This window comes from Carassius carassius, chromosome 9 (genome assembly GCF_963082965.1).
Source record: "Carassius carassius chromosome 9, fCarCar2.1, whole genome shotgun sequence".
Taxonomy (NCBI): Eukaryota; Metazoa; Chordata; class Actinopteri; order Cypriniformes; family Cyprinidae; genus Carassius; species Carassius carassius.
In genome coordinates, this window is record NC_081763.1 from 5,884,472 (window position 1) to 5,949,076 (window position 64,605).

At 39.9% G+C, this 64,605-nt stretch overlaps 3 protein-coding genes across 3 annotated transcripts; 1 reads left to right on the top strand and 2 right to left on the bottom strand.

Moving 5' to 3' along the window:
- The first annotated feature begins 12,988 nt into the window (after window positions 1-12,988).
- LOC132148493 (immunoglobulin kappa light chain-like) lies at window positions 12,989-15,069 on the top strand. Its single transcript, XM_059557184.1, has 4 exons — window positions 12,989-13,142; window positions 13,444-13,745; window positions 13,996-14,035; window positions 14,549-15,069. Exons 1-4 carry the CDS (start codon window positions 13,091-13,093, stop codon window positions 14,875-14,877), a joined length of 723 nt encoding a protein of 240 aa, XP_059413167.1. The 5' UTR covers window positions 12,989-13,090; the 3' UTR covers window positions 14,878-15,069.
- A 15,358-nt stretch (window positions 15,070-30,427) lies between these two features.
- Window positions 30,428-46,201, bottom strand: LOC132148797 (ubiquitin carboxyl-terminal hydrolase 36-like). Its single transcript, XM_059557512.1, has 21 exons — window positions 46,066-46,201; window positions 41,981-42,242; window positions 41,639-41,860; window positions 41,366-41,476; window positions 41,051-41,153; window positions 40,894-40,961; window positions 40,449-40,519; window positions 40,240-40,322; window positions 39,976-40,087; window positions 39,755-39,895; window positions 39,348-39,448; window positions 39,129-39,264; window positions 37,721-38,074; window positions 36,345-36,551; window positions 35,730-35,845; window positions 34,157-34,813; window positions 33,831-34,030; window positions 33,485-33,670; window positions 33,126-33,241; window positions 31,626-31,760; window positions 30,428-30,670 (listed from the first exon to the last, which is right to left on the bottom strand). The coding sequence occupies exons 2-20, from the start codon at window positions 42,231-42,233 to the stop codon at window positions 31,629-31,631; spliced, it is 3,369 nt and encodes a 1,122-aa protein (XP_059413495.1). The 5' UTR covers window positions 42,234-42,242; window positions 46,066-46,201; the 3' UTR covers window positions 30,428-30,670; window positions 31,626-31,628.
- A 3,756-nt stretch (window positions 46,202-49,957) lies between these two features.
- Window positions 49,958-55,905, bottom strand: LOC132148792 (metalloproteinase inhibitor 2-like). Its single transcript, XM_059557505.1, has 5 exons — window positions 55,627-55,905; window positions 52,545-52,645; window positions 51,709-51,817; window positions 51,473-51,597; window positions 49,958-51,300 (listed from the first exon to the last, which is right to left on the bottom strand). The coding sequence occupies exons 1-5, from the start codon at window positions 55,748-55,750 to the stop codon at window positions 51,103-51,105; spliced, it is 657 nt and encodes a 218-aa protein (XP_059413488.1). The 5' UTR covers window positions 55,751-55,905; the 3' UTR covers window positions 49,958-51,102.
- Window positions 55,906-64,605: the final 8,700 nt, after the last annotated feature.

The following is a 64,605-nucleotide window of genomic DNA, read 5'->3' on the forward strand; positions in this document are numbered from 1 at the left end:
ACCTGGCGTGTTTGTGACAGTCTGGTTTGAACAGTGTGATTTCATCTTTGCACAGCTTTCTGAAGAGCCACAGCATTATGAATAAGAGGATTATTTATTTTTAACAGAATCCCAGATCGTGTCGAAGGATTGTTTGTTTGGGGCATTTCACAGGCATAACCTCAAATTAATTTAAATCAGCCATGTCACTACCCATTTAAGCAAATACATAATTTCCATGTAATTTATCTTGCTGTGAATGTCCGGGTTGGCACTGGTTACCTGTCTCTCATTGAAAAGCGCAGGCCATCTGTCCCTGACTAAAGAGATGAGCGGCTCGTCACCAATGATTTCCTTTCTTTGCTGAGAAAATGTTGCAGTCATCAGTTCATCAAGAAGCTGCAGGTCTGGATCACACTTTTGGACCTCTAAAAGCATGGTCTTCCGATTCTCCTCTAAAGTGACTGCAGATTGTCCTTCAGGTAGATTTGGCATGTAGTGGATTTCTCCCTTCTTTGACTTCTTGACTGCCTTGCAGCTCGTCTGTCCATGGTTTCTCTTATTTACAACAACTTCAGGGCATCCAGCTGCCATCAACTTTTGACGGTAATTGCCCATCTTGAATTTTAAACTGAAAACCCAGCAGTACCATCCTTTGGCATAACCTGGCTCTTCGAGACAAGGGGGCTTTGGCTACACTTTCATACTAATCCTTAGTAGGATATGGAGTGTATTTTGATATCATATCAGCTAGTTTGTCCAGTATTTCACTCTTTACATCCTTGGAGATAACAATGACTGTTCCATCTCTGATGAATTCTCTGATGAATCCATCTTTTGACATTTTGCCTGACGTGGCTATATTAAAAAAAATCCCCTCCCAAGACAACTCATTGTGGAGCAGCTGAACCTTCCCAGACCTGTGCTCAGACTAACGCGGCGGAATTCTGCTTTAAGCCCTGAAGCCCAGCGCTACGTTTTTTTTATATTATTATTATTTATTTATTTATTTATTTTGCTACAGAGAGATTCATCGAGGTCGTGGGAGAGGGCTACGGCCTAATCAAGACCTCAGTGTGGAGGTGTGTCCACACAGTAACCAACGCCCTTCTGCGCCATGCCGGGATTACATCCTGGTGGATGGCACACTCATCCCTATCGCCATTCATCAGTGATTGATCGGGAGGAAATATCGCGAAAGGGATACGCGGCCATAAACATGCAGGTTATAGTGGACCATAGGAGTGTGATCTTCGACTTGGTGTCAAGGTCCAGCATTTTACATTTACATTTACATTTAATCATTTAGCAGACGCTTTTATCCAAAGCGACTTACAAATGAGAACAATAGAAGCAGTCAGGTCAACAAGAGAACAACAACAGTATACAAGTGCCATGACAAGTCTCAGTTAGTCTAGTATCGAACGCATAGGTAGGTTTTTTTTTTTTTTTTTAATAAAATTAAAAACTTTAGATGTTTCTTGAAAATGAGTAAAGACTCAGCTGTAGGAATTGAGATTGGGAGGTCATTCCACCAGCTGGGCACAGTCCAGGAAAAGGTCCGTGAGAGTCCAGCAAAACTTCAAGTTCCCTGACGTGAAGCTTGGTGCCCTTGTTTACGTTGCTTCCCCAGCATAATTTGTATCTAATTATCTCTCTCTCTGTTCATTGTAGATAGGTTGTTTTTTATTAAAAACATAAACCAATTGCAATCAATACCGCATTAAACAGAAGTAACTGCAGCTGCTTGCCAATCAATTCTGATTGTAAAGTACCTTACCATTAATATAAAAGTGTATTATATAATTTTCATAAGTCGTTAAACCCATGTCAAAAAGCGGCACCACGGGATAAGGAGGGTGGATGATTAGCAAGGGATACCCGGTTCATCACAACATAGCCTATCGTGTGAACATATTACTGACCATTTGATAAATTAATTTATAGTCTATATTCTACTGATAACTTAAACTATGTTCAAATAACTTAAACTATGTTAAAATAAATGTTACTGTAATAATTTGAGGAATGTTTAATTTGCATAGAACGTGTTGTCTTTCTTAACGCTGTAATGCACCTTCGCGTGAAGTGGAAAATCGATTCATGAGCAATTGATGCCAACTAATTCAGCACCCTGACTTTGGACAGCGCTCTTGTAACGTCGGACGTAAGAGGCAGCGTGCTAAGAAGCTTCCTAAGGGACACTTCGGGGAACACACTTAGAAACATCAACAACTTTGGTAAGATATATCTTCCGATGTCTTCTTAGCGCGCTAAGAGTGAACGTTATCGGGAAACCGGGCCCAGATCTTTAGTTTGCATGCTTGTTATTTATCAAAGGTTCATTGCATTTACAGATAGCAAAGTATTTTTATTTTTCCAATAATTGCTAATTACAGATCAGATATTTTAAAATTTGACTATTCGTGCACATCCCTGGACAAAAGTCATGAAATTGTGCAATGAATAAAGAACAGCAAGGTCCGAATTAAACATATTGTGTCATTGGATTAGGTCAGCAGTGAGTATATAAATAAAACAGTAAAAATACAAATATTTAAAAAAGTTCATCTTACCTTATTTTATATTATCCTTCTTGGCTGACTCAGGAGCACTTAGTAGGGTAACACACCTTGATGTGAAAATAACTTTGAGGAGTACTCAAAAGCCGCAACTGTGAATAAATAAATAAAAACAGTAACAGATATCAGAAGCAGCAATTAAGACAAAGCCCATTAAAAAATTTACTCTACTGCATGGTCTGTATTAAATTTGTTAAGTAATTGCATTAGGCTTGCAGTGAGTAAACAAGCTAAACACCAAGATTTTAAAGATTTGTATGTTTACTATACCTCTGAGAGCTGCACGGGTCCGATTTTGTAAATCCGCACCCGCACGTACCCGCAGTGCTTAAAACCGCATCCGACCCGTTTTTTGGACAGCAGCACTAATTAAAATCCACACCCGACCCGACCCGCTTAAAATAGAACCAACACCCATCCCGCACCTGAAATCAAATCAGTTAAAGGGATAGTTCACTCTCAAATTAAATTTTGATATGTTTTAGCTTACCTCAAGGACATCCAAGATGTAGGTTTCTTTGTTTCCTCAGTATTTCCCATTTTGATATTTTTAGGTCCAACCGTTCTTGTCTGTGACTCACATAATGGATGTCTATGGTCACCACCTCAAAGAGCATGCACAGAGAAGTCAAAATTAAACAATTCCCCATCGTAAGTACACATTGATGACCTAAGACACGAAACGAGCGGTTTGTGTAAGAAAACAAACAGTATTTATATCGTTTTTACCTCTTGTACACAACCACATCCAACTGATCTGAGTGCGCGAGTGCTTCCCGATGTGACGTGCGTGCGCGCTCTGGCTTAGTCTGCGCAAGCGCGTAAAGCCCCGGATGTGATCTCTCGCGCCTGCACATCACTCATTGTTTACCACACGCTACGCCACCAATCTGCACTGTCTGAAATATAATGCAGTAATTGTAATAAATTAATGTTTATAATGCACCCTATAATCGTTGTGATTATAATAAAAATACAACACATTACTCACTCTATTGACAGCGTGCCATTGGGTCCCTCTGGCATTGGACGTCGCCTTCAGTTTATACGTGGCAAACTAAACACAACGTGCAAAACGCTGGGTCTCAACAGCGGAGAAAACTCAGGATCTTGAGTCAGGCAGGTGTGTGATGCGATACTGTCAATGTCCTCGTCGTCATCTTGTAGTTGTTCCATTCGTGACAAAATATGCTCTCCACTTCTGTCGGCATCTCACAACACTTGCTACTAAAACACCACCAATTTTGAAGAGATCTCTGTCTCTGAGGCTTGAAGACGTGCTGCTGCAGCGGATCGCTCCTGAATACTTGGTCTGTGTATTCTGTTTCAAATAAATATGGTTGTCTATGGATATATTGAAATTGTCTTCCATTGCAATTTCCTGTACGTCTAAATATGTTTAGATCTTCACAGTGAAAGGTAATACTTCGGAAATCTGTGTAAACCATAGGCAGTAAGTGTAAACAATGAGTGATGTACACGCACGAGAGATCGCTTCCGGCGCTTTCCGCGCTTGCGCAGACTAAGCCAGAGTGTGCGCGAACGTCACATCGGGAAGCACTCGCGCACTCAGATCAGTTGTACGTGGTTGTGTACAAGAGGTAAAAACGATATAAATACTCTTCGTTTTCTTACACAAACCGCTCGTTTCATGTCTTAGGTCATCAATGTGTACTTACGATGGGGAATTGTTTCATTTTGACTCTGTGCATGCTCTTTGAGGTGGTGACCATAGACATCCATTATGTGAGTCACAGACAAGAACGGTTGGACCTAAAAATATCAAAATGGGAAATACTGAGGAAACAGAGAAACCTACATCTTGGATGTCCTTGAGGTAAGCTAAAACATACCAAAATTTTATTTGAGAGTGAACTATCCCTTTAAGCCAATCACATTAGACACACTTTTTTCGAATTTTATTGCCAGGTCATACAGAAGTTATTTATGGAAAACTCTTTTTAAAAGATATTCATTTTTTATACATTTTATCTTAATTTTGATCAATCAATTGCCTGTTTTAATTAATAAGAAGCAAATATATAGCAGACAATGTAATCACCTTAGTGTAAGTGACAGAATTACAAAAAAATATTTTGCTACCTAAAAGTTAAATATTTTTTGTGTCACGCATGCATGCATGTCTATTTCCATCTTTTTAAATATAAACCCATGTGGACTGATATTTTTCCAATGTCTGGACTCCTTTATTAATGGAGTAGGCTATATAAACAGACGTTTCAATATATTGGTATTAAATGCATTTTTTGAGAATTTATATTTCACGTTTTTACTGCAAATGTCGAAATACGTGCTATTTGGTCCATCAGTGCTTGAGTCACTGATCACATTAGAATAAAATATCTCATAATAAAATACACAAATTGACTAATTTATGAATGTATATGCATAGTTCTCATCAGTCGGAAATACAGATAAACGCTTTCATTTGTTGTATTTTTGATCCTGAAAGAAAACAGAACAACAAAAGAGCGAATCATACCACCGTCTGAGGTTGTGCTTCAAGTCGAACGGTTCACAGCTGAGCATCGCGAGAGGCGGATCTGCGCCAGAGCGCACATGTGAATGAGCTGCGCAAAAATAAACAACAACAACCCTGGATAGCCTAGATTAGGCCCATATTCACAAATGTGTTAGCTATGGAATTAAATATCTGATATTCCGATTGTCAAATACATTCAAGTGGAAGTGTATTGTTGTTTAAACACCTTTATAACGATCGCGTTAGTTGAGCTGAATGCGCGATATAATTTTATGACACAAATTTTGGAATAGGCTTAAATCAAACACATTTTAATTCAGATTCTGTATATATATATAAACGGAAAACAAAAACAACAAAAAAAACTGCTGGCTGATCTTTTACGTCTGTTAACTAATGACTCATGCAGCCGCGATTGTGATTTTTTTTAAAGTGGAACGTAGGCCATTTTTTTTTTTTTTTTTTTATGTTTGCACGTGACTGTTTTGAACCCGTGTTTAGACCCGTGTTTCCCTTGTGTCCGACCCGATCCGCACCCGTATCCGACACAGTTGGATATTTTTCACCCGTTCCAGCCAAGAACCCGTGCAGGACTATTATACCTTACTGTAACATGAATTTCCTTGGAGCAATGAGCAGCTTTCCATCAACAAGGTATGCGACGAGGGGGATGTAGTCATTCAGCTGTTCAGGTTGGACAACCACAGTTACTGCAGGGTCTTTTTTGGTGAGCTGGTAATCCCTTAGATGTTCCAAAAAGCCAGCTGTGAACAGTTCAATAATGAAAAGTATGCGACCATCCACTAAACAGATTTCGAGTACTTTTCCAAAATCTGGTAGTCCACTTGTGTGCCCAACTGAGATCACCATTCCTTTGTGCTATTTAAATACACAGTGGATGTTAATGAAACAGTGTCCAGACCTTTAAACTTGTTCGATGTTGCCACCCTGATAGCAGCACCCAAGATGTCCACAGATGCAACAGATACATGACCAGTTTCAATGCTTGGTTTAAAAACACTTGGCATCTCCAGACGTGTGCAGAACATTTTTGAAGTTCCCAGAATCATGGACCACCTTTGTAAAGAAAGAATGTTTTGCCTCAAATCTTAGTGTCCAACATTCAATTAGGGGACCGAATTTTTGGATTAACATAGGATAATGTTCCAAATAATGATGTTTAGGATGCAATTTAGTACATGGAAACACTTCTAAAAGCAACTGTCGATGGTCAGAGACTTTGGCTTGCAGGTAGCACAGGGTTTCTGTTGTGAATGAGGAGCTGGATAATAACTCAATAATGTCTTTCAATTCAATAATTATATTCCAAGTTTTTTCCCCCTCTGGAACACAGTGGCCAACTAACAGTGGAAGAAATCTCAGAAGTGCCCAGTACTCGTATCCATTGCCACCGATAGTTTTTTTTTTTGTTTTTTTTTACGTTTTTTTGTATTGTCTGGGGTCTGTTGGTTTTGTCATAGAATTGAAATGGGAATGTTTTTATTCTCTCATTGAGGTCATTCAATGTAAAGTACTTCTTAGAAATCAGATCTGAGAGGCAGATGCAGAGCTCCATGGGTACAATTCCTTCAAATGCATCATGTAGAAACTCCGGTTTCATCCTTTTGCAGCATGAAACTGAGCCAGTCTGTTTAGAGGACAGTCTCTCTTTATACCATCAACACAAGACAGATCACTTTGCTTAAGCACATTAACAGCTTCATCGAACAATCTTGGTTTTCTCAAGGTAAAAACCCCACTTCTGACATCATACTACTGAAAATCTACACGACTTGCCGTACAAAATCTGCAAAACGTGTCAACATTGAAAGACTCTTGAAATCCATCCAAACTGTCCCTTTGAGATCCCTAATCAGAGGCTCCAGAACCTTGCTGTAACCATATTGTAACGACCCTGGTTTGTAGTCTTCTGTTCGATCGCCACCAGAGTTTGCCTTTGCTTTGCATTGACTCTTGCACCACACAGACTGTCACAGATCACACTGGACTACAGTTCCCACAATGCATCTCACTGATTACATGCACATCTGAGGCCAATACACATGCTCTACAAAAGGCTCTCTCTCTTGCTCATCTGGGCCGAGTGTTGTTAGCGTTTAGCGCTTGAGAGCGTTAGCTACTTTGCAGAGCCATTTACCTTTCTGAGTTTCATTTCTGTTTCCTAGCTTTAGTTCTATCATTCTAGATCCTGACTTAGTTCCTAGTCTTAGTTCTACTATTCTAGTTATCTCTTGTCTAAGCTTTAGTTTAATCATTCTAGTTTCATCCCGTGCCTCGACCTTCTGCCTGTCTTAGTTTTACCTCCTTAGTTTTGACCCTATTAGAGATTGTCTGCCCCTTGATTGATCATCACCCATGGATGGCCCCATTGGACTACCCAATTGGATATTGTTCGCAGATTGCAGATACACGCCTTCCTATGCATCACACTTCGTCTTGTATCCTCTGTTCCTGTTTTCCAGTGACTGATCGTAGCTTGTATTACCATGTGGTCTAATAAAGCGTTGCATTTGGATCCGTACGTTTCCTGTTCTGTTGGCTCCGTAACACATATTCTTTTATGTGTACAGTTTTGCACAACACAGCTAGATAAATTGATGATAATGTTGAGCGAAGACGTATGGGTAAATTGGCAATCACCAAGTGAGTGGGTTCAAAGTTTGTAATTCTTCAGTTAATGAAGTTTCAACAGAGGCTTCAACAATGCAATTATTGTCTTTCAAAATATTATCAATGAGAGTTATGTTTTGATGAGCAAATTCTCCAATGTCAAATAACTCATCAACTATTTCCTGAACTGCTGAAGTTGATACATGTAAAAGTGTTTGCATGCGGATAAATAGAGATCCCAACTGATTTTGGATGGCTTTGCCATTTACAAGTCCAGATCCAGCCGCCTCAAATACAGAATCAGTTTCAAGCATATCTTCAGTATCTGAAACAAAGTCATCTTCAACAACAGGCACAGAAACTGCAAGCTCTGCCACAAGCTCTGGTCTGAAATTTTCTAAAGTGGAAGGCTTATGATAGCGACTTCTATGAGAAGTAAAAGTAGATAGCACACTAGACTTGAAAAAACAACCTGCAAAGGGACAATTATCAATTTCTATATTTCTCAAATGAATCTTCAGATAGATGAAATATTTCTAAATGTCACAAGGCTCTGAGAATGAACATACAGTAAATCACAGGATAATTTGGTTCAAATCCTGTATCCTTTTTTATGTTCTTTTAAATGACTTTTAAGTTCTGCTTGGGTTTGAAAAGTTTTTAAACAGTCTTTGTGAATACAGATGATGCCTGAACTCCTTCGATGATGCCCATGACACTCTTTGTAGTGCTGTAGTATTCATCCCTGACCATTAGCAGAGAATGCACAAACCTTACATATCCACTTCATTAAGGGAACATTCTTGAAATCTGTCAAGAGGAAGAAAAATATGAAAAGAAAAATGACAGACAAGTCAAAATAATCACTAAGTAAAGGTGTGACAAAATGTCTAGAAATGTTTTTTTTTTGGGGTTTTTTCATGCATTGGTCATAGAGTTCATTAGCAGTGCCTCAGGTGTTGAAATAGATTTGTTACACCAAGTTCACACGTAACGTTACTCCATCTGCAGTGCATATACAGTATGTGTAAGCGGTGCAGAAGCAGCAGCAAGAGCGCATTAGTAGCGCAAAAGCACATTAATATAATATATCTCTCTGCTCGCACGCGGATTTCCTTTGCTCTTGCATAAAACCAGCCACGCGTGCTCAGATACACGCTTCTCTCCCCCGGAGAGTGTGCACACACTTCAAACGTTTCTCCTCTCTCTGAAACGGTGTCCTGTCCCCATACCCGGTCTGCTCTGATCTGCATTCTGATAGCATACTGTAGAAGGTCAGGGCCGCGGAAAATCTTGGTATAAAGCGATTCAGAAATCGTGATTAGATGCAAAGCGCTACACTTGAGACGTGTGGCATTTACAACTGACAGTGACAACAATGTATCTGGGATTTAAATCACATCTTCATATGTAACTGTTGAATCCATCGTATCTGATCTACTTCACAAAGTAAAAACACGTACAATACTACGGATTATGAAGAATGCAATGCCTAACTCAGTTAACAGACATGAAGGGGTTAAATTACCTAAAGGAACACATATCAGATAACTCCTAACTCTGAAACAACATCATGTACTCGTATAAGTTACACTCAAATAACAGTGACATAATGAGCATTTATAATGAACAGCGGACATCGCGCTAATCGCGAAACACCCATGCTAACCATCAGGCAGTCTAAACTCATGACGCACTATTCATATAGTAAAACTTCTCTAAACACACACAACTCAGCATCGCATCAAACAATTTATACTAAAACTTAGGTGTGTTTTGTGCACTATGTGTTGAATTTACCTGGAAAGAAATATGGAAAAAGATTATTAAAATATATAAATGAGCGCTGCAATGATGGCTTCCTTGACGTATATGACGTTGTGTGGCCACCTCGTAAATTTCTGGCCCAGAAAAAACTGCAGTATTTTCGGATGTATTTTTATTTTTATATTCATGTTAAGTTCTACACTAGACATAAACCCCCAAACAGCCAGCTGATCATCACCCTGTGATTTCCACTTAGAGTGCCCAAAAATGAGCTGTGTAATGTTGGCTAACTTAACGAATTTAGCTATGGCAATGGACATTTTGTTCAAAGGCAAACAACGCTTTCCCGCTCCAGTAACGTTAGACGTGTTTACTACACACCCACCAACTAACAAAAAATTATTTTACCATTTGTGTTCTGGTAAGGTTAACTGGTGAGGGAAAACACCATGGTGTCATTAAATTCGCAGAGTACGGTCAATGTGTTGCTTACAATAATTAAAACTTAACGTCCTTCATTTATAATTAAAATTAAAAAAGAAAAACTCACCTTCCACGGATATTTAGTGTTCTTTAGCACGAGCTTGCATAATGACTCCTGTTGGCAGCTGCTCTAACTCAAAATGGCGTCAACTTCTTTCTGTGTTTCGCGGTATTTGCTCTGTATCACCCTCCCCCAACGTTAACTTACGAGTTAAATTAACATTTACAAACCAGAAAAAAATGACAAGTAGTCAACATAATGTATAAATGTAAGTTTAATATTCGAAAACTTGTACACTTGAGTTCAATTTCCACAACTTATCATTAGAATTGGAGTTAAAGACAAGTAGTACGTTCATTTAACTTAATGGGGCTATAATGTTTTACAGTGTGGGGGCTCTTGGCCCTTACTGGTTTCATGATAGATTTTACTCTGGCTCCAAGACTGTGTGTTTATAAAAGCACATTTAATACAGTCAGAAAAGGCCAGAGAAAATATTCCTTGTTTAATGATGACATAACCATGTACATAGTTACAAACACTGATCCCCATGATGGTGAGTTCAATAAAACAATAAACCGTCAACATCTAAACCTTTGTTGATTTTCAATAAGAGCTACTGTAGTCCTCTGACAGAAATAAAGTCAATCTGGTTAGTAATAAGTGAAGCTGGTAATGCTGTTTTGGGAGTTATTTAATTCTTCTCTATTGAGATCTTGAGAAATAAAATGTCTTTTTATTTCAGTTGATTTCATCTCAGTCTGTGGCTAATGTGAGTTATAGTTCTTGTGTTTTTTCTTTCCTTTGGTGATTATTCTTGTTAACAGCAGCTGTTCATCATTATTGGTCAATCATCACATAATTGTCTTCTTAACTCCAGCAATGCTTCAATGCTACTTTAACAGTCTGTAGTGTGGATACACATGAACACTGAGAAGTGTTTAACACCGGACACTTTGCAATGAACTATACATAAATCTTACCATGACTGACGCATTTAAATCACATTTGTGTTTATTCACTTATGTTAAAACTATGCAATCTAGATTAAGGGAAAATTTGTATGCAGATGAAATACATACAATTCAAATTTAGACCGAAACATTTTTTTAGTGGTACTGTTGGAAACGTGTTAAAAAAGTTGTCGAACAGCAGTCTGTTGACCTATTAAAACCATTTGCATGGCTAAATAATGGATAATTTTGCAGGGATGGGCAGTATTTCAGATACATATTTAAAATATGTATTTATATTTATACTTTATTTGTATTTGTATTTATATTTATACACTCTATTCTAATTCTATTCTTTATTAAAAAAACGTGGCCCTTTTACACTTGCACTCTATTCATTTACTAATTGCTTGTTTTCTTTAAAAAACTTACACTAGCTTCTCTAATCATTTTGTATTCAATCTGTTTTCTTTTTATTTATTTTACACTTAACAAAAGCAAAAAAAGGCCTCTAACACTAGCTTGCTCTATTTTTTAATTTATTTATTGCTATATATACTGTATTAAGCTAACCGAGACTTGTTTTAGCACAAGCATATCATTGCTCTCGTATTGATTTTAAATGCTTCCAAAGTCTCATTTGTAAGTTTGCTTTAGATAAAATTGTTTGTTAAATTACTAAATATAAATGACTAAATGTATTTTACAAAATACTTTTTTGTATTTTAAAACCTTTGAAAATAAAAATCTAATGTAATTTGCATTTAAATATTTTTTCCCACAGTATTTTGTATTTGTAGCCTATTATTATTATTATTATTTATTTTTTCACACAGTATTTTGTATTTGTATTTCAAATACATTTTCATGTATATGTGACCATCTCTGATTATAGATATATAGCCCATTTTTTTGGTCGTAGTCTTTGCTGTAATATTGATTTTTTTGTAGTATTGAGCTCTTTTCCTGCTTCATGGGGAGTAAAATTATTCATATTAAAAGTTAAAAGGCGCACATTAACATACTATATAAAACAAGAAGTAGAAACAACAATTAAGTAACGTTTTCTCAGTGATATTGAGTCATTTTTGTCTCTATGTTGAAAAGCTGTAGATATAAAAGGAAATTTTAATGTTCAGTGAAGCAAAGCGATCTAGTGGAACAAGTCAACTGTGCTCGAACGAAAAAAAGCCAGAACAGAAAGTGTAAGCAAATTCACAGATGAACCTCTATTAATACCAATGAAGGTCTAACAGACAGCTGTGTGCACTTCTGAAACAAAGCTAATAAACAAAATTAGTGTAATGTTGGTTGGTTCTCATATTATACAGTTAATTTTTTTTCCATCTCATTGTTGAAATGAAACTTAAACAGTGTCTGAAAACTACTGAAGCTCTTAGCCTCAGCATTTTATCCAGCAGTGAAGTACTAACAATGAGATATTCAGAGGAGAAAATGAAATAAAAGAAGATTATTAGCAATGATTGATTTTGATTCAGGGGTTTTTCAGCATCTATGATAAGAAATAAATCACCAGCTGGCGTGCTGTTACAGTCATGCCAGAAAGTTTTTTTTTTATTTTCCTATAACAACACATCATGAGGTCGTTATTTACTAATGAACCCATCATATCTTTTAATGGGGGAAGTCTGTGAAATGAGTTAGAATCTTTTTTAGTCTCTTTTTCATTAAAACAAATAAAATTAGTCAGTGACAAACAGCAAAGCACAAACTCAATCCACAAAATCTGCTATTAAATCAAAATCTATAGAATTGAGAATGAATCAGAACGAGCACATTAATATAAACCTGCTGCACTACTGTCAGTCAGAGCTGCTGTTATAGATCATTAATCAACAGCGCTGTGGTGTAGCAGCAAACAACATACTCTCAAAAAATAGACGTCTTCAAGAATTCTTTTAAATTAATTTAATCTTTAAGTAATATGTAGTAAATTTCTGGTGTTACTATTCACTCCCTCACCCTTACCAGAACCACCATCCCCCCACCCACACCTTTTTTTTCCTTTTTAACTTGTATGCAAATTTGGAGATGCACTGATGTGGTGAAAGTGTGTGTGTGTGTGTGTGAGAGACCAAGTGTTCTGCCTCTCCTTATAAACATCAAGCATCTTTATAAGTGCACAAGACACAGGCTGGTCTCTAATCCCTGATCACCTCCACCAGTAACCATGATGATCCTGAGCACCACTGCTCTCGCTGGACTCCTGCTCTCTCTCTCCGGTAAGACATTTCTTCTATTCAGTTTTGTTTCCCAATATGAACGCAAATGTTTCTGTTTTGTTCTTGCCCTCTAAAGCTATTTTTACATTATAATGAGTATTGTCAACATAATGTCCAGGTTAGTTGAGAGAAACAAGGTTAAAACGCAAAAAGACGAAGTGAGAAGTGCTATCAAGCATCTGATCCCATCAGTCGTGTTTTTATTGTATAAACTTGTTGAATAGTTGTGGGGTTCAATGAGAAATCCCTTTGAAGAGAACTCAGGATCACATTAATATCTGGGATTCTTGTGTTTTCCCAGGGTTTGAGGCCATAGTGCAGCTGACCCAAGAGAAGATCATGAACGTGAACACAGGACAAGATGTAAAGATTCACTGCAAGAAAGATAATGGTGGTTATACCATTTCCTGGTACCAGCAGAAAGCTGGAGCTCCTCCAAAGTTCTTACTAGCTGATAGCTACAGAGCCAGTGGTCTGTCCAGCAGATTCACATACACAGACAATGGTGTGGATGAGTACCTGAACATCGCCCGAGTGGAAGCTGAGGACGAAGCGGTGTATTACTGTGGCTGCATCATTTGTCAAAACCATCACAGTGCTGCAGTTCAATGAGCCACTCGTACAAAAACCTCAGAGTGTTTCAGTCATCCTGAAGATCTGTCCCATTCAGTCCAGGAGCGCCAATCCAGGAAGGAGTGATTAGAAAACCTTCTTCATGATTTCTCAGACTGCATGTGTGAAATTGCTCCTGATTTGTGACTTTGAGCTTCAGTATTGTGAACGCTGAGGTGTTCAGTCTAAGCAGCAGCAGTGTGCTGTGGAGACCAGGTTTTTGTACGATGCTGTTGCACAGTGCCATGGCAGCATCGGTGGAGGCACCGAGTTGAGGATCGGTGAGTACTTATCTTTTCTTTGCAGTCATTGAAAAATAAGATGTTCATTTTCATAGAGACATAGTTAGTGGAATATGATTAGATTTTACCCAAATATAACTTAATGGTTTAAATGTTTTAAAGTATTATTATTTGAATTTAAATAGTTTAGTAATAATTTAATACATTAATAATATTTTTTAATTTTTATATTATTTCTTTGTTTTCTTAAGTGACAAATCAATGGTATTTTGTAATAGATAACCACTATGGACTTTATTTATTTAAAATAAACAATGAACTAATGTACTATAAAAAAATATATATTAAAATGCAGACTTTCTCTTTGTATTTTTTGCTTCTATTTCTGACTTCATTTTTTAAAAACAAAACAAAAAAGAATAAATTAAATTTTTTTATTTAATTGATTGATTTTAGAATTTTTGCAGTGAAATGTAATTTTGTATGAAATTTGAAGCATGATGGTCATATCAACATTCTCAGTGACTGTAGTTGTAACTGGTTCCTCCTCAGCTCGTCCGTCGTCTCCTCCGTCCCTGCTCCTGCTGGCTCCTGCTGCTCCTCTGCTCTCTGAGGGAGACGTCAGTGTGGTGTGTGTGGCTCAGGGCTTTTACCCTGACGGTGTCACCGTGTCCTGGTCTGAGGACAGCAGCGGTGTGACGGGGGACGAGGTGCAGACGGCTCCGTATCAGCGTCAGGCCGATGGCACCTTCTCCCAGACCAGTGTCCTGAAGCTCAGTAAGCAGCGCTGGAGCTCTGGGAGAACCTACACGTGCAGCCTGAGTCACCCGGCGCTTTCCACACCGCTGAGCCAGAGCACCAGCCTCAACCAGTGTGTGTAGACCGATCACACACAGCTGAGTTACATAAAGAGAGAAATATATATAATGCATCTCAGTGAACACAACTTGTCTTTAATAATGAGTGTGTTGTCCATTTAAACAAGTTCTTCTGTTATTGTGAAAAGAGTCTCGTGGAGCTCTACTTTGTTGCTTACTCTAGTAAATAAAGCATTTAAATGTTTCAAATGAAAACTATAGAGTCTAAATGTTTTGCAGCGTTTGTTCCCTTTTTTTCTAATTATAAATAAAAGTTTCATTTTCAGTTTTCAGTTTTCTTGTCACATGAGATCTGATTTGCATATGGTTGATCATCAGTGCATGAAGAGAACAAGAAAGCCTTTTTTGGACAGAGAATTAACAAAATGCAGTGAGGACATTCAATCAAGAGTTTATGATAAAAATATGCTGCAATGCAACAACTGTTTGTGCAGTAGTGTTAAAGAAAAGTTGAGTCTGATCAGAATCTGAACTTGGGTTTGTGGATGTTCTACAACATTAAATGTACCATTTTGATGTAGCTTGCTGCACTCAGGGTTGAGGAACCAGTCCTGAATAGAGTTATTCCTAGTGAATAGTGGGATTTACGACCTTTTACTTTAATGTGGTATTTAATGTTGCTAAAGCTCTCAAGGGTCAAAATTTCCATTTCCATTTTTTTACAGCAATCAATATATTGACAATACTCCACAAGAGATCACATTTCATTTCTGTCAAAATACATTATCTTTTAAAGACTAGCATCTAACAATTATTTCAGAACAATTGTGAAAGTTCCAGGGTGAGTCTCCAGGGGGCGCAGTGTGCCTGCAGGACTCCTTTAACCTCTGGTTTCCAGTGGTGGTAATGACTTCCTCCCCCCAAAAAAGATGATCCCATTAAATCTCAGGTTTACTGGTGAACCCGGAAATAAAGAGGACATAACAGACTGGAAACAGTGCTTTTATTCACAATGAATAAAAAACACCCTGAAACATTAAGTAAGGTGATGCACCACAACATGTAAGTGCCGTCTGGACACCGGAGTGTGTTATTTGTGTATACCCGTGTATGATGTAATGAAGGATGGTCAGACCAATCAGATTCAAGCATTCAGCCAGATTATGGTATAAATATTTTTATCTTGTGATGTGTTTAGTGATGCTGCTGCCAATTTTTCTGATTAGTGCAGCATTTTTTGTAAAAAGTTACTTTAAGCTGCTCTGTTCTGCTCTTGGACCTTACTGGTTTTATGATAGATTTTTATCTGGCTCCGTGACTGTGTGTTTATAAAAACAAAACTATGTATATAGTAAACACTGATCAAACACTGAAAACACTGATCTCCATGATGGTGATTTCAAACAATAAAACATCAACATCCAAACCTGTGTGAAGAGCTGCTGTAGTCGTCTGACAGAAATAAAGTCAATCTGGTTAGTAATAAGTGAAGCTGGTAATGCTGTTTTTGGAGTTATTTAATTGCAGTTATTGAGTTATTGAGATCTTGTGAAATAAAATGTATTTTTATTTCAGGTGATTTCATCTCAGTCTGTGGCTGAAGTCAGTTGTAGTTCTTGTGTTCCTCTTTTCCTTGGTGATTCTTCTTGTTAACAGCAGCTGTTCATCATTATTGGTCAATCATCACATAATGGTCTTCTTAACTCTAAAGAAATATCTTCTTAACTCTAAAGTAGCATTGAACACACTTTCAATGCTACTTTAACACTCTGTAGTGTGGGCTGAGAGCTGCAACCTGTGGTGTCGCTGTTGTACAGTGTTTTTCCTGCTTCCTGCTGGACTTGCTGCTGTTTGTGGCCATAGCTTCATGTAGCTTTGTGTTTCTGTAGAATCTCTATCTTACTATCACTCTCTGTTGTTAAAATTTATAAAATATAAATTACTTCTCACCATATATATATGATATTATCTATCAGTCTAATCCGATTAATTTGATAATTTGCTTTTATCCTTAATCCGCGAGTGCAGCATGTTAGCATTCGTGAGCTTGTCATTAGCGTATCCATTCGTGCCTATCGCTGTTTTCTTTTTCCTTTCTCCTCTCCTCTCTCTCACTCAGGTTTTTCACACGTTTATCAAACAACTGGTAAGAATTTTTCATCAAGCACTGTGAGTAATGGCTTCTCCTGCTATTGTTATTTGATTAAAGACCCCTCTCTTTAACCTGGTTTACACATAACATACTAATATGCTTTTAATATCCAAATCCGTTAAAGGATTTTTAGGCTGCATTAATTAGGTAAACCGGAACCGGGAACACTTCCCATAACACCCGATGTACTTACTACATCATTAGAAGAATGGCATCTACGCTAATATTTGTCTGTTTCTCTCTTGTTCCGAGGTCACCGTGGCCACCAGATCCAGTCTGTGTCCAGATCAGAGGGTCACTGCAGTCACCCGGATCCAGTACGTATCCAGACCAGATGGTGGATCAGCACCTAGAAAGGACCTCTACATCCCTGAAAGACAGCGAAGACCAGGACAACTAGAGCCCCAGATACAGATCCCCTGTAAAGACCTTGTCTCAGAGGACCACCAGGACAAGACCACAGGAAACAGATGATTCTTCTGCACAATCTGACTTTGCTGCAGCCTGGAATTGAACTACTGGTTTAGTCTGGTCAGAGGAGAACTGCCCCACCAACTGAGCCTAGTTTCTCTCAAGGTTTTCTTCTCCATTCTGTCACCGATGGAGTTTCGGTTCCTTGCCGCCGTCACCTCTGGCTTGCTTAGTTGGGGTCACTTCATCTACAGCGATGCACAGACACTATTTAACTGAACAGAGATGACATCACTGAATTCAATGATGAACTGCCTTTAACTATCATTTTGCATTATTGACACTGTTTTCTTAATGAATGTTGTTCAGTTGCTTTGACACAATCGGTTTTGTTTAAAATGCTATATAAATAAAGGTGACTTGACTTGGAAACACATGAACACTGAGCAGTGTTTAAGACCAGAGACTTTGCAGTGAACTATACATAATTTGAATCACATTTGTGTTTATTCACTTATGTTAAAACTATGTAATCTAAATGGATGGAAATTTTGTATGCAGATGAAATGCATACGGTTTAAATTTAGACCTAAACTTTTTTGTGTGTGTGTGTGTACAACAGTGGTACTGTTGGAAATGCATTATAAAAAACAGCAGTCTGTTGACCTATTACAACCATGGCTAAATAATGGATATTTATTCAGATACATATTTAAAATATGTATTTATAGTTATCCTTTATTTATATATGTACATAAACAATATTTATATTATACTATCTTTTTTAATTCTATTCTTTATAAAAAAAAAACTTGCCCCTTTTAGACTTGCACACTTATTCATTTACTCCTTGTTTTCTTTAAAAACAAAACTAACACTTGCTTCTCTAATATTTTTGTATTCTCTCTGTTTGTTTTCTTTATTCTGTATTTTTTTATAAACTTAAAAAAGGCGTCTAACACTAGCTTGCTCTATTCTTTTTTATTTATTATATAAAAAATAAAAATAAAAACTGCTACATGTACTGCATTAAGCTAACTGAGACTTGTTTTAGCATATCATTGCTCTCTTAATGATTTTGATTGCTTCCAAAGTCCTCATTTGTAAGTTTACTTTGGATAAAAGTGTCTGATAAATGATCTATTAATAATAATAACATTAATATTAATAATAATCTATTATAGATGTGTGGGGGTAATGAACTAAAGCCACAAATAATGAGCTCATTTCATACTTCATGGGGAGTAAAATTATTCTTATTAAGTTAAAAGGCGCACGTTAATATACCATATAAAACATGAATTAGCAACAGCAAGTAAATAACTTTTCTCAGTGATATTGCTGAATTTGATAAAGCTGTAACACACAAGATGGAGCAGTGAGCATGTGACTAGAAATATATCTATCTTTATTACAAGTAGTAATATCTATATGCTCCACATAGCATTAATAAACAGTAGGTGGAGGTCTATATGGTGCTCATTCTGCCAGTAACTCAGACAAGGAACATCCATCAGGAGCGTCCAGTAATAAGAGATCCACATTACAGAAAACCATAAAGATTCAGTGCCAAAAATACTGGGAATATTCCCCTCATGACAAACTTATGCTTCCAAACCAGCATGAATTATGGGACACATGAATCAATAAATAAACTTGAATGAATGCATACACATTTGGATATATATATATATATATATATATATATGTGTGTGTGTGTGTATGTGAATGTATATATGTATATATATATATATTTTTTTTTTTAAAGCTATACAAATAATCTGAAGGGAATACAACTCATTATATCCTCTAAATGTATAGGGAGTGAACATACATTTACTAATATATATATATATATATATATATAAACACACACTTGGAAAGCAAATTTTTGATATGAAAAGTCTTGTATTCTGTGAAATTGAATAAAATAATTTTATTATTAAAACAAGAACAAATATCTGCCTGTGAGCTCAGAAAAATTCTTATCACAATAGAAAAATAATTTTCATACCCCAGTGACAGATATTGTTGTTAAGTATAAACAAGACCGTTTCCATTCATTTTGCATCTCAAATAATTGTATCTTGATTTAATATTTATATTCTGTATTTGTATAGGGACAAAAACTCAGGAAGACATTAATTTTTGGCAGTGCATGTACATTTATTGCCTTGATGAACTTAAGACTTTCTGCTCTGTTTTAAGACCTTTTAAGGCTTAAAACCGTGGAAGGATGAATCAAGACTATTTAAGACAATGAACTGGAGTAATAAAGTGAAGCCCTATAAATGAGATTAGTAGATGATATTACAGGCAGGGGCGCCCCCAAGGGGTGGCCAGGGCCACCCCTGTATAAACTCTGGCCACCCCTGTGGCCACCCCTAGGATTATTTGCAGTGGGACCTATTAATTTAAATGCAGAATGTAAACTCACAATAGTTTAAGAAGTGAAAAAAGTGCAGCACCTGCTGCAGCCACAGTTTTGCGTCTCTGAGCAACATTAAAGTGTTTCGTTCCTGAATGAATCAACCGTTTAAATGATTCGGTTCAATCGCAATGACTCACTTATTAACAGTGACTCGCTGCACCTTTTGGCGGTTTTAATTTCACATTTTATGGAACCTTTTCATTTTTTAAATAATTTCAAACATCAGTTTTCAATGTTTTATCTTTAAAATATCAAAACATTATTTATTCATTTGTAACTGCAGGTTAAAGTATTCCATGTTCCACGGAGCTGCATTAAACAGTGTGTAAAAACATCTAAATGGCACTTCAGATGCAGCTTCTGTTTTATCTGCATTGCAAAGATCAATTTTGTTGATACTGATTGCATTTGCTTGCTAACAGCCCAAATGCAAGTATTTGACCTAAAATATGGTGCACACTTTTAGAAAAAAAAAAAATCAGGTGTCAGCACAATTAAAAATACGATATCAGCACAATTACACTCAGCACAATAGTGTAATTATCGTTATCGATAAAATCCTAGAACTCACAGATATAACTTTTTGTCTATATTGCAAACCCTTAATTTTTTTTTCTTTATTTTAATGTGCCACCCCAAAATTTAATGTGGCCTCATTTGGCCACCCCTGTTAACATTTTCTGGGGGCGCCACTGATTACAGGTAAACCTCAAGAAACTTGAAAATTGTCTGTGAAAGTTACCTGTCTGACATTCAGCACCATTATAAAATGTAAGAAATATCCATTTGGTGTTGCTTTAAACTATATTGCACTACTCGATGCAAAAGTGATTTTGTCTTTTTTTGTAGTAGTTCAATTTGAAACAAAAATGTCATGAATACATTTTAAAGCTGTCTGGGTTTTCTCTACAGTGCGGCACTCATTCTCAGCTGGAAACTACCACAAAATCAGTGTACACACAAGTGCTTTAAAACAGCTGTTACTCACGGTCACGTATTAAGCACTTTACAACTGACTAAATCTAGCTACTGTAAGTCCCTGCAAACTAACATAGCAATAAAACCTGATAAAACAGCATGAATCAAATGAAAGCCTCAGCATAAAAAAATTGAAAGAAAGTGTAATTTAATATTAATATTCTTTCTTTATTTTTTCTTTATTTTGCAATGAGCTCTAAAAGCTGAAGAAATCTCTACTTTGTCTCCCTGCCTCTTGTTTCCCCTCTCTCTCATTTCTTGGTCGCTTCTTTCTTGGCCTCTCGTTCTTGTCTCTCTCTTTCTCTTATTTCCTCCCTTTCCATCATCTCTCTCCATCTCCTCTCCTCCCTTTCGTCTGCTTCCCTCTCTCCATCTCCTCTCCTCCCTTTCTTCTGCTTCCCTCTCTCCATCTCCTCTCCTCCCTTTCTTCTGCTTCCCTCTCTCCATCTCCTCTCCTCCCTTTCTTCTGCTTCCCTCTCTCCATCTCCTCTCCTCCCTTTCTTCTGCTTCCCTCTCTCCATCTCCTCTCCTCCCTTTCGTCTGCTTCCCTCTCTCCATCTCCTCTCCTCCCTTTCTTCTGCTTCCCTCTCTCCATCTCCTCTCCTCCCTTTCTTCTGCTTCCCTCTCTCCATCTCCTCTCCTCCCTTTCTTCTGCTTCCCTCTCTCCATCTCCTCTCCTCCCTTTCTTCTGCTTCCCTCTCTCCATCTCCTCTCCTCCCTTTCTTCTGCTTCCTTCTCTCCATCTTCTCTCCTCCCTTTCTTCTGCTTCCCTCTCTCCATCTCCTCTCCTCCCTTTCCATCATCTCTCTCCATCTCCTCTCCTCCCTTTCTTCTGCTTCCCTCTCCTCCATCTTCTCTCCTCCCTTTCTTCTGCTTCCTTCTCTCCATCTCCTCTCCTCCCTTTCTTCTGCTTCCCTCTCTCCATCTCCTCTCCTCCCTTTCTTCTGCTTCCCTCTCTCCATCTCCTCTCCTCCCTTTCTTCTGCTTCCCTCTCTCCATCTCCTCTCCTCCCTTTCTTCTGCTTCCTTCTCTCCATCTTCTCTCCTCCCTTTCTTCTGCTTCCCTCTCTCCATCTCCTCTCCTCCCTTTCCATCATCTCTCTCCATCTCCTCTCCTCCCTTTCCATCATCTCTCTCCATCTCCTCTCCTCCCTTTCTTCTGCTTCCCTCTCTCCATCTCCTCTCCTCCCTTTCTTCTGCTTCCCTCTCTCCATCTCCTCTCCTCCCTTTCTTCTGCTTCCCTCTCTCCATCTCCTCTCCTCCCTTTCTTCTGCTTCCCTCTCTCCATCTCCTCTCCTCCCTTTCTTCTGCTTCCCTCTCTCCATCTCCTCTCCTCCCTTTCTTCTGCTTCCTTCTCTCCATCTTCTCTCCTCCCTTTCTTCTGCTTCCCTCTCTCCATCTCCTCTCCTCCCTTTCCATCATCTCTCTCCATCTCCTCTCCTCCCTTTCCATCATCTCTCTCCATCTCCTCTCCTCCCTTTCTTCTGCTTCCCTCTCTCCATCTCCTCTCCTCCCTTTCTTCTGCTTCCCTCTCTCCATCTCCTCTCCTCCCTTTCTTCTGCTTCCCTCTCTCCATCTCCTCTCCTCCCTTTCTTCTGCTTCCCTCTCTCCATCTCCTCTCCTCCCTTTCTTCTGCTTCCCTCTCTCCATCTCCTCTCCTCCCTTTCTTCTGCTTCCTTCTCTCCATCTTCTCTCCTCCCTTTCTTCTGCTTCCCTCTCTCCATCTCCTCTCCTCCCTTTCCATCATCTCTCTCCATCTCCTCTCCTCCCTTTCTTCTGCTTCCCTCTCTCCATCTTCTCTCCTCCCTTTCTTCTGCTTCCCTCTCTCCATCTCCTCTCCTCCCTTTCTTCTGCTTCCCTCTCTCCATCTCCTCTCCTCCCTTTCTTCTGCTTCCCTCTCTCCATCTCCTCTCCTCCCTTTCTTCTGCTTCCCTCTCTCCATCTCCTCTCCTCCCTTTCTTCTGCTTCCCTCTCTCCATCTCCTCTCCTCCCTTTCTTCTGCTTCCCTCTCTCCATCTCCTCTCCTCCCTTTCTTCTGCTTCCCTCTCTCCATCTCCTCTCCTCCCTTTCTTCTGCTTCCCTCTCTCCATCTCCTCTCCTCCCTTTCTTCTGCTTCCCTCTCTCCATCTTCTCTCCTCCCTTTCTTCTGCTTCCCTCTCTCCATCTCCTCTCCTCCCTTTCTTCTGCTTCCTTCTCTCCATCTTCTCTCCTCCCTTTCTTCTGCTTCCCTCTCTCCATCTCCTCTCCTCCCTTTCCATCATCTCTCTCCATCTCCTCTCCTCCCTTTCTTCTGCTTCCCTCTCTCCATCTCCTCTCCTCCCTTTCTTCTGCTTCCCTCTCTCCATCTCTCCTCCCTTTCTTCTGCTTCCCTCTCTCCATCTCCTCTCCTCCCTTTCTTCTGCTTCCTTCTCTCCATCTTCTCTCCTCCCTTTCTTCTGCTTCCCTCTCTCATCTCCTCTCCTCCCTTTCCATCATCTCTCTCCATCTTCTCTCCTCCCTTTCTTCTGCTTCCCTCTCTCCATCTCCTCTCCTCCCTTTCTTCTGCTTCCCTCTCTCCATCTCCTCTCCTCCCTTTCTTCTGCTTCCCTCTCTCCATCTCCTCTCCTCCCTTTCTTCTGCTTCCCTCTCTCCATCTCCTCTCCTCCCTTTCTTCTGCTTCCCTCTCTCCATCTCCTCTCCTCCCTTTCTTCTGCTTCCCTCTCTCCATCTCCTCTCCTCCCTTTCTTCTGCTTCCTTCTCTCCATCTTCTCTCCTCCCTTTCTTCTGCTTCCCTCTCTCCATCTCCTCTCCTCCCTTTCCATCATCTCTCTCCATCTCCTCTCCTCCCTTTCTTCTGCTTCCCTCTCTCCATCTTCTCTCCTCCCTTTCTTCTGCTTCCCTCTCTCCATCTCCTCTCCTCCCTTTCTTCTGCTTCCCTCTCCATCTCCTCTCCTCCCTTTCTTCTGCTTCCCTCTCTCCATCTCCTCTCCTCCCTTTCTTCTGCTTCCCTCTCTCCATCTCCTCTCCTCCCTTTCTTCTGCTTCCCTCTCTCCATCTCCTCTCCTCCCTTTCTTCTGCTTCCCTCTCTCCATCTCCTCTCCTCCCTTTCTTCTGCTTCCTTCTCTCCATCTTCTCTCCTCCCTTTCTTCTGCTTCCCTCTCTCCATCTCCTCTCCTCCCTTTCCATCATCTCTCTCCATCTCCTCTCCTCCCTTTCTTCTGCTTCCCTCTCTCCATCTCCTCTCCTCCCTTTCTTCTGCTTCCCTCTCTCCATCTCCTCTCCTCCCTTTCTTCTGCTTCCCTCTCTCCATCTCCTCTCCTCCCTTTCTTCTGCTTCCCTCTCTCCATCTCCTCTCCTCCCTTTCTTCTGCTTCCCTCTCTCCATCTCCTCTCCTCCCTTTCTTCTGCTTCCCTCTCTCCATCTCCTCTCCTCCCTTTCTTCTGCTTCCCTCTCTCCATCTCCTCTCCTCCCTTTCTTCTGCTTCCCTCTCTCCATCTCCTCTCCTCCCTTTCTTCTGCTTCCCTCTCTCCATCTCCTCTCCTCCCTTTCTTCTGCTTCCCTCTCTCCATCTCCTCTCCTCCCTTTCTTCTGCTTCCCTCTCTCCATCTTCTCTCCTCCCTTTCTTCTGCTTCCCTCTCTCCATCTCCTCTCCTCCCTTTCTTCTGCTTCCTTCTCTCCATCTTCTCTCCTCCCTTTCTTCTGCTTCCCTCTCTCCATCTCCTCTCCTCCCTTTCCATCATCTCTCTCCATCTCCTCTCCTCCCTTTCTTCTGCTTCCCTCTCTCCATCTCCTCTCCTCCCTTTCTTCTGCTTCCCTCTCTCCATCTCTCCTCCCTTTCTTCTGCTTCCCTCTCTCCATCTCCTCTCCTCCCTTTCTTCTGCTTCCTTCTCTCCATCTTCTCTCCTCCCTTTCTTCTGCTTCCCTCTCTCCATCTCCTCTCCTCCCTTTCCATCATCTCTCTCCATCTTCTCTCCTCCCTTTCTTCTGCTTCCCTCTCTCCATCTTCTCTCCTCCCTTTCTTCTGCTTCCCTCTCTCCATCTCCTCTCCTCCCTTTCTTCTGCTTCCCTCTCTCCATCTCCTCTCCTCCCTTTCTTCTGCTTCCCTCTCTCCATCTCCTCTCCTCCCTTTCTTCTGCTTCCCTCTCTCCATCTCCTCTCCTCCCTTTCTTCTGCTTCCCTCTCTCCATCTCCTCTCCTCCCTTTCTTCTGCTTCCTTCTCTCCATCTCCTCTCCTCCCTTTCTTCTGCTTCCCTCTCTCCATCTCCTCTCCTCCCTTTCTTCTGCTTCCTTCTCTCCATCTTCTCTCCTCCCTTTCTTCTGCTTCCCTCTCTCCATCTCCTCTCCTCCCTTTCCATCATCTCTCTCCATCTCCTCTCCTCCCTTTCTTCTGCTTCCCTCTCTCCATCTTCTCTCCTCCTTTTCTTCTGCTTCCCTCTCTCCATCTCCTCTCCTCCCTTTCTTCTGCTTCCCTCTCTCCATCTCCTCTCCTCCCTTTCTTCTGCTTCCCTTTCTCCATCTCCTCTCCTCCCTTTCTTCTGCTTCCCTCTCTCCATCTCCTCTCCTCCCTTTCTTCTGCTTCCCTCTCTCCATCTCCTCTCCTCCCTTTCTTCTGCTTCCTTCTCTCTATCTTCTCTCCTCCCTTTCTTCTGCTTCCCTCTCTCCATCTCCTCTCCTCCCTTTCTTCTGCTTCCCTCTCTCCATCTCCTCTCCTCCCTTTCTTCTGCTTCCCTCTCTCCATCTCCTCTCCTCCCTTTCTTCTGCTTCCCTCTCTCCATCTCCTCTCCTCCCTTTCTTCTGCTTCCCTCTCTCCATCTCCTCTCCTCCCTTTCTTCTGCTTCCTTCTCTCCATCTTCTCTCCTCCCTTTCTTCTGCTTCCCTCTCTCCATCTCCTCTCCTCCCTTTCCATCATCTCTCTCCATCTCCTCTCCTCCCTTTCTTCTGCTTCCCTCTCTCCATCTCCTCTCCTCCCTTTCTTCTGCTTCCCTCTCTCCATCTCCTCTCCTCCCTTTCTTCTGCTTCCCTCTCTCCATCTCCTCTCCTCCCTTTCTTCTGCTTCCCTCTCTCCATCTCCTCTCCTCCCTTTCTTCCGCTTCCCTCTCTCCATCTCCTCTCCTCCCTTTCTTCTGCTTCCTTCTCTCCATCTTCTCTCCTCCCTTTCTTCTGCTTCCCTCTCTCCATCTCCTCTCCTCCCTTTCCATCATCTCTCTCCATCTCCTCTCCTCCCTTTCTTCTGCTTCCCTCTCTCCATCTCCTCTCCTCCCTTTCTTCTGCTTCCCTCTCTCCATCTCCTCTCCTCCCTTTCTTCTGCTTCCCTCTCTCCATCTCCTCTCCTCCCTTTCTTCTGCTTCCCTCTCTCCATCTCCTCTCCTCCCTTTCTTCTGCTTTCCTCTCTCCATCTCCTCTCCTCCCTTTCTTCTGCTTCCCTCTCTCCATCTCCTCTCCTCCCTTTCTTCTGCTTCCCTCTCTCCATCTCCTCTCCTCCCTTTCTTCTGCTTCCCTCTCTCCATCTCCTCTCCTCCCTTTCTTCTGCTTCCCTCTCTCCATCTCCTCTCCTCCCTTTCTTCTGCTTCCCTCTCTCCATCTCCTCTCCTCCCTTTCTTCTGCTTCCTTCTCTCCATCTTCTCTCCTCCCTTTCTTCTGCTTCCCTCTCTCCATCTCCTCTCCTCCCTTTCCATCATCTCTCTCCATCTCCTCTCCTCCCTTTCTTCTGCTTCCCTCTCTCCATCTCCTCTCCTCCCTTTCTTCTGCTTCCCTCTCTCCATCTCTCCTCCCTTTCTTCTGCTTCCCTCTCTCCATCTCCTCCCTTTCTTCTGCTTCCCTCTCTCCATCTTCTCTCCTCCCTTTCTTCTGCTTCCCTCTCTCCATCTCCTCTCCTCCCTTTCCATCATCTCTCTCCATCTTCTCTCCTCCCTTTCTTCTGCTTCCCTCTCTCCATCTTCTCTCCTCCCTTTCTTCTGCTTCCCTCTCTCCATCTCCTCTCCTCCCTTTCTTCTGCTTCCCTCTCTCCATCTCCTCTCCTCCCTTTCTTCTGCTTCCCTCTCTCCATCTCCTCTCCTCCCTTTCTTCTGCTTCCCTCTCTCCATCTCCTCTCCTCCCTTTCTTCTGCTTCCCTCTCTCCATCTCCTCCCTTTCTTCTGCTTCCCTCTCTCCATCTCCTCTCCTCCCTTTCTTCTGCTTCCCTCTCTCCATCTCCTCTCCTCCCTTTCTTCTGCTTCCCTCTCTCCATCTCCTCTCCTCCCTTTCTTCTGCTTCCCTCTCTCCATCTCATCTCCTCCCTTTCTTCTGCTTCCCTCTCTCCATCTCCTCTCCTCCCTTTCTTCTGCTTCCTTCTCTCCATCTTCTCTCCTCCCTTTCTTCTGCTTCCCTCTCCTCCCTTTCTTCTGCTTCCCTCTCCTCCCTTTCTTCTGCTTCCCTCTCTCCATCTCTCCTCCCTTTCTTCTGCTTCCCTCTCTCCATCTCCTCTCCTCCCTTTCTTCTGCTTCCCTCTCTCCATCTCCTCTCCTCCCTTTCTTCTGCTTCCCTCTCTCCATCTCCTCTCCTCCCTTTCGTCTGCTTCCCTCTCTCCATCTCCTCTCCTCCCTTTCTTCTGCTTCCCTCTCTCCATCTCCTCTCCTCCCTTTCTTCTGCTTCCCTCTCCTCCCTTTCTTCTGCTTCCCTCTCTCCATCTCCTCTCCTCCCTTTCTTCTGCTTCCCTCTCTCCATCTTCTCTCCTCCCTTTCGTCTGCTTCCCTCTCTCCATCTGCTCTCCTCCCTTTCTTCTGCTTCCCTCTCCTCAATCTTCTCTCCTCCCTTTCTTCTGCTTCCCTCTCCTCCATCTTCTCTCCTCCCTTTCTTTTGCTTCCCTCTCCATCTTCTCTCCTCCCTTTCATCTGCTTCCCTCTCTCCATCTCCTCTCCTCCTTCTTCTGCTTCCCCCTCTCCATTTTCTCTCCTCCCTTTCTTCTGCTTCCCTCTCCTCCATCTTCTCTCCTCCCTTTCTTCTGCTTCCCTCTCCTCCATCTTCTCTCCTCCCTTTCGTCTGCTTCCCTCTCCTCCATCTTCTCTCCTCCCTTTCGTCTGCTTCCCTCTCTCCATCTTCTCTCCTCCCTTTCTTCTGCTTCCCTCTCTCCATCTCCTCTCCTTCCTTTCTTCTGCTTCCCTCTCTCCATCTTCTCTCCTCCCTTTCGTCTGCTTCCCTCTCCTCCATCTCGTGGACCAGCTCCTCGGTGTCCTTCCTCTTCCTCTCTGCTCCTTCAGCTGTTGACCTCACTGAGGTTGGTCTGGTCCAGGTGAGGGAATAATGTTGGGTGCTGTGATGGAGGGTCTGCCCTCTATTGCCTCATCCAAGACTGAATACCACTTCCAAGATGCTGCTGTAACCAGTCTGTGGACATTTAAGATCCTACAAAAATACCAAGATGGCCAATTATATTCATTATATTCGTTAGATTACTGAGACATGAGTTAAGTGGATTTTCACCCTTCTACTTAATGTTTGGCTGATCTCCTCGTCTGCCAGTCGATCTACTATTTGGATTGAACTTAGAAGAAACAGATGACTCTTCAACAAGATATGCTGATAAATGGGCTGCACGAATGAAAGAAGCATACAGAATTGCAAGTGGAAACCGTAAACTGTGAAAAAGAAAAAAAATATTATGACCGTCAGTCAAGGGGAATCACTCTGCATCCTCGAGATAGAGTACTTGTCCAGAATATTATGAGAAAAGGTGTACCAGAAAAACGTAAGTCTTACTGTGAAAAACAAATCTACATTGTTAAAGAACAACTAAAAGGGGAACAACAAGGTCTAACACAAAGAGAGATACTTCATCAAACAGTGATGTGTACACAGAAAAGAGAAAAACATGTACAACCTATGTTGTCAAAGGAGAGTGATCCAACTTACCAACGATCATCTGAAGAACTTACAGTCTGAGAAGATCCATAAGTGGAAAGAGACAAAGCAAACAAAAAAAGAGCAACTTACAGAAACACAAAAAGATGAGGAACATCTACCTGCAGAAACACAAGCGGATGAAGAATACTTGCCTGTAGATGAGGATGTACTCATACCAGAGAGCATCCATGAAAATGGAGGCATTCCTTTTGTCCAAACCAACTCACATACAACTACACAAAATCCCCCTTCAATACAACCTAATGAATGTTGTTCAGTTGCTTTGACACAATGTATTTTGTTTAAAGCGCTATATAAATAAAGGTGACTTGACTTAATGTTGGAAAAAGAAAACCTGAAACCAAGCAGTTCACAAAAATCACAACTTTATTGCACCAGTATATCTATATTTATGTATCTGCAATACTGAATGACGTCTCGTTTTCAGAAAATGTATCAGGTACAGAACCATCAGTTCAAATATGACAAAGACACTCGTGTTCTTCAGCTTTCAGGCTTTTTGAAAATAACCCATCTGAAGTGAACTTCTAAGAGTATAATACAGACATCCTACAGAACGCAGGCCTTTCAAACACACGTCTACTGCTTGATAAAATTTCCCGTTTACGATTCCACAAACCTTAAATACATTAGCAATGTGCATTTTAACACGTTTTAATAAGTATCTTTTGCAATATGTTCTATTCATTTTAAAAATTAAACCAAGGCAACTTTTCTAAAACCCAAGGAGTCATGAGGGGATGGTTTATAACAACGAGGATGACCGTTGGGGGGCACAGAGAGCACAAGGTAGACTGTACAGTGTCCTACATAGGAAAGCTTCACTGGTTTACTCCTATGACAGCTCTTCAGTGGATAAGCATGTACTGTACATCATTTTGACCCAATGTATAACAGCGCTGCTAACAGCTCACATAGATGATGTTTGGACCAGCTTTTGTCTAGTTTTTCCCTGGACTGACCCCTTCACAGAGCATCCATGGGATTGCTGCAGTTGCATAGAGAGTAATAAAGAGATACAGGATGTGACACGCTAATTCAGCCCTCCTGGCTACAACACAGTGGTTTGTGTTAAGGCCCATGTTTTTTTTTTAGCTCACATGGATGAAATGTATTGCATTGCTGTATGCAGCACTGTGCATAACACAGATTTTTGGATTTTGGAAAATCTGAAGAGATGGCGTTTATAGAAACTGTCACAAGAGAATCGGTTCCCTTTTAAAATGCTCATGTATTCCCTTGGGACAAGAACAAAACACTGCTAAGGTGAGTTTGAGAAAGATGAGAGGGGTATTCAAGCAGGCAAGACCTGAAAATATACAATCACAGGCAATAAATGTATTGCAATGTAAGACAGCAGGGCTGTGAGTCTCTGACAAACTAAAGTCAACACAACTTCCTCCAACAGAGGCAAGGAATTGGATGATCCAGTCAGGCAATGAGTGCCTAATGCTATCCAGTTTAAATATGAAAAGGCTAAATAATTGAGCTAACAAAAGTTGCATAATGGGAAGAGTGATGTTATTTGTTGAGTCTGATTAATTGTGTAAAAGCATTGGTGGGAGGGGCTTCATTCTGCCCTGTTTTTAGAAAGTTTGAGGATTCTCCTCCTAATAAAAGACCCCTATTTCAGGAAGTTTTCCCTCACTGGTCATTACAGCCCCAACGCCCGCAGAGTTGTGTTGTCTTGCCAAGATAAAACTGGCCCTGGTAAACATTTGTTCTTATGACAATAAGAATAATTGAGATCAAAGGTCAAAACTACAGTTTGTCCTATTTCCTATGATCCTAGGATCATAAGGGCACCATTACTGGTGTATATTTTGGATTTCAGACGGTGACTAAAGCCTCAGGAGATGACCTCAGCCTCGTCGCTTTATTTCACAGTTCTGCTGCACTCGGGGTGGACTTGAGTTCTTCAGAAGAATCTGAGACCAATCCGACTGCTTCTGATTCAGTCAAGTAACCGTTCTGGTCAGGCACACGACTGGGAGCCACATTTCACAACTGCAATGAGACAGTGAAACGACTTGTTATAAAAACAGCATTTCTATTCTCCAAATTACAATTTATATACACATACAAAATTAAAAAGCCATTGTAAAATCTGAAGTCTGCCTATCGGTAAAGGAGTATCATTATTTGTAACATTTCCCAATATAAAGCAATTTAATTTCAAGCTGATTGATACTGTGCTTCTAACTGAAAACGTTTAGTGCTTTTCTAAGTTTCAGATGTCAACTATACATTGGATTGGTTTCTTCTTTAAATTATATAAAAAAAAAAGTAATAATATGAATGATATAATGTTATACTAAAATTAAAATAATGGGGAAAACCCTTAAGATTGGATGTAGAAAGAAAAAAAGAGCATCTTAAGCGAGCGGAATGACATAAATGGACTTGGAATGATTACGTAATCGTTGCATCCATAATTGTAATTGCGATTAGAAATTATATTAAATTGCGCAGCCCTAGTTCGCTTATATTTTAAATAAAAATATGCAATATTTGAATGTCAAAATTAACAAATGAAATTAAAACAGATGAAAGATGTAACCTGTGCCTTAACACCAAAGTGTTTGTTTTCCTAGGCTGGCGTATTTTTTCAATTGTTTTCAAAGGAAGTGCTTTGGGTTTTTTTAAACGGCAGGAGCGTGCTGATCGCTGAGTGTATTCTTAACGCTAAGCGCTCTGTCATTGTTTGTTTGTTTTTTCTTGGCGCCAAGAGTTGAAGAATGTTCAACTTTGGATAAAATGCAGTGCTCATCACTGTCGTTCCAATCAGAGTGGAGGAGGGGCGGGACAAATACCACACCCACCAGCTGTCACACATCCTGCTTGTACTACGGCTAAACAACAACGGAGAAGACAGATGGATAATTGTTTAGCACTTTTATAAAACGGAATAGAGCAAGTGTTTATTACTTGAACTTGGGGGAAAACAAAGGTGTCAAAGTACCTTTCAGTGGTGAAAGCCCAGACTGCTCCTCCTGCCTCCCGGCGTGACTGACCACATGTTACGATGCTCTTGGATCTTTTGGAAGACATTGGCATTCCTCCTCTTCTCCTTTTTGTATTTTTTCATTTTCTTTACCTATTCAAGAGGAAAGAAATTAAATGGCTTCGCATATAACACTAATATATGTATACATATACACTCACCTAACGGATTATTAGGAACACCATACTAATACTGTGTTTGACCCCCTTTCGCCTTCAGAACTGCCCTAATTCTACATGGCATTGATTCAACAAGGTGCTGAAAGCATTCTTTAGAAATGTTGGCCCATATTGATAGGATAGCATCTTTCAGTTGATGGAGATTTGTGGGATGCACATCCAGGGCACGAAGCTCCCGTTCCACCACATCCCAAAGATGCTCTATTGGGTCGAGATCTGGTGACTGTGGGGGCATTTTAGTACAGTGAACTCATTGTCATGTTCAAGAAACCAATTTGAAATGATTCGTGCTTTGTGACATGGTGTATTATCCTGCTGGAAGTAGCCATCAGAGGATGGGTACATGGTGGTGATAAAGGGATGGACATGGTCAGAAACAATGCTCAGGTAGGCCATGGCATTTAAACGATGCCCAATTGGCACTAAGGGGCCTAAAGTGTGCCAAGGAAACATCCCCCACACCATTACACCACCACCACCAGCCTGCACAGTGGTAACAAGGCATGATGGACCCCTGTTCTCATTCTGTTTACGCCAAATTCTGACTCTACCATCTGAATGTCTCAACAGAAATCGAGACTCATCAGACCAGGCAACATTTTTCCAGTCTTCAACGGTCCAATTTTGGTGAGCTTGTGCAAATTGTAGCCTCTTTTTCCTATTTGTAGTGGAGATGAGTGGTACCCGGTGGGGTCTTCTGCTGTTGTAGCCCATCCGCCTCAAGGTTGTGAGTGTTGGGGCTTCACAAATGCTTTGCTACACACCTCGGTTGTAACGAGTGGTTATTTCAGTCAAAGTTGCTCTTCTATCAGCTTGAATCAGTCGGTCCATTCTCCTCTGACCTCTAGCCTCAACAAGGCATTTTCGCCCACAGGACTGCCACATACTGGATGTTTTCCCTTTTCACACCATTCTTTGTAAACCCTAGAAATGGTTGTGCGTGAAAATCCCACTAACTGAGCATATTGTGAAATACTCAGACCGGCCCGTCTGGCACCAACAACCATGCCACACTCAAAATTGCTTAAATCACCTTTCTTTCCCATTCTGACATTCAGTTTGGAGTTCAGGAGATTGTCTTTACCAGGACCACACACCTAAATGCATTGAAGCAACTGCCATGTGATTGGTTGATTAGATAATTGCATTAATGAGAAATTGAACAGGTGTTCCTAATAATCCTTTAGGTGAGTGTATGTTTGTGTGTAAGGTTTCCACAGTCCTAACAAGTGAAAAATAATTTAGAAAAATATAGAGAGGTCAAAGTTATAGTCCTCACTTTTCCACTGTCAAACTCCCTGTCCCACTCATCGATGACAGTCTGGTTTTTGGCATAGCGTGCATCATCTAAGGCGTCTCTGCTGATGGCCGACGCATCTCCTTCCCAACTGAGGACTGATGAATGAAATTATTCAAGACACGTCGATATTTAAGGTCATGGTGAGAACTCAAGCATAGGTGCTTTTGAAGTCAAATGCTTAATCTTAATTCACATTTCCCTCTTAAAACTGCACTTCACATAAACATAAAAATTGCAAAATTGAATAATTCAACTACCAATTGTGTTCCGTTTTTCTATCATTTATATTTCCCAAATTTGAACTTCAAGGAAACGGAGAGGTTTGGTGCACAACTCACCCTCAGTCCCATAAGCTTTATCTGAGGAGTTCTTAAGGAGCTCCTCGACTACATCACAGCTTTTCTTGCCATCCCAGCACACAGCAGCAAAACACGGACCTTTCCTCGACATATCATCTGTGTCTTGATGATTCTGCTCACGCTTGTAGCCATCCTGAACACGGCTGTCCCAAACAATCACTGCAGCTGTAACAGAAAATGCCAGAAGTTTAACTCTGAGATATGCTGTTGATAAGCCCCCAAAGCCATAAACTCTGCTCTGGTGTAAAGTGAATTTGATTTGAACACAATTCAGCCTAATATGTTTAAGTGAATAGTTATGGATGATTTTCAGAGTATTTAATACCTGTGCTGGGTTTACCAGGTTTCAGTTTGCCCTTATTGCTCTTCTGATGAGGAGACTCGACTCCATTGGTCTCCTGAAGCTCCTCATGAAGATGTTCTTCATCCCTTGGTCTCTCCTCCTCTTCTCTTAAGTTTTTTTCTTTTCTCTTTTTCTTCTTGGTCTCTCCAAGGTATGCGCTACCAACCTCTTTTACAACAGCACTGGAAGAAAAGAATAAGCCATGTGCCAGTTAAAGTGAATTAAGTTATACAGTTAACATGTTATGATCATGAGCCAAGCTCAAAGACTCAATGGCCTGTGATTAAACATTTCAGTAGCCAACTCACCACTTTGAAACGGTGACTCCGTTGTTGAGCTCTTCCAGCTGCTCTGTGAGTTTGTGCTTCTTTTTCTTCTTCGGGACGGGGTCGGTCTCCGGCTGGCCAATCGGAGGCACTGACTGAGGTTTGGTCTCACGATTCTCTGCCACTTTTGATGACTCAAACTCCTTTTCTTTGGCTTCTGAGTTGATACTCCAAGTTTCTCCAAGACACCAGTCCTCATTTTGACAGGGCTCGAGATGGGACTGTACACGCTCTCTCTGTCCCACAAGACCTTTGGCCTCTCGTTCCCTTTTCCTCTTCTTTTTCTTCTTCTTCTTCCTGATTTCGGTACTTGGCTTGGGTTCTTCTGGGGGCGAGGCTTTAGGGGCATCCTGCTCGACTTCCAAATGTCTTCGTTTTAGTTTCTTTTTCTTCTTTTTGAGAGTGGGACTGGTGAGCCCCTGGGGAAGTCCTGTAGTTGGGTCTGACTGGCTCTGGATTGGTCTAGGTGTACTGGGCGTCTGGGGATTAACGCCATTGGTCTGTGGAGAGGGAGCATGAGCGGGCGGATCCAGAGTGGAGGAGGGACGTTTAAGGGGACTTGATTCTTTAGGAAGGCGAGTCGAAGGTGAAGATTGCAGTTTGAGCTGATGAGAATCAGAAATTCCCGAATGTGAAAATCTGTGCAAGAAACAGAAACATTTGAATTTTTAGAAGTAGAGATGTGGGATGTACTTTGATCCTAAGTCAATAGCAAAATACGAACAGATATAATGAAATGTCTTTCTGCAGTCCCGGTATCCTACCCGTCAGATTTTCCTACCCGGGATTACTGCGCATGCGCACATCAATATCGCGTCTTTTTTCTCATGCTAAACAACGATATTTAATGTATCTGCAGTACTGTAAGTGTAGGTTTAGGGTTGGGGTAGGTGAAGACTTTAATAAAAACGCAATCTAATTGGTAGAGGAGAATATTTATTGTTGGTTTCCTTTAGCTGTATCTCTTCTAGCTACAACCGCGAATATAACACAATTACTGTATTTGCAGTACTGTAAGGGTAGGTTTAGGGTTCTGGTAGGTGTAGACATTAATAAACCATAACTTTACAGTAGCATTTTTTGTTGTCGAATTGTACTACCCACTGTTTTATTGGGAGGTAGGAAAATCTGACCGCGTAGGACAAATCGATAGAGCACTACAAACCTATTTGAGAAATGTATTAGTTCTATAAAAAATGTTTTTGAATCAACTAGATTTCCAGAATATCAGCATTTATTTCACAACTTGTCGCAATGATTTCTGGGGTTTTCTTGTCAGTGGAAATATTTGAGCTTTTCTGCTTTTAAACAAAACCTCCGCTTACAAGTTTTTTTGTTTGTCAGGGAACATGTGGGAAGTGCGAATCTGAAAGAGAGCAAGATGTGTGCTGAGTGTCACAACAACAGCAAAGCAGCACTGACACAGCAATTCATTTACACACAGAACCAAAGCCTAAACTTAAACCTAACTTTAATAACAAAGTTGGGGATTTCATCTGAAAAGGAAAGTCAACCTTAAAGCGAGTCTGCTGTAAAGTTCAGAGCGTGGGAGTACCTGTGGTGCGGGTGGGTTGAGGCCCGGCTGAGAAGGTGTGTGGGGTCACTGGACAGATGAGGAGATGAAGGGGGCGGAGCCTCAGTGCTGCTGCTCGGGCTCTGCCACGGACTGGCCTGCAGTTATTGACATAAATAAAAACTTTGTGGTCTAAAAAAATATAAAATAAAATAAAACATAGCCATGAAACGTGACAATGGCGAAGGGACCCATGTGGGGAAGAAATCAAGACCAAACAGAAAAGAAAGAAAGAAAGAAAAAAGCAGGAAGGGGGAAGGAAAAAAAGAAAGTGTAGCAGAGAAGAATTAGAAGTTGTTAGAAAGAAAAAAAGAAAAAAAAAAGAAAATTTTAAAAAGGACTGCATTGCAGACTGCGAACCGACAAAACAGACATGAGCTGAAAGAAGTAAACGTATTATCATCATTATTGTCATCACAGGATTAATACTGACTAGTGTGAGCAAAATCTCAAGAGCTCCAGGTTTTAAGGGAAGTCTTTTTTAACACCAGAATATCTAAGAGGAATGAAGTGGACAAACATGGGAAGGCGAGGACACAAAGTGTCTTGAAAACCACGATCAGATGAATCGAGGATGGATGGAGCTGGGAGACTGACCTTCTTGGCGGACAGGGCGAGTCGTTTGGCAGGCGGGGGGGACATGGTGCTGACGGGCTCTGACGAGACATTGGTGAGGGCCTGGGGTTTGAGCTTCACCACCTTCTGATCCTCTGAGCTCACACGCTCTGTGCTCTTAGCTGGAGACGCTGGACCCATCGCTCTAGAGGCGGCGCCTACAGGTGCGCTCCTTGTGCCGAAACACTCCTGAGCGGCGACACAAACCACATCTGAGGTCAACGTCACACTAGGGTTGGACGATACGCCCACAAATAATCATCACAATACTATATGATATTTATAACAATATTCATTTACCATTAAAGGGGAAAGAAATGCTTTCCACATGTTGGTTAGGCCTTGTTTGAACACAATAAAACTCCAGAGAGCAAGCTACCTTGTGATTCAGGGGCTCATGAAATCCATTAGATATTTTCTTAAATTCTGTGTTTTCCATTACATTTTTTTCTGGATTTTTAATTTTAAGATCAAAAATGTAGAATAAAATAATTTTATTTTTAAAATGAATACCAAAATGTTCCTCTTATATGTTTATTATCCATCAAATAAGACTCTACGTAACAGAACATTAACAGAACATTCTTTGGTTTTATATTCCTTAAAAATATTATTATTATTATTTTATTATTTATTATTTATTATTGAGCCCCGCTCATGGCATGCAGTAAAAAATAAAGTAGTAGGCCAAATCATGTGCACGTTTTACGAATTCATTCCCTCGATTTATAAATTTTGCACACAAATTACAAATCGAGGGAATTAAATAGTAATCATGTGCACGTTTTAGTACATCAGGGGAACGAATTAGTAAATTGTGCACACATTATTTTTTCATGCATGTCATGTCCAGGGCTCCATCATGATCACTTAGAGAAGTACATTTTTGTAGCATAGAAGGGTAATATATTTGTGTCATAATTTCTTCAAGTTAAACCAAACTTTTATTTTGGTGGTTTGTAGTGTATTTAACGGTAGTTTTTCTCAACCAGAAGGTTAAAGAGCTCGTGAAGTGTCTCTCAGAGCAGCTCATGTCCTAAAAGACGCCGAAAACACAGTGAGCTTCACGTGTGTCTGAGTTTGTGGGAATAAGCGTTGAACTTTCATCTGCTGCACAAGCAGACTTATTAACATCATGGACTGACTGTTGTCATGTTTACTTGTGCTGATAGATTAATCCATATCAAGTAAAAATGTTCAGAGCAAATTTTCTTGCAATCTCGATTTGATATTGTTTATTGCCTAGCCTCGCATCAAACTGCACTTATTTTTAATATTTAATAAATAGGCCTATGTAGTGTTGACTAAATAAAGGGAAACATCTTCAATCCATCACTTAAACAGTCCACGGGACTTACTTTAGACTCAGAGGAGGTGTCTGCCGAGGAGCTGTCGGACAGGGATTTGAGTGAGGTAGATGATGGCAGGCCGCGGCCCTCGCTGTTGCTCCTCCTGTCGCTGTCGGGTTTGGGGAGGCCATTGGATGGAGCAGGAGTGCCATTGCGGGACTGAGGCTGAGGTATTGGCTTCTTCACTTTCTTAAAGGTCTCCTCGATCAGTGTGGGTCCACCAGGAGGCTTGGGCAGAGGATGGGAGTTCCCCGTACCATTAGACAACTTTGGAGAGTGGACCCCTGAACTGAACCTGGCTAATGGAATACCAAGACCTCCATCCACAGACTGGATTTTTCTCAGCTGAGCGGGATCAAGCTTCTGAAGAAGAAGAAAAAAGCGCAACCCATATATAACTACGTGAGACATGAGAGAGATGCATCACCCTATGAATTTGGATTAAGCCATATTGTATTGTTTTGTAAGCTTCATCATTCAAAGCTATCGTTCATGGTTTTTCATTTGTTGGGGGGAAATCACAAAATACTGGTCTGTGCAATCACAGAGAAATGTTTTCAGGGCTCGAATTTCAGCGCGCGATTGCACCTAATCATACTGATTCCCACAGTTTCTGCACTTATAATGCTGGAAATTCACACAAATTTCAACATGAAGGACAGAAGACGAAATGGATCATTTTTCACATGCTTTTATAATTTTAAACATTCAAGTGCTCAATTCAGTAGTCACTCACAGACGCATCGGAGAGCGTGCAACTACAGAATTAAGTTGTGTTGTGTCTGGTAAATGGCAAAATCTGTACAAAATTGTCAAAATGCCAATCTTGATGTGTATTCATGTAAACGGTCGATTTATATTAAACATAGTCAGTACGTAGGCTATTAAGTGAATGTAAACACAAAACGTATGTGTACCAGTTACAGTAGATCTGTGCATGAGCTCTTAAAGAGACAGCAACCTAAATAAACCTGCTGCTGTCTGTCATTAATGTTGATTTATACAAGACTACCCAGTGTTGTTTTAAAGTTTAATTATTCAGTATTTCAGTACCTGATTATTACTGTTATAGCTACCTGAAAAACTTAAAAGCACAGCTCATTTTAGCTGTATCTATATATTTTTTAGTTCAAATAAACTCAATTCAGACTTTGAAATCAAAGTTCTTTAAGTATCTCCCTCAAAATTTAAATATGAAACAACAACAGTATTAATTCTTAAACACAAATACAATGGGTGACGAAACATTTAGGTTGGATGATCTAAAAAAAAAAATCCCCTAAATTATAAGAGAGACCTAAAGGGGGAATTTTTCAAAACTAAATTCAGGCCCTGTCTTTATCTGATGCGCTCCTCACATTTGGGGAAAAACAGGCAAATTGATATCATATCTCTAGATGGTGTCAGACGTGTCTACCTTTGTAACCTGCGGTGAAGACAAAGGTCCATTAAGTGTGCTCTTCTTCAGCTGCTCCGGTGTCATATTAGCTCTCCCAGAGTGGACTATACTCTGCTTTGTGTTTGAAGCATCTGTATTTTTCTTTTCAGGGATCCTACCACAGAAAGATGTGACTGTAAAAACCAGGCCTATCTACTGGACTAATATGAAGCGTAGATGAGAAAGCATGAATATTACCTCAGGTAAAAGAGGACATAGGCCTGCTGATTAAGAACAACCTTGATGTTACTGGAGTGCACCATTGAGTCATTCATCTGGTACCACTGTCCATTACTGGCCTATGACAGAACATTAGCCATACACATTAAACATGAAGACTACAGGAAGTAACAAGTTCTCTCATCAAGATCGTGTTTCTCTTACTGGTTTCTTGATCTTCCAACCAATGTTTTTCACTTTAACTTTGACTGACTGCCATCTTTCAAAGGTCTTATGCTCACCATGTTAAAATATCAACATAATCTGAACTCATTTTAGTCAAGTCATTGGTTTTGAGTTGAGCTCTTCTAATTTTATTTTATATTTTAAAGACAAAAATCCACCCGAAATGAATAAACAAATGAGTTTAAAGTAAAAGCGCTGACCTTGACGTAGCAGTAGTAGTGTCCAGCATGGCAGCTGTACCCCGAGTGCACGAGGACGGCGTAGAGCCCATACATCACAGCATCACCCGTGCTCTGGGACATGTACGGGCGAATGTTCAGGAACTCTGGGTAGCCAACATCCTAACAGAAAACCATCAATCAGTGCGCCCTTCACGGACTATAAACCGGTTTGCGTGTCAGGGAAACGATTAGGCTGATACCTTGGTAATTTTTCCTCCACTGAAGTTGGCGAAACGTTTAAGCGACAGCGTCAGCACATTTGAGGTTCTGTGGACTGTGAACCTCTTAGTCGCTGGAACTTTCTTCTTGCATCTAAAGCCAGAAAACAAGATGATGAACAACTGATGTCAAGCTGCGGCTCTGGAGATGCTAGCATGGTCTTCTGGGTGGTTGCTTGGTTCTCGACTCGACGGTCGTGCAATGTTTTGCCAGTATTGTATAAACTGCTGAGGAAGATAACTCACTTGGCACACATGTAGGCGTTCTCGCCGCTCAAAACATCAGGCTTGACAAATAGTTCCAGAGCACGAACGATGTTGGCCGCTTGCTGAAAGGAAGGAAAGAGAGAGGGAGTTAACGTTATTCAGAGGAGATTTGGGTCTGGGACAAAAGACATTCATCATCCTTAAACGACTGAACCGCAGGGCTCTGAAAAACAACGTCAGAGTCTCACCCGAATCTCCAGGGTGATGTCCAGGTTTGGGTCATACGTATCCGACACGCTTTTACAAAGAGAGCACTTCACTGCAAAATCAGAGCAAACGGTGTAAAGATCTCACGCTTTCCAGAAAATATGAAGCAGCACAACTATGCTCAACATCAGCATATTAGAAGGATTTGTTAAGGATCATATAACACTGAAGAATTATGTAATGATGCTGCTTTGCGTCACAGGAATAAATTGCATGCAAAAAAACGTTTTCTAAAAATCTTTTGGACCTCAAACATTTGACTATCACAAACTATCCATCTATAGAGATCATACAGCTGCTCTCTCTCTCAATCCTAACCTCAAAATTAACAATAAAATGAGCCAGCAAAATCCTATCACTTTTATTATGTCACACAGGCTTGGATGCCAATGCATCATGTTTACCCGTGATACTTGTTGTGCTTACCTCTAGACCTCAGATAACCCCCAAAAATCTGGTGGACCAGCGTGGTGGCCTGTGTCTGTCTGTCCAGTCTGTGAGCAGAAGGGCTCATTATTCCTCTGATCCAATAAAACTAACTCTTGGGCTTTCTGCAGTAACTTAGTTACGCTAGTGCTCTTACTTGGGATATCCGTTCAAGCAAGCTTTCTGCATGGCGTCAATGGTGTAACGCAGAAACTCGTGAGCATCCTCTTGACTCCCAAATCGAAAATGCCGAGCGATTTCTGAAGGATTGGAAAAAAATCTGGTTATGTCAGAGGATAATTGCAGAAAAGGATAAGTGATGTGATAATGAACAGAAAGGAGCGTCTGGGAACACGATGTCATGACTCTGCATGCTATCACAGTGTAGTCATCAGCAGCACTTCCTGTTACAGCTAACTCATCTCTAGGCTTAAAAAGACCTTTTCTTGAACAAATTCAAGGAAGCTCTTACTTTTCAGATCTCGGATGAATGATACAGGTTTGATGGCATTGCCCGTGTTGGCAAACGCTTGGATGATATGGTTCTGCATTACACAAATCATGCAGAATCCAGATTGGTGACCTGAAGGAGACAAAAAAAAGAGGGATTTTACATCAGCATTTATGGTGACGTCCAGACAGGAAACATTCTATGGGACAAACTGGCTACCTCTACAATTTCAAAGCGAATATGTGCAGCACACTGTTCACATCTATGCACTATCTTAAGAGTAATACTGCTCACAGGATCGGCTGTGCTCCTTCGAGAGCAGGTAGTTGGCCAGCGGCGGGGTGTAGATCAAACACTGGACAGTAGAGTTGAGGAAGCAGGTGTTGCCCAGGTTGTGGAGGCCGGCTCCAACCCGATACACTCGTTCCCACTTCATAGAAAGCTTGTTCCCAGGGAAGAGCATCTTCTGCGGAGCAGGGATCCCATCGCTCTGCCCAACACTCAGGCTTTCAGAGACTATGATTTAATGAGAATTATGGAAATATAAATCCTCATTAACAATTATTAACCAAACTGAAAAACATCACTGAGAAATGTAGTGAAACAGTGGGCCTCAAGAAGTGTTGGTGATCTTACTTTGTCTCTTGATCTGAGCAGGTTCAGTCGGTCTCTGTGCCGCCGCTCCATCGTTTTTGGGATTCAGGATCACATATTTTGTCTTGAGGGTCTCCAGTTGGTAGCTGAAGCCTTTGCTGGCAGGTTCAAACTCGATCTTCTGCAGAAGCACTTTCTTGGCGGATGAAGCCAGTAACTTGTTCAGGTCGCCCTCGTCGCTGGAGTCCTTGCGGCCTGGCTTGAGGGCCTCTTTGAGCTTGTCTACTATCGGCATTGTGTGTCACTGATGAAGAGCAACAGAGAACAAAAATTGGAAAACGAGTCACGGAAATGAACACGCATGATTTCCAATTCTTCAAAGCCAGTACAAAGCTCGTTGGCAAGTAAGATAATCTACTAGAATAGATATTTCATGTAACTTATCTGGCGAACTGAGCAAGACACAACTGAAAAACATGAGCCTGTACATCCGCTCAAATCAAAGACACCAGGGGAGATACGAAGTGTGATTTAGCCACAAACCACTAGACTGCACTAACATTGCTTTCGCATGCCTTGCAGAAAACAACCTGCACAAAGATACATGACATGCAGAATACAAGCATTGCATCTGAACTAAATCCAATCTGTGTACAGTTAGGATGCGGCAGCTGTGTTGTGACAAAACTGCTTCTAGGAAAAAGTGCACACACCTATCAGGTATTACTGTGACTGCTTTTGAGGATAAACAGAAACGAACAGGACAACCAAACGGTTAAGAATGTTATTTGCATTAATGCATGCATAATATCACATAAAATGCACTGAAGCAGATTAAATTTATACACCGATTTTCAAGTAATTACAGAAAACACTACATTGTTTGAATCACTAAGGACTGAACTAAACTATGAATGAGCATCAATCACCTCGTTTAAAAAAAAAAAAAAAAAGAAGAACATTTACTGAAAATGTACTCAACCACAGAACAGAACAGATTTGGAGACATTTTCCAATGCAGTGAATGGGTGCCATCAGAATGAGAGTCCAAACGGTTGATAAAAACAACAATCCACAAGTAATCTTCACCACTTCACCAAGTACATAATCCACTTCCTCCAGTGAAAAAGCCCATTTCTTGTTGTCCTCTCACGTCAAAATCAAACACAGTAAAAGAAATGGACACCCCATTGGATTCAACGGAGACAAATGAAGTCAATTAGAGGCATGCACTTCCTGGGGGTCGAGCGTACTGCGCAGACTCAAACTGAGCTTGATGATGTAGATGTCACGTGAGCAACCTGTCTTTCAACTGTAAGTCTTCTAATCGCTGTGCCAAGAGAAATCTGAATCACCCACCCAATTTTGCAGACGTTGTTGAATACTTTTGTCCAGTTGCTTTTATGGACTCTCTATGGGCTTCTCCCTAAACTTCATGCCTCCACGTCCCCCCGATAGCCTCATAGACAGTAAAAGATTGCCTGCGAGCTTCTCCTCCTGTCCATACGGTAATTTCTCTACTGTGCGACAGAGTCGCAGGTTATGACGCAATCGTTAGCCTATTTTTTACAAAAACTGCTTCTACGGGGCCACAACGTAAGATACAAGGTAATGGGGCCTGTTATACATTTTCGTGTTTCTTTAGAATTAATGAATGGACAAATGGAGTCTTTAAACGCCTCAGATGTAAAGTTATTCGCTGTCAAAGTGACGCCAACATTAATGGGAGTCAATGGAATGCTAACAGCAGGTGGGGGTCCGCTAACCAATGGCGGCGCCCAGGGATGCTTCAAAAAATATGAAACCCTGCCCCCCTGGTCAATTTTAAAAGATACCTTAATGATGGGATTATTTCTTACAAACACACACCTCTTTCACTTCACAAGACATTAATTGATGGATTGGAGTGCTGTGGATTACTTGTGGATGTTTTGACCAGCTGTTGGAAACTCTCCAAGAAACAAACTCATCTACATCTTGAATGGCCTGAGGAAGAGTACATTTTCAGCAGATTTTCATTTGTGGGTGAACTATTCCTTTATCGAACGCCAAACCTTATTGTAAATTTGATCATGTTTATACGATTCATCGTTCCTTTGGATAACACAAAGGCATTAAAAGAGTCTTCTAGACTCAAAATATCAATCATTACCAGGTTCTTTAGAACAATCACAACGCCTCTCTTTCAGCTGGCTGCAATTCATTATGCAGACAAAGTCTTAATAGACCTTCAGAAATAAAAACTGTGTGATGTAGACTTTGGTGCATTCAGGACAGAACAGTAAGGCTGAGTTGGGTCCTGCGTGGTCTTACTCATCAGGTCTAGTGCTGACGTACAGAGCAAAGAGCACACTCTTGCATCAAAGCCACAAGGGCAGACTAACCTTCATGTGCGCCTGCGATTAATGGAGACACAGGCCTGCATGAGCTGCAGTGATGCAACAGCCTGCGCCACATGTGTGCATTACCACATTCATCCCCACGTGCACCTCTTCACTCTACTCCCAATATAACATGCATACATTCACCAGCAGATCCTAAAATAATTACACCGAGCACGAATACAGACTCTATTAATATTATCCACATGCATTCAACTGTGCTCAAGCAAACTAGAGGAACCTCAACCCCACAAAGAAATGATAAACATCCGGTTTTAATGCTACACTCTGCAAAGAACATACAAATGAATAATAAATGAGCATTTGACGAGAACATCAAGCGGATGAGGAGAATCAATACAATTAATATTTGATAATGTAGCTTGTAAATCATTTAAAGAGATAAACACACACACACACACACACAAATACACAAGCACACTCCAATCCTTTCCTCAGCAGGCCTCCTCTTATATACAATCAGGAACATGAGTCTCAGGTCAATAGTGATAAGGGTCCAGTGATGCCTTGCTCTGAACTCCATTAGTTTGTTTTCTATTGGACACATATCTCCATTCAAGTGACTCTAGACCACAAAAAGTACTTATTACTACTATTATATTTTACTGTCATCGTCATGAACACCAATAAATAATCATTTCTCATTCTTACACCCACTGATCTATAACAGAAAACGTATTAAATGTATTAATTCAGAGTTCATATCTCATACCAGTTAATACAGGAGAACCAGTACATATGATTATTATAAAACTGGCCAAGTAAAACGTTAAGAACACACTGATAATTGGCATAAAGCTGCAGATTTGTTTTTAAGGAAGCCTACATGAAAAAGTGCGTTGCACAAACATTACTGACTCGTTTTGAGACACTTCTACATAAACGGTAGAGTCTCCCTGTGCCTGTGGTGAAGGACTTCCGGTTAAAAGCACGTGTCCAGCTAGGGCTCGTGTGGCATGATATACAGTATCGTTACATACTAACCACTATTACTCGTCAGCTGTCTGTGGGTTTGTTAAACTATGTGTGTTCAGTTGATCGTGTTTGAATGCCAATCTTCTGCTGGGCAGCGGGTTGAACATGACATGATGCCTCGAAGTGCTCTTAGTAGGCAGCTAGATTTGAGACACAGCCTGAAAAGGTATCATTTCGCCGCACCGTACGCTTATGAAACGCAAAGTTTAATCATTAAAGTAAGAGATACTTCACCCTATGTGTAAACGAGCTCGGGTGGATGACATCAGCAAATGACAGCTGACAGGTAATTTACAGTATGTTCGCGTCACAATGCATTTATAGAGATTATAAGGAGGCAGCTGTTAGAACCTCATTCAGAAACCTCAGCTGGACAAGGGCATCGTGATGACGGGTTGTTTAGCACAAGCCTGCAGGATTAATGTCGATGTAACGTTAAAGAGCTGCTAGTCACACGCTAGCACGCTACTTTAGCATCCGCTTCAGCGTAAACAGTGTTTTTATCGACAGTCCCAATCGTTTCCGCACATCCAGCGCTCGTAATAAGCAGCGACACTGACCGAGCTAGCAGGGTGTTTCGGGCAGATATAAACGGGTTCACATCGTGAGCTGAGCCGCCTCTCAAAGCGAGCGTGGCGCTCATACTGCTGCAATGTGCTCCTGACCCGCACACAAGCGTTTTCTGAAGAACCAGCACACATTCGTCCATCATTCGCCCCCAAACGCATGAGAAGAACATCGTGTACGTACCCATCGGTGAATGACCGAGAATCGTTTAATCTGTTTTGATGTTAAGACTATATTCCGTTACGAAGCCTTCATTTTGTTACGTTCTCTGCCCCATGCTGCATTATAAAAGGGCGTATGCATGCGTGATTGACGTGACGGAGCGGCCAATCAACTTTGAGCACGGCTCTGACGACACACTTCATTCATGTATCCAGTGTCCAATCAGAGGACGCGAACCGCTTGCCGTCGAACTCTTAACACGGATCCTTTCAGTGCACGCATTGTTTACTCGGGGAGTAGTTCTGCGCGGGCAGAGATTTATCAACCGTCCGAGACACCGAGCGAGTCGCTAGAGGGCGCGAGAACATGCAAGATCGACAAGGTTATTGTGAACAACGCTGTGCAAATTTGAATTAAATATGTTTATCTTCGGGTTAATATTATATGTATTATAACAGTGGATAGAAAATATACAAGGCAGATACAAAACATTGGTTACAACTTAATAATAATAAATTAATTTTCGTCTGGTACAATTTATATTTAAAGGCGCAATATGTAATTTTTTCTGCTTTAAAAATAGCAGAAATCACTATATCTATGTTATATATATTTTTTAGTTGTGTACTTACATTATCCCGAAAGTTTCCACAAACTTTCAAATCCGGAGAAAATTATAGTTTAATTAGAAGACAGGGCACATTTCTTTATTTCCGTTTTGTCGCCCGTCTATGGCGTCATATAAACTTTGACCCCTCTAGTTTATCTAACTTCCTGCGGAACCGCCAAATACAAAGGTGAACAGAAGCAAAGACGAGACGAAGAAGAAAAATTAGTCGCTAGCCTTGATCGAGACTATTATATTTTATATTTATATTGTTTATATTCGTATTTATACCTCAATCAATAACTTAGTTATGGATCATGATTATGCTTTGCCTGCACGTTCTGTGAAGCGCAAACGTCCGGGTGAAATAAATGACCTTAGAAGGTTTTGGGACAAGAGAAGATACAAGACACGGGTAAATATTGGAGTTGCTTTTCCAAGATAGAGAGAGCTTCGTGACAAGCTGAAACTACAGAGAGATGCTTGCATTCTAATAAACAGGTATGCATCCATTCAGCTAACTATATCTATCCCCAAGCGTGCCGCACAAGCCCTGAAAAGTGAAGCCAAAACGTCTCGATCGCCCCCTGGTGAGTGGTCCTAGTATAGGTCATAAACCCCGCCTCCCCATGTTATTCAATGGGACGCGAGACCAACTAAACAATTAAATTACCTTTCAAATATCTTTTTTCCGAAGCTGTTTTTTGTCATTTACTGTAGTTTGTATCACGCTAATGTAAATTCAAGTGTTCGTTTTTAAAATAAGTTGTTTTTTAGATAGTTATTTAATGCTCTAAAAACGGTGGTGTGACGTCGTGATTGACAGCTGTGATTGACAGCTCTCTGAGCCGAGGAGGCACTGAAGCGTCAACAGGCTTTTTTCATGATCTTCGGAGGACTGAGGAGATTGGAGCTTTAAATTTAATCTCTAAATTTCTATAATTTCTATAATTTCATGTATGAAAAAGCAGAAGTGAGTTGCATTAATAAACTAGTTGCTAACATATTGCATGCATGTTAACAATAAATTATAGGATGCTAACCTGGCTAAAACAGACTTCATGAGCTAAATATGAAGTTGATTTAGCTGTCCGCTAGATTGAGATTAATTGTTTATAATAGTTTAATTGTAGTAATACGAGTACTCGTGTTTTTACAGTTTATTCATGTTTTACTTTTTTTAAATATGACCTATTTAAATGTCTGGTTAGTAGGGTACTTGTATTTACCTTATTTTAATGAGATTGGAGTGGAACGGAGCAGACAGAGTTCACAGGAGCAGGACTCCACGACCACTTCCAAAACAGTGAGTGCAGATTACGGTATGTGCATTCTGCGAGGGAGAGTGAGGGCGGGGCACAGGGGCGGGGACGTTGATTTCGCGGCTTTAAGGCTTTACTTCCTGCTTGCTATTGCGCATAGCTACTGCGCAGAACTGGTCCCTAGATCGCTATCTGCGCAGGCGCAAGTCCAAGATGTCAGCGCCATATCGGGACACTGGCGGCTTCAGTTTTGACCAATGGAAGAGAGCGAAGGCGAGTCGTCCATCTTTTTTTACAGTCTATGATCTATCCGTATATTTTGTGAAAGATGATGTTTTGTGTAAAACGCAGACGGACTAGCTCTCATGTAGAGTATAATGTAAATCTACACGTGAGCTGGATAAAGTAGCTTCAAATGCAGTTCACTATCTTGCTCGATATCATAGTATAAACGTAATTATAATTATTAACGAAAGCGAAAACCGTGTTTTTAACATATATTACTACTAGCTAGATGGAATATTGATTTGATAGGGGTCTGATAATTCATATATCTCTCTGTTCGAAAAGACGTGATTGTCAAAATACTAGGCTGCTGCTGCTGTAGGTGAAGGGAGACCGCTGACAGACCAGGCTCTTGTCTTCATGACAACAATATCTATACTTCATGTTGAACATAATTATAAAGCCTACTGATAAAGGACACCGTCAACAGTATTGACGGCAAAATAGACTTATGTTTGACAGGTGCAATATTTGAAAATCGATAATTATTTATTTATTTTTTAAATTACATTTATGTCAACCTATAGACTTTCAAACATCAAAATGTCGTGATTTAATATGTATTTGTGTACAAAATTACATATAAACATTTTCCTATTATATTTTGCCTGGATAGGCGTCGTTTCTATTTCTAGCATGCACGCGTTTGAGACGCGCGTCTCACACAGGCAGTCTGCAAGCTCTAACCTATTAACATGGGAGCCGAATTAAAAACTGACACGCCATGCAGCTGAGACGCTTGCGCCACGCATCCAGTGTGTCGCCGGCCTCCGTTAAAATGAGTGAGGAATGTGGGGAGCGACAGAGCGCGTGGTCCAATGAACAACAACTCCCATGAGCCTACACTCTTTCCCGACGTCATCAAAGTACGTCTTATGTTATTATTTTGATTGAGTGACCCCTGGTGGCCAAAAATTCCATACTGTACGTTTAAGAGGATCTTTCGCAAGGGGACCATCATATAAAGGAGTTTTAAAAACAAAATAATGATAATAATAATAAATAAAGATTGGGTAAATTAGGGTAAAATATTTATTTTCTATGCAAGTACAAAGAAATGCATGAATTAAGGTACAGAGCAGGGCATCATTTTCATACATGTCTTCTGTAGAGGACGCCAGGACGAACATCATGTAAATCAGGCATTTTAGGGGAAAAGAGTCAATAGGGAAAGAAAATATAGATCAATATTCCTATGAATTTTTAGTTATTACTTCCATTATAACACTTTCACATGCACACCAAACTACACTCAGATTTGAAAAAATTAAAACACCTCTCTTGTGTGTCTTTGGCTTGTTCAGAGTGCAGTGGAGCACAGAAGTTTTGTCATAGCACTCCACACATAATGCACTGTATATACAGTATGCATGTACAAATTATACATTTTATACACTTTTTATACACTTCTGGGGAAGTCGTGGCCTAATGGTTAGAGAGTCGGACTCCCAATCGAAGGGTTGTGAGTTTGAGTCCCGGGCCGGCAGGAATTGTGGGTGGGGGGAGTGCATGTACAGTTCTCTCTCCACCCTCAATACCATGACTTAGGTGCCCTTGAGCAAGGCATCGAACCCCCAACTGCTCCCCGGGCGCCGCAGCATAAATGGCTGCCCACTGCTCCGGGTGTGTGCTCACAGTGTGTGTGTGTGTTCACTGCTCTGTGTGTGTGCATTTCGGATGGGTTAAATGCAGAGCACAAATTCTGAGTATGGGTCACCATACTTGGCTGAATGTCACTTCACTTTACACAATAATGCAACATTGGACATTTCTGCTCCTTTATTCATTAATATCATAACAGTTATCACAATGGGTATCAATGAAGCTTTACTAGACATAACTCTTAATAAATGTAGTTTGCTATGAAGAATGCATTAAAAAAGTCATAAAATGACAAAACATGAAAAAACATAAACAACAACACAGCACATACAACTGCATATATTTCGGAACACATTCAAAGCAGTATAATTTTGATATAAATTAGAAAATCCTGTATCTATTACAAAATACATAAATTATTCTCAGATGTATGTACGCTGCTATATGCACAGTACAGTATACAATTGACATCGCACTTATGATTTACATTCCTTCGACACCCATGAACTCATTTCACTTTCTGGTGTACACTACCAAGCAAAGATCTGGACACACTTACTAATTCTGACTATCATACCAGTTCTTAAGTATTACTATTTTCTCCATTTTAGAATAATAGTTAAGTCAAAACTATGAAATAATACAAACAAAGTATGGGAATTATGTGGTAACAATAAACTTGACGGCATAAAATATGAAAAACTATTTGCTCAATCTGTGTTTGAGGAAGTGAAAAACACTGTTGTAACCAATTTCCTCTTTATTGGAGAGCAAAAAATATAGCAAGAAAACCTTTCTGCCTGTCATTTCAACACTAGAGGTAAGATTCACTTCATATATTAACATGCAACCAAATCTTCATGCCTGGGAAAATAGCACACATACATTATATTTTGCATTATATTTCTAGCAAAATCCTCATCCCATCGTCGCATGTCTGGATGTTTTAATTTATTAGTTTGTTTGTAATTCTCATTCTCTAAATACTGTAATACAGTAATGATAATATATAATTTTGTAATACCAAAATGAAAACTGGACCACTGGCATTCTTAGGATCTTTTAAACTTTATTTTTTTCTATGCAAAATATGATTCATAATTTTTTTTTTTATTCATTCATTTATACAAAAATATTCCCATATTAGATCTGTTCCCTTTGAATTTCTGTAATGGCCCAAACACGTTCTTGACAGGTTTCATGGGCTCTAGAATGCATTTGCAGAGTTAAGGTGTGAGTTTAAGGTCACGTAAGCTGTGTTGTGGGGGATTTTCTGAATGAGAGATCGAACTGAGGACTTGTTTAAGGGTCCTCATTGTCCATGAACTCTTTTTTAGGTGGGGCATACCCACGGTACCAGGCACAGCTGCTGTCACTCCTCTTAATGCAGGTGTAATGCTGAAACTGTGTACCATGAACCGTTCCCTCCATCACCCAATCAGTCCAAAGACACTCCGCAGGGTCATTAATGGAACAAGGGATCATAGGACACTGGACGACCTGCACAAAGACAAGAGAGCTGTGAAAACGTGAAGACAGAAGAGCGACAGATAGATAGATAGATAGACAGACAGACAGACAGACAGCTAGATAGATAGATAGATAGATAGATAGACAGACAGACAGACAGAAAGACAGATAGATAGATAGATAGATAGATAGATAGATATACCTTGCAATCACAGCCCATCTGGTAGCGTGGACCCAAGTTCTTTTTCTGTGTTAGACTCAGAGACTCCCAAGATTCAATGTAGTTGCAAAGATTTATACGCAATGTGCCATTTGAATCCATATTACCTGTGCAGATTAATGAAACGGTATTGGTATAAAGGTATCGCTTCTACAGTTTACAGAAGCAAAAGCTGTTGGTTTGAACACTATTTTCACAACATGTTAATTCACTCTTACCAGTAATCAGGTATTCCTTTTTGCCAGTGCTCTCCAGACTGACCCCGCACAAAGCTGGTGAGGGGCCCGTCAAGATGGCATCAATATCTCCGTCAGGACCCTTGAACATCTAGTGAAAGAAGATGGCATGAAGAAGTCAAGTAACAGTCTTGGCTTTCTCTTTTAGTTTAATATTGTTAACATACGATTCGTATGAACAGTTAACGTCTTTATGGCGCCAATAATTACAAATTATATTTGGCACAAATTAAATGGAATGGAATGGAAATATACAACATACGTATAAAGAATTTATGTAGCAATTTTTTATATAGCATTCTGTTAACATTAGCAACAAAGCCGATCACAGATTAATTTTGGCAAGCCAGGCTTATTAAGAAAGATGTGCCTGTGGCAAAGTTATATAAGGTTGCTTATTGCACATTTTGTGACACTTTCAAAGTGAAATGTCCTGTGAGTAGCGCATTGTAAATGCAATGCAGTACCAGGTGAGCTTTTGAGCAAGTTTACTTTGTCAGAGGAGCCATACATATGGAGTTGGTTATGTGATGTAAAGGTCAAAATGTATTCGTTTACAATTTATGCATTATGATAAAAGTATTTTGAGGTCAAAGCCTTGTATCGTGTAAAGAACTGTGCAAAAATAAGACGTTATTAATCAATAATCTGCCCGTGTTATTATAATTTTGTTTGAAAACGATAGAAAGTTGTTGGAGTTTTAATGTCACAGTAACACTACACATGTCCGTAATAACACAGCACTAATTTTGTGTTTGGCTCCAGGAAAATAAAATGAAAGTTAGCGGATAGCAACAAAAATAATATTCTCCACTAACCTTTATCTGTTTGACATCATATTGGATCATTCTGATTGGATTGCCGTAGGCATCATTACCAGTGACCACATCCTTCTGGCCAATCACTTTGGCTCTGATGACTGGAAAGGCATAGAACAGAAAAAGCCATTAGAATACCATTATACCATTAACCATTTAACTTGAAATCTCTCTTGCACATTTTACCCACTGTAAATGGGTGTTATCCTCCATGTATGGAGTAAGATGTCTTATCTAGCTGCTGTTATTCTGCTCTGTACTACAGGTGCTGGGTGTATGGAGACACATGAGTATTTGATTAGCGGAGGGCAGTGCAAGGAATGTGCTCTCAGCCTGATATTCAGGAAGCCAGTCAGCATTCTGACTCTAGCAGGCAGTTTGCCCCCCGCTTGCTCTGCTGCTTTAATCTCCACCCTCACACTTCCTGTTGAGAGCATAACTATGAAAACATTTAAAAATCTTACTGACCCCAAAGTTTTAAGCAGTAGTGTGATAAAACAAGAGATAAAATACCCATATAAAACACTTCCCCTCATGCATACCGTCCGCATATTCAGGCCCAAACACAGAGCGTCGTTTCTATTGGCCACACACTCAGAATGCACCCACAGGATCCCAGTCTCAAATGAGGCATGCCTCTCTCATCACTAACTACACACACGGGGTTTATGCTGGTTTAATCACAGCCTCACTTTTCCACACATTCCTTCCACACCGAGGCAGAAGATGCACAACACACAGTGCGGGTGCTGTTTTCAGCTTTAGGTGTGTGAGGGGAAACCCAAGCCCTCTACATCATTCATTTATGGGTTCTGTAGGTCACGTGGGACATTTACAGATGTAAAGGGGAATCTACAGGTCAGGCTGGACACGCAGTTATAAACAACTACTGGAGGAAGAGTTAAAACAACATTATTAACAACTGACAACTTCTTTCTGAGAGTCGCTGTATGAAGGTGTCATTATGTGTTAGACACTGTTATAAACCTGAACTGAATCAACACTGAATGAACTTGAGCTGAATAATGACACCATTGTCTTTACAGCTGAACTGAACTTGTTTCATAATGAAGTACCTTTACAACATTTAAGCTGTTATTGAAAATCAGGGATCTTCGAAAACGGTGACGTCATGCGCGTGCTTAGTAAGTGTTGATTTTAAAGGCAAGTGCGAACAAACATACACAACAATGGCAGAGTACGTGGTACTGTTGTTGCTGCTCAAGAGTTTGCTAACGCTTCTTCATCAAAGTGTGGATTTACTTCACCAATATACAACGTATAAGCACCACTTCCCTTGACAGCCCCCATCTACTGGCCTGGAATACGTAATACAGCATTTTTGTCCGTTACAGCATTTATGTGTAAACGCCAATCGTTTTGAAAACGGTGTCGTGCATACGTGAAGCATTTTAAAAATGCAAGGGAAAAACTTTTCCGTTTTTGACTACACCATTGTCGTGTAAACGTAGCTTAAATTGAATCAACATTGAGCGACATCGATTGTCTTCTATATTGCTTAAATAAATATGACTTGACTATAGCCTGAATCTCAAAACCATCAGGCCAGGGTCATGTGGGAGTTTCAAACAGCCAACATCACAGAGCCGCATACAATAACAAGATTGGCTATTCCTGTGGTGCGCACCAGATGTTGTTTTCAGCAAGTCACTAAATGCTTAGGTGGGTGTGCCGGTAATTCGGGTACATCACGACTGTGACTGACTCCAGGAACCCAAGTCATGTAATGACCATCTATCTAACGTCAAAGGCAAACTACAATATGTTGCTAGAATGTGGCAATACTTTCTAAATTCTTTGAAGTTGTAATCAGCCTGATGAAAGAGGTCTTAATCACAGGGCAAAATCTAATAGAAAATACATAAGTCATATAATGGCAGAGTACTGAAGGGACACTGAAGGTCAAAGCATCACAACCAGATCAGAGGAAGGTTACACACCGTGATGCAATAAAGCTAAAACTAGGCCCATCACTTCAACATTATTAGATTTCCAAGTAGATACTGCACAATAGTGGTTCATACTTGCACAGCTATCTGCTTTGTTTGCATGTTAGAGTGATGAATATAAATGAAATAATGCAAATAGAAAGTGTGTGTGTGTGTGTGCATGTGTGTGTTAAGAATTAGCAGAACTTGCTATTATTAAGGGATGTATCAAACACACAGTGTGTTTGTTGTAATTTTTTGTTGCCAAGTATATCACACCTTGATATTGTTACATGAATAGGTGTGTTATATTGCTTCATAATGACTTTTGATGTGACTCATCCATTTAGAGTTTAATGTCAGAACCACCTTTTTATTAAAAAAAATAACTAAATGTTAGTTTTTCAAGTCAGATATTAATGTAAGAGTCATCAGTCATTTCTTATGAATAATCTTATCCTTTACTTTTTTTGTCCATGAAGCTCCAAAGAAAGAGAGAAAATAATCAGATGAGATACACAGTACTTTTCATTCATGTGGTATTCAATTAATTAGATTCTATGGAACATTAACACAAGAAGAAAAGGAACTATATTGTGATTTTATATAGTTAATTAAAATAAGGTTTGGTTTAGTTTCTTGTAATTATGTATAATTTACTGTTAAGTATATGTAACGAGTCACAAGGACTAAGTAAAATAAAGTGATAAAATTAAACTATCAAGATAAATCGAAGCTAAAATTCCTCACTGTTTTCAAGCTGGAAAACCCATCAGACCATGTTGTCCCCTATTATATTAATAACAGCAAAGCACATAAACACTTAATATTGTGAACCCAGAGGTATTAGAACCTACATCTGTGGATCTGTCCACTACTGTGAATGGAATCTTACATAAATGCGGAAAATCTTTCCTTTGGCATTTTGAATTAAATAGGCATATTGAAAGCAGAATAAAACATTTACAATTAAAACATCACTTAAAAGTTGACCATATTTCTTTTGAATAAAAGAAGCTGTCAGGTGCTGTCTATCATAGAGGGTAAACTCACACACACACCATATGAGCAGGGTATTGATGTAATACAGATATGGTTATGGATCTGAAGTAGTTAAAAGCATGGAATCTCACCGATATCCGCATTGCAATACGCCTGCTGAGGATGTTCAGGAGAGCAGCTGCAGGCTTCGGCGAACTGCGCGGCTCCGCAGAGCACGAGCACGAGCAGCAGAGCGACACAGCGCGAGCGGCTCATCTTCTGCACGAGGACTCAAACAAACAAACAAACGCTTGGCTGTCCACAAACAAGGTGCCTCCAAAGACAAAGTGCCTTTGAAACGCTGACTTCAGGGTTCGACTGAGAGAAGCTGACAGGAGAGACAGTGCTGTCAGGACAGTGTGCTCTCTCTGGATCAACCGACCTGCTTTTATTCGCATCTGAGCTCCGCCCATTTGTATTCTGCATATGACTTTTTGCTCCGACTTAGTCATCATGCCCTCATTTCTTTAGGTCGTTAATTGATATTTTGTCATTTTGGACGCTGGCAGACTACAATATGAGTAATATTGCGAATTAATGACAGTATTGCAGAAACAGAATTGGGTAAAGCTGAGCCTCTGACGTTTGGCGCGCCTTGACCTCTCAATGACTACGGACTTGTTTCAATGTATTAACAACTGTGGAGATTTGTGCTCTGTTGTGGACATTCTATTTTAGCGCTTTCACCGTTGTGACGCTGAGCGTCCTGTACAGAGCACATTCAGTGCTTTCCAGAGAGACCGAATGACTGGATGTTCCCCTCTCCTTGTTCTTTAAAAATAGCTGACATTCATTTAGAGATCAAATGTAACACCCTAATGGAAACATAATAATATTTTGTAATTATCATTTAAATCTGACTAATTGTCCAATTGTTTGTCATAAATCAACATATCAGGAAAATGTTATCGGGCTTCAGATATTTATAAGTTAAATTATATTCAAATTATATATAATATTGAGGCTAAATTAAATATTAAATAGTATCATTAAACTCCTGCTGATTATTACTCTCATTATTGTGATAGTTGTTCATTTTATGTTGTCCCAAAAACATATTAATATGTTTATAGATACATTGTACATAATGGAAAAACTCGTTAAATCTTCACACATTTTACATAAAGAAAAAATGTTTTTTAAAAATATCTTTCATAACATAGTTGAGAATCATCTTTATATAAAGTTTGTTATTAAAAAAATGAAACTAAAAAAAAAAAAAAAATCCCACTGTTTTTGCCTTTTTATGTCTATTCATAAAAAAAATAAGATACATTTTTTTTTTAAAGTCTCGATGTCCTCAACAGGCCTTGGACATGGACATGGCATAACATATGAATACATTTTATTTTTCAAAACTGTTTTTTCCTGGTAGTCAGGAGGTTAAACCAGTTATGTCGAGCATAATCAATCACTGATAACTTTCTGAAAGGTTAACCCCTTATTATCTTAATTATAATAATAATAATCTATCTATCTCTCTATCTACATATATGGGCAGTATTTCAGATCCAAAATACAGTATTATAAATACAAAATATTTTCTTGATTTTGTATTTTTAAAGCCTTTAAAAAATAAAAAATAAACTCTAATGTATTGGGTAATTCTGAGCGTCTGACGTCTGCCGTGTCTTGACCTCTCAATGACCATTGATTTCTCTGGATTAAACCAGTAACTAATGTCTAGCGTAATCACTGATCACAATCTGAAAGGTGAAAGGTTATCTTCTTATTAGCTTAACAATGTGTGTGTGTGTGTGTGTGTGTGTGTGTGTGTGTGTGTGTGTGTGTGTGTGTGTGTGTGTGTGTATATATATACACAATTTTGGCCAAATGTGGCTGAGATACAACTATTTTAAAATCTGGAATCTGAGGGTGCAAAAAAATCAAAATACTGAGAAAATCATCTTTAAAGCTGTCCAAATTAATTTATTAGCGATGCATATTACTAATCATAAATTAGGTTTTGACATATTTACAGTAGGAAATTTACTAAATATCTTCATGGGACATGACTTTTGCTTAATGTCCTTATCATTTTTGACATCAAATATTTATTTGTATTTTTTTTTGAGAGAGAGAGAGAGAGATGTATTAATCATTAAGATTATAATAATTTTACTTTAAAGCACATCCACCACAAAATCAGACTTTGACACCTCTTTTTGTTGCTTTTTATGGAGACAGTACAGATTTAAAATCATTACAAGATATACTGTAATTTAATAGTTACGATACTGTTTTTGATATCAAATCTTTGCAAAGCTATGACAGTAAAAACTGGCATCTTACAATGCCTCGAAAACACTGTTCATTTAATAAATAAAGCATATACACAACCCCAAAAAGGAAATAAAACAGTTTTCAAAGAAACGTGTGTCCTGTTCTGTGTCCTAAAGATTAGTGTCTCATATTTTAGAGCAATCAATGCCATTTTGTAAAGAAATCAATAAAAAACTGTATGTGTATGAATATATTCAGATGTGACCCTTCTTTGTAATCATTAACATTTTCATAACAATATTAATTTAACAGATTACAGTTACATTTATTTTGTAATTAAATTAAAGCAACCAGTTACTCTCCAACACACACACACATATATATATATATCATGATTGACGCTGGCACATGAGGTCACACAAGTTCACACAAGAAAAAGAAAGAGAAATAAGGAACTCAGAGCATCTAGAACATAATGAAGGAAGTCCGTCTTGCGAGATTCTCTGTTGAAATCACAAGCATTAGCCTCAGACTCTTGGAAACACATCTGCATCTCACATACATCTTCAACCTCCTCCCACTCTTTCCTTCTCTCTGGTGACTTTCTTCTATGCCACATGCATTAGGAGTCACCAATAGGGTAAATATGCTGCTTTCAGACATATTACGAAATCAGACATCACTGCATGCTTTACATGCTTTACATTTAGATATGGAGACCCTCTTAGTCCTAATATGAGCTTTAGGCCAATTATTTATTTATTCATTCATTTATTTATTGCAAGAAATCGGAATGATGGGGAATTTTCAAAGTGTAATTCTGTTTTAATTTCCCTTAAATAAATCTAGTTAAAAACAACATGTGAGTGAAACTCATAATGTGTTATTGTGGTTCACCCATCATTTATTAGTATGGGAAGCCATGGTGTCATTGTTTTAAACTCTTTCATGACTTGTACGTCATAACAAGTGTCTTGGATCCAGACTAGTGAACAGATTTGTAGCTGTTATAGTGTGCTGGCTTCTCATTTACACTGTAGTCTGACACATTGGTCATTGCTCACTGTCTAAGTGGATATTTTGGCTTGACTACCTGATTTACAGCCATGCGCTTTATATAAAGTAAAATTTTTACATTTTCTGTAAGGGTAAATGATAAATTTGCCTCCACAATGCTAGGGTGCTGTTCTTTGTTTCCAGGATGTTATTATGCAGTGGCTAGGGAATGACTAGGTGGTTGCCCAATAGCAAATCTCTTTATATTTGGTCTCTTGATATAAATAATATGATCTTAATGTAAGTCTGTGGGATGTTTTCACGTGTGTTTTCTTCTACCACCATCCATTCAGTTTGAGATAAACTGAAAAAAAGTGGAAGTGCAAAAATCTTGGCTAACTTCCCTGCTGTTTACTAGCTATTTTAGTACGTAACAGAAAATTACAATAAACATTGAAGAAACTCTATGATGTTTTGTTTATATTTGCAATTTTGGAACCCCCTTCAGTCAAGAAAGTGTAATTTATTGTCGTACATAGAAAACTAAAGTGGATAGACGTACCAGAGATAATTTTTTTACTGGCCAATACCAAGGTCTGTAGAGAAAGAGTCAACTTAGATCACATTTGCCTTGATAACCAATGAGGTTTATTAGCATTAATTAATTTCTGTCAGAGTTGTGCGAAAGTCACTGTTTTTGGATACTATAGAAATGAAAGAGAAATGCAGTAAAGTGAATTCTTCTGAAACTTCTTTCATAAAACAGCATTTTTTTTCTGTGTAAACTCTAAAAGATCAGTCTAAAAGGAATGTTTAATGGAGAACTTGTTGAAGATAACATGTTGTTGAAAACATGTTCTTCACTAACTGATTAGCTGGCAAAGTTCATGTGTTTGGTCTTGATGGAAATTATCTGCTATGCTGCTGCTGAGACAGAGCAAGTACCGAGACTTGCTACAGCCAATGCATGCACAGGCACGCTGCTGTGAGCACGTAGGTAATACTGCTGCTGCACAAATAACATACAGGTGCATCTCAATAAATTAGTTCATTTATTTCAGTAATTCAACTTAAATTGTGAAACTTGTGTATTAAATAAATTCATTGCACACAGACTGAAGTAGTTTAAGTCTTTGGTTCTTTTAATTGTGATGATTTTGACTCACATTTAACAAATCTCAACAAATTAGAAAATGATGACATGCCAATCAGCTAATCAACTCAAAACACCTGCAAAGTTTTCCTGGGCCTTCAAAATGGTCTCTGACAATCATTGACATCCTTCACAAGGAGTGTAAGTCACAAAAATTCATTGCCAAAGAAGCTGGCTGTTCACAGAGTGCTGTATCCAAGCATGTTAACAGAAAGTTGGGTGGAACAAAAAGTGTGGAAGAAAAAGATTCACAACCAACCGAGAGAACCGCAGCCTTATGAGGATTGTCACGCAAAATGGATGAAATTTTTTTAGAGAACTTCACAAGGAATGGACTGAGGCTGTGGTCAAGGCATACAGACGTCTCAAGTAATATGACTACACTTGTCGTATTCCTCTTGTTAAGCCACTTCTGAACCACAGACAACATCAGAGACAACTTACCTGTGCTAAGGAGAAGAAGAACTGGACTGTTGCTCAGTGGTCCAAAGTCCTCTTTTCAGATGTGAGCAAGTTTTGTATTTCCTTTGGAAACCAAGGTCCTAGAGTCTGGAGGAAGGGTGGAGAAGCTCATGGCACAAGTTGCTTGAAGTCCAGTGTTAAGTTTCCACAGTCTGTGATGATTTGGGGTGCAATGTCATCTGCTGGTGTTGGTCCATTGTGTTTTTTGAAAACCAAAGTCACTGCAACCGTTTACCAAGACATTTTGGAGCACTTCATGCTTCTTTCTGCTGACCAGCTTATTGAAGATGGTGATTTCATTTTCCAGCAGGATTTGGCACCTGCCCACACTGCCAAAAGCACCAAAAGTTGGTTAAATGACCATGGTGTTGGTGTGCTGGACTGGCCAGCAAACTCACCAGACCTGAACCCCCATATATAACATACACGACATTACACCATAGCAGATCTATACAGGTGGAGCTGGGGATGTGGAGGGTTTCTGAAGCGCGGTGCCATTGCTACAGCATACACTAGCCAAGTGTTCGGCTAGTCAGCTACTTCTAAATGATGTGATTATATCAGATTATATCATGTGATTATAGCCCATTGGCCTGGAAAACATACAGCATGAACACCAGGAACACCGGAACAAAGACTGACAATGAACAAGGCAAACAGTGGGGTATAGAGCTAACAAGATTTACAAGGTTTGGAACCAATGAATCACCATGACAACATGTAGAACAGGAAACAGGAAATAGACACAGGAAGTGAAGACAGAAAACACAGACTGGGATCATGACATAAATCATGATAAACTATGCTCCCTTACTGGAAATTACATCACATTTCTGAAGCATGAAACATATAATGCACGCAATATAATGACATGGAATAGAAGATTTGAAGAGACAACCCTTTTTTTTTGTTTTTGTTTTTTTTTTGCATATTTCAGCATGAACACACATCACTAGACAGGTAGTGAACACATAAAATTTGTAATTAATATTCATCTGAAATGTTGTAAGGATATGCAACAGAAAAATGTTTTTAATGAGTTTAAAAATACTATCAAAAAGATATATGACCTGCCTGTTATTGATTAATGCCAACAGTGATGTTCTACAAAGTTGTCTGTTAAAATGGCACAAGAATATCTAAAATAACATTTTGGCTTATGTCTAAAGAAATATATATTAATTAGCGTATGGTTTTCTTAATAAATAACCATTTAACTTAAATATTGTTGATTAATATGAAACAAAACTTGAAGGTTTTATATTACAAGCAGTATAATTTTTTGGGAAAAAAATACATTTTGTATTAATAAATAAGTGTTTTTTTTTTTGTTTTAAGTGTTTTTTTTTCAGTGTATCATTCATGTGCGTAGCAAACACGTGGGACGAGTTACACTCCAAAGTTAATATAGGGTTACAGGTTTGTTCACATCCTCAATCCTAAGCATGAGTAATAGTAATAATAGTGCACTTGGTTTTATAAAATACCTCTAGCGATAGTCTCATGTCATGTTGGAATAAACACCAGAAACCTACGTAATCCACTGAGGCCAATACAGACTTCTAAAGACACCCAAAGACAAAGGTTTTAGGGTTAAATGCGTATAAACTGTGGCATGTTGTGGTGTAAAGCATAATAGGTTCAAGCTGACCACTTTTCCTTCCACGGAAGCTGCCCACATCTGGTTTGCTTCCCACCTCATGTACATCACACTTACTGAAAAGTGAAGCTGCGGGTTCTTTGATCGCCCCCCCTGGTGGCTGGCTGCAGTACAGGTCATAAACCAAGCCCTCTTCATGTAAACGAACGGGACTTGACGCAAAATGAAAAAATAAAACAATTACACTTCCAATACAGTTTTCCAAAGATGCTTTCATTTAAGGTAGTTGATTTTAGCTAGCAATTTGATGCTATAAAAATGGGGCGTGTCGTTATGGCTGATTGGGTTTTTGTAGGAGTTTGGGCGGGAGTTTGATATATCCATCTAACAACACTACTGCACTGACTCTGGCTCCAAACGAATCTCTACTGCACAGACTCTGCCAGCGGCCATACTGAGATAGTTTTGCTTTACTTTTCTATAGTGGAAGGATGTTTGTTACAGTCTATGTTTCCCACATAGACTAAAAAAGACCTTATTGGTGACATCAAGTAAGAGCGCAAGTCATGCCACCAGCTGCTCACATAAATAGTCACATACACTTTGAACAGGGTTGCCAGGTTTTCACAGCAAAACCAGCCCAATTAGCCCAAACTAGTCCTATCACTTTTCACAGGCAATCCCCCAGTAAAAACCACGTTCCGGAGGGTAAAATCATAAAATATTTTATTTTTTTTAGTGGGGTTCCCCTGGTTAAAGTTGCATTCCAGGATTAAATATCACGTTACTGGTCTCTTCAACCCGCAGACATGAAAAACATCCCACGACAACAGTTTTAAAGTAGCCCAATTCCACAGGAAAACCGCATGACATTGCAACACTGACTGTGAGTTAACCATGCCAGGGAGAGTATCCAATATGTCTCACAGGAAAGAAAACCAGTGAAAGTGCTTTTAGGAGAGCAATGGAAAAAAAAGGAGAGTAGCCATAAGGAGAGCAATGAGTAATGTGTATAGTATGAGCAGGTTTACATGTGTCATGAACAACATGCCTTACATCACTGTTTGCCTCAGTCCTCTCTGTGATATCCATCAGAAGTTTACATTATTTCTTAATCCTTTCTGTATTAAACATGTGAAATAGACTTTTTTTTTTTTTTTTTTACTAGATTTTGTACAATATCTCTTTCTTTTTTCTTCTTCTCCAAATTATAGATTTTGAGGGGTCAAAAGCAACTGGCATTTAGTTCTAAAAAGTGCCCATTGAGATGTTAAAGATTAAAATTCAGATTACTTGTATGCTAAATTTATGTCCTTTTTGAAGCCACAAACGTATGGACCCTAATGACTTTTACTGTATGAACAAAAACGGATGCAAAACAACCCAAATATCTTCTTTTGTGCTCCTCACAAGAAAGTCATATGAGTTCGGAATGACATGAGAGTAAGTAAATGACGGCATAATGAACATTTTTGGTTAAACTTCTCCTTTAATCTAGACAAAGGATGAAGAAAGTTTTTATCTATTTCACATTTTTTTTGGTTATTGCATAGGCCCAGTTCCCATTCTTGTGTTATAACAAATATTTTACTTTTTATACTAAAATGTGGGAAATGGCATTAATGAGTAGGTGCTTCTTTTGACTAGTATTACCACCAGGAAGATACATTTGAAAATAAAAAAATTAATAAAAGTGTACGGCTCACAGTCTGACAGATTATGTATCTCAATGGATAAACAGTGAAAAAAAAATGAGTACACAGTGACCTATACGGAAGAATCCCCTTGTATGGTAGATTTCATTCTTTCTTTAAGACCCCTGAGAAAAAGTGTGGGCTTGAAAGAAACGAGGGTGTGGAGCTGGACATGGAAATTAAAAGCATGAAGGGGAAATGATGACACACTCGAGATGAAATCAGCTGAAATCCAAGCTTCAATTCCTTATGGCACGCCACATCTTGAGGAGAAAAACTGAGATGTCTACATCGGAGGATGTGTGACGCACCCTTCCCAGACAGCTCAATTTCTATCTGATGTAGCAGGGATGTTTTTTTCTTCAAGGTCCTCACCTGACTGCAGGGATCTGGGATTCCAAGATCTAATCTATTCCAGGAATTTTAGTTCATATTGTTCTACTTCTAGAACTTTTTAGAAGATTTTCAAATAAATTAAGAACACAAAACATACTGAACATTTTATGAAGCAGATAATATAGAGGAATATTGGTGAAGATTCCCTTCTTAAAACAAAGAGCATTTGTTCACCCAAAAATGAAAATTAGCCTGTGTTTTACTCACCCTCAAAGCATAGGTGTATGTGAATTTCTTATTTCAGACGAATCCAGTCGGAGTTCTATTAAAAATTGTCCTGGCCCCTCCCCTCAATGGGGGTAAGCGCGTATAGGTTGTCAACAGCTCAGAAGATGTGAAATAAATCGTGTGCATCCTTAATAAAACATCCGCCACACAGCTCAGGGGGGGTTTGGGGGGGATAACGGCTTCCTGTAGTGAATCCATGCATTTTTGTAAGATAAATATCCATATTTCAAACGTAATAAATACTTTTTTTTCACTTCCGCTGACTGTGGTACATGGACCACGTTCAGACGGATGATGTGCGCGCGCCTCTGAGAAATGC

Bases quoted from the DNA above. Each gene is read 5' to 3' on its own strand.
- LOC132148493 (XM_059557184.1), top strand. From the start codon at position 13,091: ATGATGATCCTGAGCACCACTGCTCTCGCTGGACTCCTGCTCTCTCTC. The intron at 13,143-13,443 runs GTAAGACATTTC...GTGTTTTCCCAG, and splicing joins ACTCCTGCTCTCTCTCTCCG to GGTTTGAGGCCATAGTGCAG. The intron at 14,036-14,548 runs GTGAGTACTTAT...GTTCCTCCTCAG, and splicing joins AGGCACCGAGTTGAGGATCG to CTCGTCCGTCGTCTCCTCCG.
- LOC132148797 (XM_059557512.1), bottom strand. From the start codon at position 42,233: ATGCCGATAGTAGACAAGCTCAAAGAGGCCCTCAAGCCAGGCCGCAAG. The intron at 40,088-40,239 runs GTGAGTTATCTT...TTCTGGCTTTAG, and splicing joins AACGCCTACATGTGTGCCAA to ATGCAAGAAGAAAGTTCCAG. The intron at 33,242-33,484 runs GTGAGTTGTGCA...TTCATTCATCAG, and splicing joins TAAAGCTTATGGGACTGAGG to TCCTCAGTTGGGAAGGAGAT.
- LOC132148792 (XM_059557505.1), bottom strand. From the start codon at position 55,750: ATGAGCCGCTCGCGCTGTGTCGCTCTGCTGCTCGTGCTCGTGCTCTGC. The intron at 51,818-52,544 runs GTTAGTGGAGAA...TTCTTTCACTAG, and splicing joins ATGATGTCAAACAGATAAAG to ATGTTCAAGGGTCCTGACGG. The intron at 51,598-51,708 runs GTAAGAGTGAAT...TAATCTGCACAG, and splicing joins AAAGGAATACCTGATTACTG to GTAATATGGATTCAAATGGC.